The sequence below is a fragment of the Schistocerca piceifrons genome, chromosome 4 (genome assembly GCF_021461385.2).
Source record: "Schistocerca piceifrons isolate TAMUIC-IGC-003096 chromosome 4, iqSchPice1.1, whole genome shotgun sequence".
Classification (NCBI taxonomy): Eukaryota; Metazoa; Arthropoda; class Insecta; order Orthoptera; family Acrididae; genus Schistocerca; species Schistocerca piceifrons.
In genome coordinates, this window is record NC_060141.1 from 206,564,541 (window position 1) to 206,636,629 (window position 72,089).

At 38.9% G+C, this 72,089-nt stretch overlaps 1 protein-coding gene across 1 annotated transcript; it reads right to left on the minus strand.

Annotated features, from left to right (window-relative positions):
* Positions 1-19,063: 19,063 nt before the first annotated feature.
* LOC124795141 (aldehyde dehydrogenase 1A1-like) lies at positions 19,064-58,470 on the minus strand. The gene is made up of 12 exons (XM_047259019.1): positions 58,324-58,470; positions 57,214-57,318; positions 57,016-57,117; positions 41,081-41,246; positions 39,106-39,296; positions 32,454-32,567; positions 29,389-29,491; positions 26,159-26,343; positions 23,196-23,360; positions 22,791-22,948; positions 19,344-19,418; positions 19,064-19,257 (listed from the first exon to the last, which is right to left on the minus strand). The coding sequence occupies exons 1-12, from the start codon at positions 58,354-58,356 to the stop codon at positions 19,188-19,190; spliced, it is 1,467 nt and encodes a 488-aa protein (XP_047114975.1). The 5' UTR covers positions 58,357-58,470; the 3' UTR covers positions 19,064-19,187.
* Between the last annotated feature and the right edge of the window lie 13,619 nt (positions 58,471-72,089).

Genomic DNA, 72,089 nt, shown 5'->3' on the forward strand with positions numbered 1-72,089 from the left:
TTGTTTTTCTTGTGATCTAACTGTACATTATGTTTATATATGTATACGATGTTATACACAATGCTATAATATTAAACAGTCACACTATTCAAGTGATGGTCATAGTAATATTATTAAATTGTTTTTTTATGATGTAACAGTACATTATCTTTATATGTTTGCACAAGATATAGTAGCATGGAGAGCTGCATCAAACCAGCATCAGGACTGAAGACCACAACAACAACAACAACAACATGTATACAATATTATACACAATGCCATAATATTAAACAGTCACACTATTCAAATGATGATTTCATCATTCATAAATTCCTCAACTGAGTAGTAGTATTTTGCCGCCAGGAGATCACATAGTTTTCTCTTCAGTGAATGTAACTCCTTGCTCAGTACATCTCTACCCTTGAGTTTAGTGTAAATTTTCATTCCCATGTACTGCGGTGTCTATTGGTAGAGTATTAAGTGATGTTGTGGAAGCATGAAATTTTCTTTGTGTCTAGTGTTTTATCAATGTCAGAAATGGTTTTCTTCCGTTAGTGCAGGGTTACTATGTAAAAATATGATAAGTCCAAATATGTACAATGCAGAGATAGGTAATATTATTAGGTTCTTGAATAATGGGTGGCAGAATGTTCTTGGAGGGGCAGCACACATTTTTCTAACAATTCTTTTTTGAAGTAACAGGTTTCGTGACATGTAGCTTGCCATTTCAATTCAGCATTGCAAAATGCTCCCTCTGAAACTAACAACGACCTCTGATTCCTTCAATTTATCCAGATTCTATCTCCTCAGTTTGTTACCTTTTTACATTACTTCAGTTTTAATCTGTAGTTCATAATCAATAAATTATGATTGCAATCTGCCCCTGGAAATTTCTTACAGTTTCAAATCTGGTTTTGAAATTTCTGACTTATGACTATATAACCAATCTGAAATCTTCAGATGCTGCCAGATCTCTTTCACATTAACAACCTTCTTTCACGATTTTTGAACCAAGTGTTAGCAATGATTAAATTATGCTCTGTGCAGAATTCAAGAAGGCAGGTTCCTCTTTTTCCTTTCTCTCAGTCCATATTCTCCTGTTTTTCTTTCTTTTCCTTTTCCTACTATCAAATTCCAGTCCCCCAACACAATTAAATTTTCTTCTCCCTTAACTACCTAAAATCTTTTATCTCATCAGGCAATCAATCTCTTCATCATTTATGAAGATAGTTGGTATATAAACTTGTACTACTATGATGGGTGTTGGCAGTGTGTCTGTCTCTGCTACGAAAATGCATTCACTTGCTGTTCATAGTAGCTTACGCACATTCCTATTTTATTATTGGGTCTGCCACTGCATTACCCCTATTTGATTTCTGTTGATAACCTTTCCTGATGTTACATGAGGTCCTGTTCTTCCTATCATCACATTTCACTAATTCCCCATATATTTATCATCAACTTATCTACTTCCCTTTTTAAACTCTGTAACCTAAAATGCTGATTAAATGAACTAACTTTCACACTCTGACCAATAGAATGCGTTTTGTTTTCCATAATGACTTCCTCCTGAATAGTTCCCAGCCAGAGAACTAAATGGCAGGTTCCTTTACCTCCAGAATATTTTATCCAGGAGGATGTCATAATAATTAAACCAGACAGTAGCCATAGGAGTGATGTCACTAGCCACTAGAATAAAAGTACCAGCCTCAGTTGACAGGGCTGAGGCGCACCTTTTGGCATTAGCACCTATGTGGATGGCAGTTGTGGTAAAAGTCTCAGCAGACCCTTTAGCAGATGACAAAAATGAATATGTTTCCAAGAGGATGAAGGTTACTCACGGAAGCAGCTAGATATTTCAGTGCATGAGTTTAATGTTGTTGTTTATGGAGGAGGAGGGAGAAGGAGATTAGTATTTAGCGTCCGCTCGACAAAGAGGTCATTACAGACAGAGCACAAGCTCCAATTAGGGAAGGATGGAGAAGGAACTGTGAAGTCTCGTGGAAAGACATGTGTAAAATCGATGTAATATATGTGAAAAAAATTTATCTGTGTTATTATATTCCATTTATGTATGAACAGTTGTCGACTACGTGGATTCTGTAAAAATGGAAACAAATATTTTTCATTTTTATGTTTGTGTAATATTATTTATGCCCATTTTGCAAATAACGTCTGTGGTCGGCGAGTGTGGAAACCGAAGCAGACAATGATAATTAAAAATATAACAAAGATGTATATTAGCAGAATAAATTCCTTATAAATAGTGGAGGCTTAGGCATTACTTTCTCTGTCTTCTTGTAGCCGTGAATGTTGTAAGAGCCTGTGACGCTCTCTTGAACACTTAGTTAGCTTTCTCTTGTTCTTTTATCGAGAAAGACGTCATTGGATACTGATGTATAAAAAAGGTGTGTACTTTGAATTTTATGTTGATTTTGAATATAGAAATTGTTAAAAATGCTTGTAATAATTTGTAGCTAGCTTGCCCAGTATTTCATTCCACATTTTCAGCCGTTTTCAGCGAATTTAGAATTTTCCGTGACGCAGTGCTGCGTCACGATCACGGAAGCCGCTGCCGCGGCAAATTCAAACTATAATTGAATGAAAGCAGTTTTCCCGCAACTAAGCGGGCAGTTAATGGTACATTAAAATTATTTCTTTCAGCTTCCCGGGGACCCCAGAGGAGAACTGTAGATTTTATTATGTTTCTTTTTTTTTTCAGATGGACATGGGCAACTGCTAGTACAATATCTGTGTAGTAAATAATTTACGTAAATCAGAGTGTTAAAACTTTACTTGCGTGATATCAAAGACTGCTGTGTTGAAATCTGGTCCGGCTAATAATATTAAAATCAATTTTCCTTTTTTAGTTTCATTCTCTCATGTTAGCCATAGCAATCAATAATGTTCAAATATTAAAAAATCCACTGCAGCTTTTATGTTTGACAAACCCTGCATACTGTAACTTCTGTGCGTGTAATAAGAGTAATTTTCAGTGCATTTCAGAGACGAAAGTAGAGAGAGAGAGACATGTTTAATTTCGTAATCAGTTACAGTAATGATACAGTGTTCCATTTCTAACAAGCCAGATCAGAATTATGAGAACATAGTCTTGCAAATTAAAGATCATAGATTCACAGCTGGAAATCTTTTAGTGTTGTGCGTATCCCCACATAAAAGATCAGAGGGCACAAAGTTAAAATTTTCAACTACAGAAACCCGTAGCGAGAACCGCATTTTATCTGTTGTGTTTCTAACAATAATCAACACATAATTTACTTAAAAGCGCCATGCAACATAAACTGTACATAAAATCAAAGTGCACGGGGATAGGCGACTATTTGGCGCCCAGAAGCGTGGGGCCCGAATGAGCAGTGGCCACGAAAGTGTACTAACAACTTTGTGCTTCAGAATAGATAGTGTATGTATGTTTACTGATAAATGTACATGTGTATTTTGTAACAAATGCCATGAGTTAATGCATGTAAAATTCTTTCATGAAAACTACACCACTGCTAGCAAACCGAACGAGTAGAACTCGATGCTACAGAGAAATTGTAACAACAACATAGTCCTGGGGCAGCCGAACTCAGAACCATACAAATTAATGGTAACACTACAGTGTAGTTGTCCGGTCAGTAGAGTATGAATTTCAGTGAAGTCATTTCATGTCACTAGTGGAATGTGTGTAGTTTAAGGATAGTTGTTTGCGACAGAACAGAGTTCCAGTGTAGATAGAAGTTTTCATTGTGTGGTCTATTGTATACAAGTTCATATATTTTGTGTGCAACGATTAAGTTCATAGATACTGTATCCAAGTTCGTAAACCATAAATATGGTCAAACTGCATAGGCAACGTACAGGCAACAAGGATACTTGAGGAACAGCAACCAACCAGTGCAGTAAACGTAGAAGCGAGTGCTTTAGACAGCACAAGCAATCTGTTTGAAGAAATACCCTGCGAAAATGTGGGGGCGAGGCATAGGAAGTGGTGCCACCGTCCACCAGTGCCCAAGCAGACGTAGAAAAAGAAGTAGTACAACCACCAGCAGAGCAGGAACCAGATATTGGTAATCTGGCTGGTGGACATTCGATTCAGACCATATAAGAGCACATGCTGAATTATCAGGCGAAGTTAGCGCAACATCAGGCTGAGCGGGACCGCCAGCAAGCGGAAAAAGGCAAGCAGTTGGAAGCCTTTTTCTGCCAGCAATCGGAAAAGGATGAAAAAATCGAAAGTAGAACAGTCCTTGGAATCCGTGCAAAAGGATATGGCAAACATGAAACTAACATATGAGTCAATACCTAAAGCTGTACAGGAGTTGACTACGCAAGTAAATAATCTGCAGGTAGAGAACACTACCATTGTAGATGAAATGGGCATTTTAGCTAACCGAATCGAAAAATTAGAACTAGATTCTAAACAGCTTGTCGAACACAAACTGAACGAACAAGCGACTAAAATTGAGGCTGAGTTTAATTCTTGGTTAGAATCGGAAGACAATGACATTGAGAAAATGATTGACTCAAATGTGAAAGCAGCCAGGTACAGGGTGATGTTCAGACTATCAAACAAATACTAAGTGATGATATTCCGCATTGGCAGATGAACATAGCTAAGTGGATATCAGACTTGGAAAAGGGCTTAGCTGGTAGCAGCAAACGTGTAGAAAATGAAAGTGTGTCACCTGTAACCAATGTGTTTGGTAACGCACAGACATATGCGCGACGTAATAATGAGATATCTTCGTGCGATAATGCGAAAAGCTGCAGCTCCAGGTCAGAGCAGGCAGCCTATCCACCAGGCGCAAAAGCACACAACTCAAAAATATTAGTCGAGGAGAGTTTAATTAAAAATAGACAATTCCAGACTTTCACTACCGAACGAAAGTCCGTACATCCGGTAGTGTTTATCAAAAGTTTCAGAAACATCTTGCGAAGTGCATGGAATGAAGCGCGGAAAACACAGTACGTCATGTCCTATATTCTGGGTGACGCAGCATTATGGGCTACTGAAGAAGCAAAAAGCTGCATGACAAATGCGCAATTTGAGAAAACGTTTTTAGCAAAATATTGGTCGCCTTGCATCCAAGAGAGGCTTAGGAAAGAGATGTGTAATCCCGAACCTTATTCAGCTCGTCTTGGAAACCTAAGAGAAGACGATATTTTGAAAAATACATTAACAAGACGGGCTATTGGGAAGAGCCTATATCGCCGAGAGACATTAATAAGGCTACTTAAATCTCATCTACCTACCCACATTAAGGAAAAGCTGATACACGCTCCCGAAAATGACATGGAACATTTCATGTCAGTACTAGATTCGATCGACCGAATCCAGGAAGTAGTGAAGTCAGCGTGGGAACCCGCGAGAAACAATGGCTCAGGATGCAAAAGCGATAGAAATAGTAACGCAACGAACCAAAACCATGGAAATGGTGGGGGCGATGGCAAATGGCACGAATATACGCCGAGTAGTAGCAATAACGGAAATCAAAATGGTTATGGTCAACCGTCAAGTAATAGAAAAAATAGATTTGACGATCGATATGATTCCAGCCAGCCGGGGCCAACCGCTGGAAAAACGCGCGAGGCCAATGGCACGGCAATTGCAATGAAAATAACCGTAACTGGAATCATAATCCCCGACCGAACCAAGACCAGCAAAATAATGAGAGGTATGATAACAGCAGACCACCGCAGCAAAACCGCAGCCGTGGCGGCCTGCAAATCAAAATGCTCATATTATAGAGGTCACGGACAACAACTGTCCGAGCTCCTCGAACGAAAATAGTTCAGCAAACTAGAATCGGCCACGATATGGTCTCCGTCGATGGCCGTGGGGTGGAGTGAGAGCACCACAAATGATAGTATACCTGCAATCAACATGCTGCGTTGTTGTTGTTGTTGTTGTTGTGGTCTTCAGTCGTGAGACTGGTTTGATGCAGCTCACCATGCCACTCTATCCTGTGCAAGCTTCTTCATCTCCCAGTACGTAATGCAGCCTACATCCTTCTGAATCTGCTTAGTGTATTCATCTCTTGGTCTCCCTCTACGATTTTTACCCTCCACGCTGCCCTCCAATACTAAATTGGTGATCCCTTGATGCCTCAGAACATGTCCTACCAACCGTTCTCTTCTTCTAGTCAAGCTGTGCTACAAACTCCTCTTCTCCCCAATCCTATTTAGTACCTCCTCATTAGTCATGTGATCTACCCATCTAATCTTTAGCATCCTTCTGTAGCACCACATTTCGAAAGCTTCTATTCTCTTCTTGTCTAAACTATTTATCGTCCACGTTTCACTTCCATACATGGCTACACTCCATACAAACACTTTCAGAAACGACTTCCTGACACTTAAATCTATACTCGATGTTAACAAATTTCTCTTCTTCAGAAACGCTTTCCTTGCCATTGCCAGTCTACATTTTATATCCTCTCTACTTCGACCATCATCAGTTATTTTGCTCCCCAAATAGCAAAACTCCTTTACTACTTTAAGTGTCTCATTTCCTAATCTAATTCCCTCAACATCACCTGATTTAATTCGACTACATTCCATTATCCTCGTTTTACTTTTGTTGATGTTCATCTTATATCCTTCTTTCAAGACACTGTCCATTCCGTTCAACTGCTCTTCACAGTCCTTTGCTGTCTCTGACAGAATTACAATGTCATTGGCGAACCTCAAAGTTTTTATTTCTTCTCCATGGATTTTAATACCTACTCCGAATTTTTCTTTTGTTTCCTTTATTGCTTGCTCAATATACAGATTGAACAACATCGGGGAGAGGCTACAACCCTGTCTTACTCCCTTTCCAAGAACTGCTTCCCTTTCATGTCCCTCGACTCTTATAACTGCCACCTGGTTTCTGTAAAAATTGTAAATAGCCTTTCGCTCCCTGTATTTTACCCCTGCCACCTTCAGAATTTTAAACAGACTATTCCAGTCAACATTGTCAAAAGCTTTCCCTAAGTCTACAAATGCTAGAAACGTTGATTTGACTTTTCTTAATCTAGCTTCTAAAATAAGTCGTAGGGTCAGTATTGCCTCACATGTTCCCATATTTCTACGGAATCCAAACTGATCTTCCCCGAGGTCGCCTTCTACCAGTTTTTCCATTCGTCTGTAAAGAATTCGCGTTTGCATTTTGCAGCCGTGACTTATTAAACTGATAGTTCGGTAATTTTCACATCTGTCAACGCCTGCTTTCTTTGGGATTGGATTTATTATATTCTTCTTGAAGTCTGAGGGTATTTCGCCTGTGTCATACATTTTGCTCACCAGATGGTAGAGTTTTGTCGGGACTGGCTCTCCCAAGGCTGTCAGTAGTTCTAATGGAATGCTGTCTATTCCCGGGGCCTTGTTTCGACTTAGGTCTTTCAGTGCTCTATCAAACTCTTCACACAAAATCATATCTCCCATTTCATCTTCATCTACATCCTCTTTCATTTCCATAATAATGTCCTCAAGTACATCGCCCTTGTATAGACTCTCTATATGTGCAGAGAATAATAATGAATGCATACAAGCAATCATAGAAGCAAAAATCTATGATGTTATTATAAATATAATGATAATCATTGACACAGGTACCTCGGTCACTGTGATGAGTGTAGAACTGTTTAAAGTACTTGGGAAGGGACGAAGTATACTGACTTTCCCAGTGAACAACTGCAAGGTGCCTGGAGCCATAAGCGCATAGAGCCAGTTAATTAAGCACCAGGTGCAGGCAGAAATTTGTAAAGAGGGCGAAGCCATAGTGAGATCGTTCCTCGTAGCTAAGGGGTTAAGGGTGGCCTGCATACTGAGAGTAGATTTTCTCCATGAGAGGGACGCAGTGATCGACCCCTCCGCAGGAAAGCTAAGCATAATTAATAAAAACAGAAGAGTTGAACTGTCAATGATGCGATCGAAAGAGGTACTTGTTCCATGCTGTTACAGGATAATTATCAGATGCAGAAACCTGTGTGTACTGCACTTAGATAATAATTCACCAACAACAGATCTTTACTATCCCAACAAGGAAAGAAATTATTTTGAAGTAAATGTAGATGCATTACAGAATAAAGTTCAGGAATCTGAATGTCTAAGTCCCATGCAAAAACAACAGCTAACGCAGCTGCTCTCATAATTCACAACGGTTACAAATATCATGTAGAGGTGACGACCCACAAAACTTACTGCCTAGCGTCTTACTCCATCCCATGGTAGAGAAGGGAGAAAGTGGCGAAAGAGATCCGAAAGATGTTATAGTGGGATATCATCGAACCCTCTGTCTCTCACCGTATGGCAGCCCTCTTGTAGCAATGGCGAAAGCCAATGGAAAAATTCGTCTGGTATTAGACGCACGCGACATCAACGAATTTATTGTACCCGTAAGAACACGCCCGGAAAATCTAGATGCCGCCAGGAGAAAGCAAAAATACGATCGGGGTGTGAGGAACACACAGAAATACAATATAGGAAACTTGGTACTAATTCGTAACCATCCCAAATCGTCAGCCACGCTGAAACAAAACAGTAAGTGGCAATTAATATATTCAGGACTCTTTCTACATCTACATCTACACATATACTCCGCTAGCCACCAAGCGGTGTGTGGCGGAGGGCACAATTCGCGCCGAAGTCATATTCACCCCTCCCCCCCCCCCCCCCCCCCCCCCTGTTCCACTCGCGGATTGCGCGAGGGAAAAACGACTGTCTGAACGCCTCATTACAAGCTCTTATTTGCCTTATCTTTGAATGATGATCATTACGCGATTTGAAAGTTGGTGGTAATAATATACGCTCAACATTCTCGGTGAAGATTGGATTTCGGAATTTAGTGAGCAGCCCCTTCTGTTTAGCGCGTCGTCTATCTGCAAGTGTGTCCCACTTCAAACTTTCTATGAGATTTGTAACGCTCTCGCGATGGCTAAGTGTACCAGTCACGAATCTTACCGCTCTCCTTTGGACCTTCTCAATCTCTTGAATCAGACCCAACTGGTAAGGGTCCCATACAGACGAACAATACTCTAAGACTGGACGAACTAACGCATTGTAAGCTATATCCTTTGTTGAAGGACTGCATCACTTCAGGATTCTACCAATAAACCGCAGTCTAGAGTTCGCCTTACCCGTTACTTGTGTAATCTGATCATTCCATTTGAGATCATTTCGAATAGACACACCCAGATATTTGACGGATGTTACCGCTTCCAAAGACTAATCATTTATTTTGTACTCATACATTAATGGGGATTTTCGCCTTGTTATACGCAGTAGGTTACACTTACTTATATTGAGAGATAACTGCCAGTCATTACACCACGCATTTATTTTCCGCAAATCCCCATTGATTTGTTCACAACTTTCGTGTGATACTACTTTCCTATAGACTACAGCATCATCGGCAAACAGTCTAAGGCCGCTGTCAATACCATCAACCAGATCGTTTATGTAAATCGTAAAAAGCAGAGAACATATTACGCTGCCCTGGGACACACCTGAAGTTACTCTTGTTTTGTTGAAGTTACCCCGTTCAGGATGACATACTGCTCCCTGTCCGTTAGAAAACTTTCTATCCAACCGCATATGTGATTGGATAGACCGCAAGCGCGCACTTTTTGGGGCAAGCGACAGTGCGGAACTGAGTCTGACGCCTTTCTAAAGTCGAGAAATATGGCATCAACCTGGGAGACGGTATCTAGAGCCTGTTGTGTATCATGCAAAAAGAGGACCAGTTGTGTCTCGAATGACCGCTGTTTCCTAAAACCGTGCTGGTTTCTGCAGATGAGCTTCTCAGAGTATAGAAAGGTCATTATGTCTGAACACAAAATATGTTCCATGATTCTACAACAAATCGATGTTAGTGAAATTGGCCGGTAACTATGTGCACCCGATTTTCTACCCTTTTTATAGATTGCTATGACCTGGGCCTTCTTTCAAATCCCGTGGAGCTTTCCGCCGTTCGAATGATCTCTGATAGATGACGGATAAGAATGGAGCTACATTTGAAGTGGTTAAGGTGCCACATGGATGTAGTTAGCTGTTGGCACATCCTCAAACTGGAAAAATCAAAGGAGTATACCCAAGCAAAGACGTGAAACTATTTTTACAATAATTTGTAAATAGCAGCTGTAAGAAAATTTCATATTTGTATCTTAGAATATAAGGGTGTTTAGTTTTAAGTAAGAATTTGTGTACAGTGTTATTACAAATGATTGAAGCGATTTCACAGCTCTACAATAACTTTATTATTTGAGATATTTTCACAATGCTTTGCACACACATACAAAAACTCAAAAAGTTTTTTTAGGCATTCACAAATGTTCGATATGTGCCCCTTTAGTGATTCGGCAGACATCAAGCCGATAATCAAGTTCCTCCCACACTCGACGCAGCATGTCCCCATCAAAGAGTTCGAAAGCATCGTTGATGTGAGCTCGCAGTTCTGGCACGTTTCTTGGTAGAGGAGGTTTAAACACTGAATCTTTCACATAACCCCACAGAAAGAAATCGCATGGGGTTAAGTCAGGAGAGCGTGGAGGCCATGACATGAATTGCTGATCATGATCTCCACCACGACCGATCCATCTTTTTTCCAATCTCCTGTTTAAGAAATGCCGAATATCATGATGGAAGTGCGGTGGAGCACCATCCTGTTGAAAGATGAAGTCGGCGCTGTCGGTCTAGAGTTGTGGCATGAGCCAATTTTCCAGCATGTCCAGATACACGTGTCCTGTAACGTTTTTTTCGCAGAAGGAAAAGGGGCCGTAAACTTTAAACCGTGAGATTGCACAAAACACGTTAACTTTTGGTGAATTGCGAATTTGCTGCACGAATGCATGAGGATTCTCTACCTCCCAGATTCGCACATTGTGTCTGTTCACTTCACCATTAAGAAAAAATGTTGCTTCATCACTGAAAACAAGTTTCGCACTGAACGCATCCTCTTCCATGAGCTGTTGCAACCGCGCCGAAAATTCAAAGCGTTTGACTTTGTCATCGGGTGTCAGGGCTTGTAGCAGCTGTAAACGGTAAGGCTTCTGCTTTAGCCTTTTCCGTAAGATTTTCCAAACCGTTGGATGTGGTACGTTTAGCTCACTGCTTGCTTTATTCGTCGACCTCCGCGGGCTACGCGTGAAACTTGCCCGCACGCGTTCAACCTTTTCTTCGCTCACTGCAGGCCGACCCGTTGATTTCCCCTTACAGAGGCATCCAGAAGCTTTAAATTGTGCATGCCATCGCCGAATGGAGTTAGCAGTTGGTGGATCTTTGTTGAACTTCGTCCTGAAGTGTCGTTGCACTGTTATGACTGATTGATGTGAGTGCATTTCAAGCACGACATATGCTTTCTCGGCTCCTGTCGCCATTTTGTCTCACTGTGCTCTCGAGCGCTCTGGCGGCAGAAACCTGAAGTGCGGCTTCAGCCGAACAAAACTTTATGAGTTTTTCTACGTATCTGTAGTGTGTCGTGACCATATGTCAATGAATGGAGCTACAGTGAATTTATGAAATCGCTTCAATCATTTGTAATAGCCCTGTATATTCAGTTTTGAAAAACCGAGACAGTTAAGGAATATTTATGGTGTGAGCATAGACTCAATAGAAAGTGCAATAATGTGCAAGATGAAGACTTGCTTACAGCCAGATTAGTGTCAGTAAAAATATTTCATGCTCAGCAAGCAGTGAACAATTTCTTGTTTCGAAAGCATTGAACAATTTCTTCAGTCATTTTTCATTACAGTGTATATAGATAATTGATGATTCAGTTTCATATAGTACTGTAATACATTTAAGTGTGTTAGTTTAAAGTAAAGCCTTAGAGGGTCTCTATTTAAATGAAAGTAACTTTGAGTGATAGAATAATTATGCATACCAGTGTTACCACCAATAGTGATTTGAGAGTGACACTGGAATAAATTGAGTCAGAACCAAATCCTTTTTATGTGACGTACACTTTGCATGTACCAATGCTTCAATTGAAGCCTACGTATTTTGTACACATCTTTGAGCATTAACTGCACATTATGCGAATTAATTCATTCTACATGGAAACTACACTGTAGTCCCATAGGACAGATTATTCATGCAAATTCTGTCACCAAATAAAGTATTTATTGAACAATATGTGTAGTGTAAGTGAGTAGTTAGTAATCCATTCAGAGATGATAACAATAAACAATCGCTCGGCGGAAACAATTAGTGTGTGTGAACCGAAATGATTTCACGTGTTGAAGAGAATAGAAGCTTTCGAAATGTGGTGCTACAGAAGAATGCTGAAGATTAGATGGGTTGATCACATAACTAATGAGGAGGTATTGGATAGGATTGGAGAGAAGAGAAATTTGTGGCACAACTTGACTAGAAGAAGGAATCAGTTGGTAGGACGTGTTCTGAGGTATCAATGGATCACCAGTTCAGTATTGGAGGGCAGCGTGGAGGGTAAAAATTGTAGAGGGAGACCAAGAGATGAATACACCAAGCAGATTCAGAAGGATGTAGGTTCCAGTAGGTACTGGGAGATGAAGAAGCTTGCACAGGATAGAGTAGCATGGAGAGCTGCATCAAACCAGTCTCAGGACTGAAGACCACAACAACAACAACAACAAAACTTCAATGTCGATGAACTAAACATCAGAATGATTTCTGTAATACAAACACTTTAATTCATTCAAATCATGAACTCAAACTATGAACCTGTTAGACACTATATGTCAGATGTTTTCTTCATATTAGCAACACAAACTTGTATGAGTACATTGCCACTGTAAGAAGGTCTATAATGAACAATTGGAAGGCCAAGTCGTAACACTACTGTTAAATTATTTAATGATTAATATTAGCTTTCCCCAAAACATACACTTGAACATTACCACTGATCTGGACTTTCGTAAATATACATTTTCGAAAAGGACCGAATTTTAACTTTTTGACAAATAACTCTCATGTTTCGTGTTCGATTTTGAACTCTTGACAAGAGTCGAACTTCATTTGTGAACCAATAGAACTGTGTTAAACTGTGAAGCAAGTGAGATGACTACAGCTCCAGGGCAGTTTTCCCAGGTTTCCTGAACGCACATAGCCTGGATGGTGGAGCCAAAATTGCAATGATCCTGGGACTAGGCATATGGTCAGCTCGCAAAGTGAAGGAGACACATACACTCCTTGGGAAAGCATTGGACAATGTAAATAGATTACCGTGTGACAAAGTGAACAAAGTAAGCATTATGTACAAAATGTAAAGTGATATACAGTGACTGCGTCGACAACAATGGCATCATATTCACAAACATTTGGCAATGTCAGTCATATGCTGCCAGAGGGCATTTGTAAAATCAGTGTAATATATGTGAAAAAAATTTATGTGTGTTATTATAATTCATTTCTGTATGAACAGTTATCGACTATATGGATTCTGTAAAAAAGGAAATAATTATTTTTCATTTTTATGTTTGTGTAATATTACGTATGCCCATTTTGAAAATCACGTTTGCGGTCGGCAAGTGTGGAAACCAAAGCAGACGATGATAATTAAAAATATAACAAGGATATATATTAGCATATTAAATTGCTTATAAATAGTGAAGCCTTATACATTAATGTCTGTGTGTTCTTGTATCTGTGAATGTTGTAAGAGCCTGTGACGCTCTCTTGAATGCTGGGTTAGCTTTCTTTTGTTCTTTTATCAAGAAAGATGCCATTGGATACTAATGTATAAAAAAGGTGTGTACTTTGAATTTCATGTTGATTTTGAATATAGAAATTGTTAAAAATGCTTGTAATAATTTGTAGTTAGCTTGCCCAGTATTTCATTCCACATTTTTAGCCATTTTCAGCGAATTTAGAATTTTCTGTGACGCAGTGCTGCGCCACGATCGCAGGAGCCGTTGCCATGGCAAATTCAAACTATAATTGAAGGAAAGCAGTTTTCCCGCAACTAAGCGGGCAGGTGATGTTACATTAAAATATTTCTTTCAGCTTCCTGGTGACCCCAGAGGAGTATTGTAGGTTTTGTTATGTTATTTTCAGATGGACATGGTCAACTACTAGTACAATATCAGTGACATAAATAATTTATGTAAATCAGAGTGTTAAAACTTTACTTGTGTGATATCAAAGACTGCTGTGTTGAAATCTGGTCTGACTAATAACATTAAAATCAGTTTTCATTTTTAGTTCCATGTTCTCGTGTTAGCTGTGGCAATCAGTAGTGTTCAAATATTTAAAAAATCCACTGCAGCTTTTATGTTTGTCAAATACTGCATACTCTAACTTCTGTGCATATAATAAGAGTAATTTTCAATGCATTTCAGAGATGAAAGTAGAGAAAGACATGTTTAATTTCGTAATCAGTTACAGTAATGATACAGTGTTCCATTTCTAACAAGCCAGATCAGAATTATAAGAACATAGTCCTACAAATTAAAGATTGTACATTCACAGCAGGAAATCTTTTATTGTTGTGCGTATCCCCACATAAAAGATCAGAGGGCACAAAGTTAAAATTTTCAACTACAGAAACCCGTAGCAACAACCGCATTTTATTTTTTGCATTCACAGTCCGCAGCTTGTGTTCTTGCAGTAGCGTTCTCGCTTCCCACGCACAGGGTTCCGGGTTCGATTCCCGGCGGGGTCAGGGATTTTCTCTGCCTCGAGATGACTGGATGTTGTGTCGTCTTCATCATCATCCTTCATCCCCATTGTGGTTGGAGGAAGGCAATGGCAAACCACCTCCGCTAGGAGCTTGCCTAGTGAGCGGTGCGGGTGTCCTGCATCATCCCCTACGCTCCTCAGAGTATGGGACATGATCATGTTCATCAACAATAATCAACATATAGTTCACTTAAAAGTGACATGCAACATAAACTGTATATAAAATCAAAGTGCATGGGGATACGTGACAGAACCATCCCGGCATTTGCCTTAAGAGATGTGGGGAAATCACAGAAAACCTAAATCAGGATGTCTGGACACAGGTTTGAATTGTCATCCTCCTGAATGAGAGTACAGTGTGTTAACCACTGTGCTGTTGTTTATGCACAGAAGAATAATAAACCAAGATTATACAAAACTTTTGTTTTTGATTTATGTAATGTTAAAAATATCACGTCAAACATACATAAAAGCCATGGAACTGAACCCTGGACAACAAATGGCTACAGGATAAGTATTCCTATGAGTGATGTGGATTTTGGGAAGTTATGTTATTAGTGGGGCTCAGATTACTGCCATTTTGAATAAACAGTAACCAGGGATCACGTTTATATTGAATTTTAGTCTGCAACTTGCTGGTCAACATGAAGATAGTCGTTTTCTGCATAATGACTATTTTTTTCATATTCATTGAGATCACACGTACCTCTATTCCATACAATGTAACACAGCAGTAGCACAAGCAGAGGCAAGATTAGGATTTAATGTCTCATCAATAAAGAGGTCATTAGCAATGAAGTACAAGCTCAGATTGCGAAAAGATGGGAAAGGAAATTGACCGCGAGCTTTGAAAAAACACCATAGCATTTCCCTTAAGTGATTTAGGTTTATCACAGGACACCTAAATTCTGTGGTCTTACTGAGATTTGGGCCACCGTCCTCCTGAATACAAGGCTCCTACCTTACCACTGTACCACCTCCTTTGGTGGAGATGAAGTGTGTAAAGTAGAATGATTTTAGGATTTGAGTACTAACTATCTGGGCTAGCTTCCACAATAAATAGTAGACTAACTTTAATTGATGGCTTATGTTACTGACGTGTTCTTCCTGTGTCCATTTATAATCCACGTGAAGGTCGTAAGTATTGACATTTTCATATCACACTAGTTTCTTTTTATTAAAGTCTGAGTGCCTAGTTTCATTGTTTTCAAATCTCATGAAGTTTTTGTTTCCTTGTTCTTCATTTTTTTGTATAAATTTGTTGTACCTAAACCATTTTTCTAGTGTAAATAATATTTTTTCTGCTTATTTAGTCACTTCTTCCAGATTTGTTTCTGTAGTTGAAATAGTTGCATCATCCATGGGTTTATTCTCTACAAATGCAATTCTCGCATTGCATGCTAAATATTTGAATCATTAAGGCACAAATTTTCATTAAAAGTCCATGCATAATAATTAAATCATATTATAATACATATTTCACAGTTCGTATTTTCTTTCGTTTCAACCGACAGCTAGTTTCGGTGCTGCACAAGAGATGGTGCACCTGCTTAGGCACTTCCTTGTAATAGTTCTTAACAGTTACAAGCAAGAAACTGGTGGTACTCTCAACTAACATTTGGCTGTTTGTAACGTCACACCGAACTCACATGTAACATAGGTGGATGCATGCAATAGGAAGATTGCATTCATCACATTTTCTCTTCTGCTGGCCTGAATTAAGTGTGCGTTTGTGAAATTAGTGATAGATGAGTGCATCATTCTTTCTGTGTCTAAATAATATTTTCACCGGTAGTTTCACAAACTGAATGATTGAATAGTAGTGTTATAGTAACCATTTTTAATAAATGTTTCCACTCACAACCATTAACTGAAAAGTTAGTACTTGTTAAAAATGATTGATCTACTCCTTATGTCAGCAATTAAAATGCAGATAACAAATCCAGAAATTTCATATGAACATTTAATTCTTTTATTTATGACAAAATAATTTGGTTATGAGACAATGAAATAGTGTCGAAACTCTACTGTTGACCATGTTTATTGCTCAGAAAGGACAAAACTCCTTGGAACAGTGAAGATTTTGGTTATTTGGAACTTAATAATCTGCACACTGCAGTTTCAATGTGAGAAAAGTCATAATCACGTTTTCATGCAAGGATTGCCCTACGTACACTTTGGAAAAGTAGGAATGATTTGCAATTAGATGAACAAAAGTGTGCAAACATTTTAAAACACAATGAAGCAGTGAAACAGAGTTGGGAAATACTAAAGAGATTGACAGTGGCCACCTGAATCGTAGGACACCAAGAGAGTTTGACGACACACTGACAACGCACTTATCTACAGCCTTTGTGTTCACCAGATTATCTCCTTTCAAACCATCCAATATATAAGCTCCAATCAAAGGAGCGACATATGTTGCTATTTTACTAGGCGAAAGTCCACGGCTCCTGGTCTTGTGGTAGCGTTCTCGCTTCCCGCGCACGGGGTCCCGGGTTTGATTCCCGGCGGGGTCAGGGATTTTCTCTGCCTCGAGATGACTGGGTGTTGTGTGTCTTTCATCATCATCTCATTCTCATTCTCATTCACCCACAAGTTGCCGTAGTGGCATTAAAGAACTTGTGGAGCGGCGGCCGAACCGCCCCGCGAGGGGTCTCCCGGCCACCGATGCCATACACTCATTATTATCATTACTAGATGAAACATTGGATGTCACAAATATTTTACAAGTATTAACTCTATTCAGATATATAGAGGGTGTCCCAAGAAATGTTGCAACAAATGTCAAGGAGTTGAAGAGGGAGCCTGTATACAGAAATGTCATCCAATGACTCTTCCAAGTGTGGAAATTATTGGCACTAGCTCCTGCCACTAGGCCATTCCTTGGGCAGCAAACATGACTTTGTACACTGACAAACTGTAGTTGGAATGTCTTCCAGTGTCATTTGTTATTCAGTAATTACAACTGATTGCCACCATCGCCAGTGGAGAAGACAGCTAGCTACTGTATAAAAAGGCCATGTGTCCTATGAATGAGATGCTCTGTTGTCTTGGTAGATGATGGTTTTGGACAAAGGTTTACTTTTCTCCTGTATACCATAAACAATGGAGAGTTTAGAGGATTCCAGGAGAAAAATGAGGTAACACAGTCTTAGCTCTGTTTATGGAGATAAGTTACAGTGGTTATTTCCTTTGAACATTTTATGACTATTGTAGATTTTTCTTTATTCATCACAGAACCATTTAAATACTGTGCTGAACGTGAGTTTTATATTTACTAATTCTGTCAGGACTTTAAATCTTTGCTAGTTACAATGATTCCCTATGCAATTCTGTTCTCTTGTCTTACTTTACAAGTTATGTATACACTCACATAATATGGTTGTTTATTCATACTGCCTTCCCCATTGAGGATTTATGTCCAGCCTTCGTTAGCAAGATTATACTTCAATATATTATTACGGAACAGTTGGCACTTAACATTGAGCTTCCCACTGTTCGGCTTTGGTTCTATGAAGCTAATTTGTTCTGTTACAGTAAGATTATTTTCAACCACTTTTACTGTTTATCTGCCCGTATGTTGATGATATATAATCTACAGCAGTTGTAGCATTTGCAATAATTGTTGTATGGAAAATGGACAGTAATGTACATGTATTACTTGCTTGGTATATGGGTTAAATGAGGAAAATCTTTCAATGTTTATTCTTTAAGGTAATCACTGTTAAAATGAAAACACAATATTATTTGTATAAAAAAATTCAAGGGAGAGAACCACATAAAATTACAAGGAGACAGAATGCCTGGCCAGGACTTATTCTTTGGGGATGAAATTTACATACCGTCGATAGATGCCCAAAAATACGAAAAACTATCCCAGATTTTCTCTGATGCCTCCCATTTTTCAACTCAGATCGTTCTCCCCATATGGGGAAGGTGGGGGGGGGGGGGGGGGGGGGGTTTCACCTCTCAACATGACACACACACACACACACACACACACACACACACACACACACACACACACAGTACTTAAAATTTTTCCTCCTGAAGGCAAGTACTTGTCAGCTATTTTGTCTCCCTGTAACAAAATTATTTTGTAATTATATTTACATTTATTAAACTATTTAATGCAAGATCTAAATCATTAAGAAATGTTGCATGAGTGCTGCTAGCTGAACTGTGCATATTAATGAAAAATGGTAATGTATTCTGCATTATTTACTACAGTTTTAATGGGTGAACACTCAGTTTTTTTAATTGTTGTGTTGTACTAGGTTAGCTTTATTCTACCCCAAGTTTATCCATCTCTCCCGTACATATTAACAATTACCATTATTTTTATAAACTGATCTACAAAAGTCGTATGATAGTTATAGTTTTATTGCCAAAATGAGCAAAAGGTGCTAATTACAAAGAAAGTAAATACTCTGATAAAAAAATATAAATTTATTTCCATATTACTGGTTTTACAATATGATCAGCACAAAAGTTTGTTAAAGCTTCACAATAATGATTTGTTTAACAGAACAAAATCCTTATTTGGTGGCTGAAAGATCTTACGATTTGCTTGGAAGTTTCACAGACACAGTCTTTACCTGCAGATATTCCTGCAGTGTGTCTTCTCCCCTGAAAAATATTAGGCATTGTAGCATAATCAAAAATTGTTTTACTAGTTATGTCATTTTACTTTTTAATCTATACTATTTACTTACAGTTCCCTGCCAATTCCAGACTGCTTGTAGCCACCAAATGGTGCTTGCGGTGTAATGACGTTGTAGCAGTTAATCCTATAAAAAAAAGGGAGTAGGTAAACCTTCAATTATTGAAGCTAAATTAATTACACAACTAAATGAAGAAAGTGGGTAGTGTAGTACAACACCTATCATATCTTACTGATTTAATACGCTACAGTGGATGAACAGAGCAATGATGGTATGTCAAGAAAGTAGTATCTCTAATGCTAATCAACTATTTTACAAACAGTTTGTGCAATTACAATTTTAAGAAGTGATGGGAACACCTTAGTATTTCATCTCTTTAAGTCTATCACAGCCAGTTCTTATTTATTTCTTTATTTTTGAGTCATCAGTCTTCTGACTGGTATTATGCAGCCAGCCATGAATTCTTCTTTTGTGCCACCCTCTTCATCTGAGATTAGCACTCGCACCATATGTCACCAGTTATTCTTGTCATATAGTTTTTACCTTCTGCACCTCCTCCTAGAGCTACGTAAGAATTCCCTGATGTCTAATCACAAGTCCTATTATCTCGTTACTTCCTCTTATCAGTGTTTTTCATACATTCCTTTCTTTGCCATTTTGTTGAGAACCTCTTCATTCTTTATCAGTCCATCTAATTTTTAACAACTTTCTATAGCATCGCATCTCAAACACTTCGATTATTTTCTTTTCCAGTTTTCCCACAGTCCATGTTTCCCTAGCATACAATGCTGCGCACCAAATGTATGTTTTCAGAAATTATTTCCTCAAATGAAGGCTGACGTTTGAAACAAGTAAACTTTTTTTTGTCAAGAAATGCACTCATTGCCTGTTCTAGTCTACTTTTCCTGTCCTCCTTGCTTCATCCACCATGTGTTATTTTGCTCCCAAGGTAGCAGAGTTCTTTAACTTCATCTACTTTATGGTCACCAATTCCATTTACTCTGAATTCATTTTCTTGACTCTAAGACTGTTCATTGCAATAAACAGATCCCATAGTAATTCTTCACCTGTACTAAGAACGGTGATGTCATCAGTGAATCTTATCGCTCATATGCTTTCACCCAGATTTTCAAACCCACGCTTAAAACTTTCTTTTATTTCCATCATTTCTTCTTCAATGTATAGAGTGAACATTAGGAGAGAAACATTGCACCCCCATCGTAGATCCTATCTGTGCTCTTTGTTCTTGATCTTCTATTCATATTCTTCCAGCTTGATTCTTGTGTACACATATTGTATATCATCCATCTTTCCTCGAAGCTTGCTCGTATTTTTCACAGAATTTTGAGCCTATTGCACTATTTTAAATTGACAAATGCTTTTTCTAGGTCAACAAATTCTATGAATGAGTCTTGATATTTGTGAAGTCTTGCTTTCATTTTCAATCATAACATCATAACTGCCTCTCTTGTGCCATTACCTTTCCTCACATAGAACTAATCAACATCGAAGTTATCCTCAATTATCTTTTTCATTCATCTGTATATTATTCTTGCCAGCAACTTGGATGCATGAGCTGTTAAGGTGATTGTGTACTAGTTCCTGCACTTATCTGCCGTTGTTATCTTCAGAAATGTGTGGATGATATTTTTCAAGAAGTCTGTTAGTGGGTCTCCAGTCTCATTGATTCTACACACTTAGTTCAATACATCAATTACAGACATTAGAATGGAACTCTTGTTATTAAATTATTCATTTAACTTTTCTTTTTTTGTTTCCGTGTTTTTTATTGAATCTCAATTCTAGCCAATTCATGGACTATTTGATTGCAGGATCACAGCTACAGATTATTTGCAGTGAATTAGTTGTAGGGCCTGAAAGCATACATGCGTGGCTCAACCCTATGACTAAATTGAACTATTCTTTTTCAACAAAGCCATGCACAGCCCAGTACCTAAAGTACACCTAACTGCAGGTAAAGATGCAACTGGTTTGCTCGTATGGGATGCTGCTTGGAAGAGCAATGATACTAGCAGTAACCATTAAGTACCATCACACTTCTCATTGCTCTTAAAGTGGTGTTCACTCACCCAAACGTAACATCCTAGTCCATACTTATGATACTCCCAATCCAATCTCCTTGCCACGGCAATCGTATCTCTGTGGAAGACCAGGTTCAAGACCTATCCAGTCCACCCTGTGCTTCCTATTCCAATCCTGACACAAGCTTATCCAATCAGAGGTCGGGTCACCTGTGAAAGCAGCCATGTAATACCTGCTCTGCTGCAAACATAGCACAGCTTTTTATATTGGTATGACTACCAAGCAACTGTCCACCTGGAGTAACAGCCACTGCCAAATTGTGACCAAGAGCAAAGTGGACCACCCTGTGACACACCATGTAGTTGAACATAACATCCCTGTTCCAATGGCTGCTTTAGAAACTGGGCCATCTGGATCCTCCCCTCCACCACCAACTTTCTGAACTGCACAGATGTGAGTTCTTACAACCCATTCTCCATTCCCAAAATTATCCCGGCCTCCACTATTATCCCCAAACCCTCCACCCAACAGTTTCTGCCCCCTGTGTCATATCACCTTCTCCCATTTTATGTCCCCTCATCCTCACTGTGTGCCATTACCTGTCAACACATCCACCGGTCATTTCTCTTTCTCTACTCCTCTTATTTTCGGCTCCCAGTTTCCCACTCCCACACAGCCTCCCAACACTGTGCCTGGTGGTCTTGTCCCTTGTCCTGCTGACATTTAATCCCTGCAGGCTCCACCAGACAAATGTTCTTCTCTCCTGGTGTCAGTACCCTGCTGCCCCAACCATCTTCCCCACCCTACTTAGGATTGCTGCTTTCCAGCAATGCAACAGTTGCATTGTGGCCAGAGCAGCGAATTGTGTGTGTGTGTGTGTGTGTGTGTGTGTGTGTGTGTGATTTTCTGAATAAGGTTTTGGCCAAAAGTTCAATATGTGACAGTCTTTTCATTTTGCCTATCTGTAACTCAATGTGTCATCCTTATGATGGGTAACAATCTATTCTTTTCATAATATTGCAGTTATCTGTTTTATTATTTAATACACAAAATAATCTATACCATGTTAATTAAAAAAATAAAAAACTTTATAACTGTTCAGCATGTAGCCATATTTAAAAATTAAGTTGTGATATGTATGTAAAATGACTTGTCATTATGATTCATTGTGCAAATGAGCCATGGAGCGTATAACTAACTAACTTCTAAAGTAGAGGCCTGTTGTTACCAGCAAGACCAGTTAGTCAGTGCCAAGACTTGTCAAAAACAAACAAACACTGGGTAGATCTCAATCTCATAACAACCTGTTTATCACTCAAGGTCACGCAGAAAGAAGTGAATAAAACTGCCTGTCATGATAATATTAATAAATAACATAATCAACATCACCATTTTTGACAAGAACAGCATTCATTCATTATATCAACAGATACTGATAGTGAGAATAAGACTAACCAGACATTGCCAGCTTCCAAAGCATTTGCATACACCAGGGCATTATTAATATTTTTAGTCACAATTCCAGATGCCAATCCATAAGTCGTATTGTTAGCTCTTTCAATAGCTTCTTCCAGAGTTTTGAATTTTAGAATACTTTGTACAGGGCCAAATATCTGAAACATTTTTTGTAAAGCACTGTACTCAAACATAAAAGATACAAAGATCAAATGTAAAACATTTAATATTTTTGTTGAACTTTCTATAGTGTCTTGTAAATATTCATGTGTTAGAATTTATGAAAACCTATAGATTAATTGTTTGAAAAGGGAAAAATTGGCAATAATAAACAGAACATATTTTAGCAGTCCACACACAAGCAAATTTCATCTAGTAAAAAGGATAATGTTATAAAGTTCTTACCTCCTCTTTCGCAATTTTCATGTCATCAGTAACATTTGAGAACACTGTTGGCTTGATAAAGTAGCCAGCTGTACCTATACGTTCTCCACCACATTCAACACGAGCTCCTTCTTCCTTTCCTGCCTTGATGTAGCTCAGAACTTTATTCATCATCTTTTCATTAATCTGAAAAGAATTTATTTTTTAGGAAACAATGTTTCTATCAAACATAATTTTTTATCAAAAAAGTTCACCTTAAATTGTGTTTTTTTCTCAGTTTCCATATTACAATTTGTGATAATTTTTCTTGATATTTTAAAAATACATTGCACTGCACTGAAACAGGGCACAAATATTATGCCCAATTATGATACAAACTACAGTATTTGGCAAAACTAAGTGATTATTACAGTGGTAAAACCCAGATATATTTAACTAAAAGTGTGCATCATATCATAAGAAACGTGATTTACGTATCTCACAATATATGCAAGACAAATAAAGTGAAATGGTCTATTCAAAAATACATCAACATTTACTTCAAAGTTGAAGTATTTTCTGAATCGCTACTTACCATAAAGAAGACACATCAAATTGCAGACAGGCACAGTTACACACAAAAGCATCATGCACACACAACCGCCAACTCCAGCATCTCGGCATTTTGGCCCTAAATGCTGGAGTTGGGAGTCGTGTGCGTGAGGTGTGCTTGCTTGTATGTGTAAATGGTGTGTGGTGTGTGTGTGTGTGTGTGTGTGTGTGTGTGTGTGTGTGTGGTGTGCGTTTTACTGATGAAGGATGTGTCCAAAAGCTTTATGTAAGTGTCTTTTAATTGTGCCTGTCTACAACTTGAAATGTCTTCTTTACAATAAGTAGCAATCTGTCTTTCCCTACATTGTTGGTATTCCTAGCTGAAATTTCCATTGTTTGTGTTTTCTGAATCGCTTCACTACTTGCAGCAGTAGTTAACTTTTCTCTGGAAAGAGCTAAAAAGATATGTACGTGTCAGAAATTATAATAACATTCAGTTTAACATTCACACAAAGATAATGAAAATGCCATAGAATAAGATGATGTGGAAGGATCCCATCTGCACACATCGAAAAAAGTTTTGCATCACACCGGTTCCCAGAACTCCTGATGATAGACATTGACTGTGGATATTGTATCACAGACACAATCCCTCTGACTGTTCAGAGATGTCACTAAGCCCGCTGAAAGATGTAAACAACCATGCATGATGGAGGGGGTCTGACAGCCGAACAGTTCCAGTCATTCCACCTGGAAGGAGGTACATGGCTCATGTTGTCTGTAGTTCAACCATACCTAAACGGTCAGTACCATGTCTCGATCACATCCACGTTATCACTTTGTGCCAGGAAGGGCTCTCAACAAGGGAAGTGTCCAGGTGTCTCAGAGTGAGCCAAAGCGATGTTTTTCGGGCATGGAGGAGATACAGAGAGACAGGAACTGTCGATCACATGCCACACTCAGGCCACCCAAGGGCTACTACTGCAGTGGATGACCACTACCTACGGATAATGGCTCAGAGGAACCCTGGCAGCAATGTCATCATGTTGAATAATACTTTTGCGCACCCACAGGATGTCATGTTATGACTCAAACTTTGTGCAACAGGCTGCATGATGTACAACTTCACTCTCGACGTCCATGGTGAGGTCCATCTTTGCAACCACAACACCATGCAGCACAGTAGAGATGGGCCCAACAACATGCCAAACGGACCGCTCAGGATTGGCATCACGTTCTCTTCATCAATGAGTGTCGCATATGCCTTCAACCAGACAATTGTGGGAGATGTATTTGGAGGCGACCCAGTCAGGCTGAATGCCTTAGACACACTGTCCAGCGAGTGCAGCAAGGTGGAGATTCCCTTATGTTTTGGGGTGGCATTATGTGGGATACGATACGTGAATGTCAGCCTCCAACCGACAGTGCAACCATATCAGCAGCATATTGGTGAGGCCTTTGTCTTCATGGAGGACAATTCGCGCCCGCATCACGCACGTCTTATGAATGACTTCATTCAGGAAGACGACATCACGTGAACAGAGTGGCCAGCATGTTCTCCAGACATGAACCTTATCGAACATGCCTGGCATAGGTTGAAAAGGGCTGTTTATGGATGATGTGACCCACCAACCACTCCGAGGTATCTACGGTGAATTGCTATTGAGGAGGGGGACAGTCTGGACCAACAGTGCCTCAATGAACTTGTGGATAGTATGCCACAATGAATACAGGCATGCATCAGTGCAAGAGGATGTACCACTGGGTGTTAGAGGTACCGGCGTATACAGCAATCTGGACCACCGCCTCTGAAGGTCTCACTGTATGGTGGTATAACATGCAATGTGTGGTTTTCATGAGCAATAAAAAGGGCAGAAATAATGTTTAGGTTGAACTCTATTCCAATTTTCTGTACAGGTTCCGGAACTCTCGGAAGCAAGGTGATGCAAAACTTTTTTTTTGTGTGTGTAGGAAGTCTCCCCTGAAATGAGGTTCCAGTAAAATTTCCATCACTCCTCCCATTTCCTCAACCTCACTAAAGCTTTTCCTGCATCCCTCTTCTTTTCCCTTCCACCCTGCTGCCAGAAGAAGAAGCGACGCTCTGAAAGGTCACACATTTTTTTTTTCTTTGTGTGTGTTTTTGTCCTGCTGCAAGTTGATGATCAAATTTTTTATCTGTCCATATCATACAGTGTTTTCAAGTATTGATAATTTTAATATTTGCATCGAAGGCACAATTCACTGGTGAAACTGTTAACTTACATGGAAGATAAGTATTGGTCAGCTATTCATTGTTCTTGCAATTTTATTGTATTATTTATTAGAACTTAATGTTCCTCATTGTAAAAATATGTATTTGTTGTCCAAAAGGTGGATGAAATTCACAGGGAGTTCCAGAATGTAATGCTATACTTATTCTATATCATTGTTCATGTAATACAATTATTTGTTACCTGAGGACCTTGAAGAATGCCATCTGCCAGAGGATCACCAACTTTCTTTTCTTCAGCTTTTGCTTTTGCTTTCTTAACAAATTCATCATATATATCTTCATGCACAAAAGTTCTTGTTCCTGCACAGCAGACTTGTCCTTGGTTGATGAACAGTGCATCATGTGCTATCTGTACTGCTTCATCAACTGAAACATATGGTTATTGTGTTATTACTACTACTATTACAGTTTTTATTTTATTTATTTTTTTTTTTTTTACATTACAAGTCTCAGTTTTATCAGCAAAAGGCAATCTGAAAAATGTAACCGTACACCTGAAGTATACATGGAAGAACCCTGGAGATACTAAAAGGTATCAGATAGATTATATAATGGTAAGACAGAGATTTAGGAACCAGGTTTTAAATTGTAAGACATTTCCAGGGGCAGATGTGGACTCTGACCACAATCTATTGGTTATGACCTGTAGATTAAAACTGAAGAAACTGCAAAAAGGTGGGAATTTAAGGAGATGGGACCTGGATTAACTGAAAGAACCAGAGGTTGTACAGAGTTTCAGGGAGAGCATAAGGGAACAATTGACAGGAATGGGGGAAAGAAAGACAGTAGAAGAAGAATGGGCAGCTTTGAGGGATGAAGTAGTGAAGGCAGCAAAGGATCAAGTAGGTAAAAAGACGAGGGCTGGTAGAAATCCTTGGGTAACAGAAGAAAGGAGAAAATATAAAAATGCAGTAAATGAAGCAGGCAAAAAGGAATACAAACGTCTCAAAAATGACATCGACAGGAAGTGCAAAATGGCTAAGCAGGGATGGCTAGAGGACAAATGTAAGGATGTAGAGGCCTATCTCACTAGGGGTAAGACAGATACTGCCTACAGGAAAATTAAAGAGACCTTTGGAGATAAGAGAACGACTTGTATGAATATCAAGAGCTCAGATGGAAACCCAGTTCTAAGCAAAGAAGGGAAAGCAGAAAGGTGGAAGGAGTATATAGAGGGTCTATACAAGGGCGATGTACTTGAGGACAATATTATAGAAATGGAAGAGGATGTAGATGAAGATGAAATGGGAGATATGATACTGCGTGAAGAGTTTGACAGAGCACTGAAAGACCTGAGTCGAAACAAGGCCCCCGGAGTAGACAATATTCCATTGGAACTACTGACGGCCTCGGGAGAGCCAGTCCTGACAAAACTCTACCATCTGGTGAGCAAGATGTATGAAACAGGCGAAATACCCTCAGACTTCAAGAAGAATATAATAATTCCAATCCCAACGAAAGCAGGTGTTGACAGATGTGAAAATTACCGAACTATCAGTTTAATAAGTCACAGCTGCAAAATACTAACACGAATTCTTTACAGACGAACGGAAAAACTAGTAGAAGCCAACCTCGGGGAAGACCAGTTTGGATTCCGTAGAAACACTGGAACACGTGAGGCAATACTGACCTTACGGCTTATCTTAGAAGAAAGATTAAGGAAAGGCAAACCTACGTTTCTAGCATTTGCAGACTTAGAGAAAGCTTTTGACAATGTTGACTGGAATACTCTCTTTCAAATTCTAAAGGTGGCAGGGGTAAAATACAGGGAGCGAAAGGCTATTTACAATTTGTACAGAAAGCAGATGGCAGTTATAAGAGTCGAGGGGCATGAAAGGGAAGCAGTGGTTGGGAAGGGAGTAAGACAGGGTTGTAGCCTCTCCCCGATGTTGTTCAATCTGTATATTGAGCAAGCAGTAAAGGAAACAAAAGAAAAATTCGGAGTAGGTATTAAAATTCATGGAGAAGAAATAAAAACTTTGAGGTTCGCCGATGACATTGTAATTCTGTCAGAGACAGCAAAGGACCTGGAAGAGCAGTTGAATGGAATGGACAGTGTCTTGAAAGGAGGATATAAGATGAACATCAACAAAAGCAAAACAAGGGTAATGGAATGTAGTCAAATTAAGTCGGGTGATGCTGAGGGAATTAGATTAGAAAATGAGACACTTAAAGTAGTAAAGGAGTTTTGCTATTTGGGGAGCAAAATTACTGATGATGGTCGAAGTAGAGAGGATATAAAATGTAGACTGGCAATGGCAAGGAAAGCGTTTCTGAAGAAGAGAAATTTGTTAACATCGAGTATAGATTTAAGTGTCAGGAAGTCATTTCTCAAAGTATTTGTATGGAGTGTAGCCATGTATGGAAGTGAAACATGGACGATAAATAGTTTGGACAAGAAGAGAATAGAAGCTTTCGAAATGTGGTGCTACAGAAGAATGCTGAAGATTAGATGGGAGATCACATAACTAATGAGGAAGTATTGAATAGGATTGGGGAGAAGAGAAGTTTGTGGCACAACTTGACCAGAAGAAGGGATCGGTTGGTAGGACATGTTCTGAGGCATCAAGGCATCACCAATTTAGTATTGGAGGGCAGCGTGGAGGGTAAAAATCGTAGAGGGAGACCAAGAGATGAATACACTAAGCAGATTCAGAAGGATGTAGGTTGCAGTAGGTACTGGGAGATGAAAAAGCTTGCACAGGATAGAGTAGCAGGGAGAGCTGCATCAAACCAGTCTCAGGACTGAAGACCACAACAACAACAACAACAACATACCTGAAGTCATATTACAAAAGAGATAAATGAAATCACTACTGGGTTGTACAAACAATTAGCTTTACCACAACTGGGAGAGAATTTCTTCAGTAGCCAAACTTACTGTTTGTCAAAACATAAAACTGTGATAGAACACACAAAGATAAAAGTTGCAAATAATGCAGTAACAGTCAACTTCACTCAATGATATCTCATTGGTCATTGATAAGTAGATACTTGGAACCTGATATGCAAACTTCATACAAACAGAAGTTACATTCATCTATTGATGTTTCTTATTTTACAGAAAATGGGGGCAGCCACACATCATTTCGGAGACAAAGTTATTTCCCTACTATTGTATGGGGGTAGAAGAAATACATGCTTTTGCAGCACACAACTTAATTTTTATGCAAGATAAAACATCTATGTATGTAAACTAATCTATCTTTTGGCTTCTCTACACTAACTATTTTAAGAGAGAAAGCCGGAAACTTATCTGGAAATCATGTTTCCTCTGCAGTGCTCCTTGCAAGGTAGCAGGAGGTCTTTTCTTATTAAATTTCAATGATGCGATGCTCACAATGAATGTCTTTAAACTACTTGTATCATTTGTATTTAGATATTTCTATTTGAATTAAATAGTTTACTTACTGTCAGCATCAGGAAGTATTATCAGTGGACTCTTCCCACCCAGCTCCAGTGAAACTTTCTTCAAGTTTGACTGTGCAGCCGCTGCCATAACTGCTTTTCCAACCTGGACACAATTTTAATACTTCCTAATACTCAGTTATTACTACAACATATCAGGCATAAAAGAAAGATTTGTTTTATTTTCCAGTGTGAAGGGCGATCAGAAGTTCATGTTGATGGACTGGTGGATCCTGTCACCAAAGTAAGAAATTTCTCACAGTGCAAAGCATGCTGAGCTGTTTCTTGAGCAGCTGATCAATTTCCTCATTCAGTTTTAACTGACTGCCCATCTGGATGCCTAGGAATTTTATTATGTGTGGTTTCATTAATTTTCTGATTGTTAATATTCATTTCAGGAATATGAAGTTTATTTGTTCTGTGGAACTGTAAAATAATTGGTTTTGAAAAATTTAGGAGTAGGCTATTGCTGTGAACTATTTGCAGGTACATAGTCCAATATGGTTACAAATAATTCTCATGTTTAGCGGATTTTTGATAAAATTTTATGTAACTGCATAAATGTTCATATAATACTGGCATATTATCAACATGCTCCTAAATACTGTGTATGCCATTATTTATTCACAGTTACACATTAATGAAGTTTGCTCAGAATTCCTATATTTGCTGATGGAGTGAAAGCAGTAGTGTGATGTTTAATATTTTCAAAATAATTTGTAAGATTTTATTTCCTCCTTTTGAGAGAGATTTTGCTCTAAAGTTTTATTTATAGATGAGGTGTATTATCGACATATCTTATCAATGTTGCCTGTTATGCATGCATTATTTTGTGTCTCTTATACGGACAGTTTCTCAGTTATTATTATTGCAATTAATAAAATGAAACAAAAACAATGAAAAAGTATTGGTAATGATTGCATGTGGCCAACAGTAGAATACCAAAGCCAGTATGACTTCTGTCAGTAAATGTTCATTATGACTAATCTGTCACAGCAACAAACAGCTGTTAGTCAAATTATTCAAGTCTTCTAACTAAACATAAAAAAGAGAGAGAGAGAGAGAGAGAGAGAGAGAGAAGAAGAAGAAGAATAAGAAGAAGAAGAAGAAGAATAAGAAGAAGATCCACCAGGGAAACAGCTTTCATCTCTCCTGTATTGTTGCCCAGACATAATTATGAGTGCAGTAAATGGTACTTTTTTTTGGTGGGGTGGGGGTGAGGAGGTTCTTTTCAGAAATGGAATGAGCTCACCAGCTCTAAAGGAATAGACCATGAATGTTATGTATACCTTTAGATACCTGTACACCATGCACTCCAATACTTAGGTGGTGCCATATGTTCACACGTCATCTCATTGTTGTCATGTCTTCAATCTGAAAACTGGTTTGATGTGCATCTTCATGCTAGCCTATCCTTTGCAAGCCACTTCATCTCTGCCTCTGCCTAACAACTGCAATCTACATCCATTTGAACCTGCTTACTGTTTTCAAACCTTAGTCTCCCTTTAAACCACCTTCCTTCCCTTCTCTCTCTGTCTCTGTCTCTCTCTCTGTCTCTCTCTCTCTCTCTCTCTCTCTCTCTCCCCCCCCCCCCCCCCCTCTCTCTCTCTCTCTCTCTCTCTCTCTCTCTCTCTCTCTCTCTCACACACACACACACACACACACACACACACACACACACACACATAGGCTTCCTTTCACAACCGAATTGAAAATTTGGTGATGCCTCAGTATGTGCCCTATCATTCAATCTGTTCACTTAGGCAAGTTGGGCCAATCTGACTCATTACCTCATCAGTTATTCAATCTATTCATCTAATACGTTTAGTATTATTATGTAACACCACATGTCAAAAGCTTCTACTTTCTTCTTGGCTGAATTGCATATTGCCCATATTTCACTTCCATACAACATTTCACACAAATACCTTCAGAGAAGACTGTTGGGGGCAAATTTGTATCAGATGTTCACAAATTCCCCTTTTTCTGACATTCTTTTGTTGCTAATGCCAGTCTGCATTTTATATCTTCCCTAAGTCAGTCATCTTAAGTCTTTTTGCTGCCTAAATAATAAAACTCTTCTACTACTTTCAATGTGCCATTTCTTCATTTATGGTAATTACTTTGGCATTGCCTGGTGTACTTCGACCCCTTACCATTACCCTTATTTTTTTCTTATTGATGTTCATGTTACAACCTCTTTTCAGGGTGTTATCTGTTCCATTCAACTGTTTTTCAGTCCTTTGCTTTCTCCGACAATTACAATGTCATTGGCAAATATCAAAGTTTTTATTTGTTCTCCATGAACTTTAATTCCTTTTCCACACTTCTCATTCATTCTCTGTGAGGCCAGTAGGCTTATTAACTTTCACTGCTGTTGTGGTTTTTGGCTTCACATCTATTTGGCTTCGATAATGCATTTGCTATGCTGTTCTTAGTCGCTTACCTGCACTGCTGTTTTCTTACTCATAATTAGGCTTACTCTTACAGTACTCCTATTTTATTTTGTGGTGATAACGCTATACTGACCCAATCAAAAGTCTTTCTTTCTGCCAGCACACTATGCTAATTCCCACTGTATTCAACTTCAACCTATCCATTTCCCTTTTTAAATTCTCTAATCTACGGAGGGATGTAACATTCCACACTCCAACTTGTGGTATGTCAGTCTTTATTTTCCTGATGAAGACATCCTCCTGAGTAATCCTCACCCAGTGATGTAATGGGGGACTATTTTTAACTCCAAAATATTTTACAGAAGAAGGTGCCATTGTAATTAAGCCATAAATTAGAGCTGCATGCCCTCAGGAAAAAGCTCATGGCAGTAGTTTCCCCTACCTTTCAGCTTTTTGCAGTTCCAGCACATCAAAGCTGTGTAGGGCAATGTTACAAGGCTGTATCATCCAGCCTGTTGCTTTAAGTGTTCGTGTATGTTTTCAACAACAGTGTCAGTGTTCCAATGATTTTCCAAACTCTTAGAAAAAACTTATTATGATATTTTTAATCAGACTTCCACTCAAATATTAGCACTCATATATTAAATTATGTTCTAGAAATAATTTTCTTACCGCAACAGAACCAGTGAATGCCACTTTTGAAATTTCAGGGTGTGATGCAATGGCAGATCCTGCAGTTGGCCCATATCCTGGGACAACATTGACAACTCCAGCAGGAAATCCAGCCTACAAAAGAAATTATGGTTGGCACCTGCTGATTTGATTTCTTCTTAGTCCTATTGATTACATGTTATACAAGTAGTGTGCCAATAATACATGCCACATCAAGTGAAACAATGCAGTATTACATGAGCATTTTACATATCATATACACAATATTTGTCTTATTTTATAAGAGGAATTAGTTGCATATAACAATGCAACTTGCAGTTTATTCACATACATTTAAATGAGTTCTTAAAAAGTAAGATGCAATGAAAGAACACAACCTTATCCTAATCACATAAATAAATAATAAAATTACATTTTTAACATCATAATTCAAATTAAAATACAATGCTTTTGCTTTAAACAGTTCCTTGTTATTGGCTGCAAAGACCATCAGTGAGTATATATACTGAGATACTTGAAAAGATCCCTATACATATGTTCATCTCACCACTCATTTTTAATTTTAAAATTTTTTTCAATTTTGACTTTATTCCCCAGAAGATTATACCACAGGCAATTATAGAATGGAAAAAAGGCAAGATGTGACAATAGCATTATTTCTGTATCACCAAAGTAAGAAATTATTTATAGTGCAAAGCATGCTGAGTTAAGTTTCTTGAGCAGCTGATCAATTTGCACATTCCATCTTAACTTAATGTCCCTCTGGGTGCCTAGGAATTTTTGTGTGTGTGTTTCATTAATTTTGTGATTGTTAATGCCCATTGCAGGAACTTTAAGTTTATATTTATTGTCTGAAACTTCATATATTAGTATTTGGAGAAAAAAAAACAGGTTAAGCTATTTGTTGGAGCCATTTTACACTTTATTAGTGACTGATTATGCTGTATACTGCACTTTGGAGATAGACCCTCTGATCAGAATACTTGTATCATCAGCAGATGTTTTATTAATTGTAATTGGTAGATAATCAATGTAGATTAAGAAAATCAGTGGCTCCAGTCTGAATTTATTGTTACATCCGTCTCCATTAACAAAACTCTGTTTCCTGTTGTGTGAGTGAGACTCTAGCCAAGCCAAAGGTTTGTTGTTGATGCCTAGTGTGGAAGCTTTCAAAGTTCGTGTTAATGTACACAGCCTACTGTCTTAGCAAGGTCACAGAAGATCCACATTGGATACCTTATGAAATGTTGTTCACCTAGAATTTCATCTGTTGAGGCTAAATATGGCTCACTCAGTGAAGAATCCTGTATGTAAGCTAAACTGTGTAGGTGTCAGTAAGCCATATTATGTAGTGTGGCCATAAACCCTATCATATAGTATTCCCTCGAATACCTTTGAGAACATACAGCAGAGAACTGGGCTGACAGTTAAATATTACATGCCTCAGGCATCACTACTGCATGTTTTAGTCCATCTCAAAATACCATGCTTTTCATTGCATAGTAGCACATGTAACTGATTAAGCCTGCACATAATTTGAAAATCCTATTTAATCTACCATCACACACAGAGGATTGAGTGCTATTAAATAATTTTATGATTTTTACAATTTCTTTAGAAGTTCTGCTTTTTTGAAATAAAGTCCTATGTCTGGCGTGTTTTCCATGTGTTTAAGCAGTTCTATGGGTTCTGTGGGAGACTGATTATTATGGTTCCCTGTATTTCAGTTACAGTGAGAAGAAATTTATTGAATTCTGAGGTTGGAACTTTTTGTTTATTCTAATGAGTGCCATTACCACACAGCTGTGGTCTTCCTGTTTGTTCTGATTTCATGTTCCTATTTGTCTCACTTTTTATGGTTTTTACTTTATTGTTTGGCTTGCTTTTTTGTGAATAATGCAATCATCCTGATTACACATGTATAAAGTATTTTGCAGTACTTCTTGTGATTTAATCGCTTGGTTTGTACTAGTCCTGTATTCTATATACAGATCCTCGCAAGTGCTATTTTAATGTCATTTGTTAACCACCTTCTGCTTCCAATACAGGTTGCTTTGATTTTAATTTGTCCTTGAGGGAAGTAGGTTTCAAAGTGTTTGACGAATATGTTCTAGAATGAATTCAATTTCTCATACACTGTGTCTGCCTGATATATTTCATCCTGTTGTTCCTGATGTAAACTATTTATAAACAATTGAGTAGATTCAAAATTTATTGTTCTAACATGTTTAACTTAGGTACAACCATGCACTGTTTTTTCCGCAGGCAAGTTTCGAAGCTCTCATTTTAACATTGTGGTCAGACAGTCACTTATTACAGTCTGTGTTTTTACTGCACTTTAATCTGTGGGGTTCAGGAACACATCGTCAATCGTGATCTTGCTATATCCATATATTCTTGTTGGAAATGTTGCCCTACAGAGTATGTTGAAAGTAGACAATGATTCAAATTGCTTATGATTGTTATTATTTGAATGAAAATTTATGTTAGAATTACTGCATACCATAAAATTACTGTTATTACTTTATAGTTTTGTAAAAACTGATTCTAGCGGGGAAAGAAACTTATGAATGTTTCCCACAGGTGTCCTGTAAACTGTTAATATTATGAGGGATGGCTTTTCCAGTTTTAATTCGACAGCACAGCATTCAAAATGCTGCTCAATACAGTACTGAAAGATAAAAGTTCAAAGCTCAAAGAAAATAAAGCTATCAATCTAGATACATTTTTACATACAAAAGATGATGAGCATATCTGAACCTGACCTGAAACTTGCTGTCAAAATGAGATGGAGGTCTATTTCCTTTACAGCTGTGTAACATAAACTTTATAGCCATCTGACTTTATGAAATTCTCTGTCCTCATGGTCAAAGAAGCAAATTTTCATGTTTCTGGCTGGGTAAACTGCAGTGAACCATAACAAACTGCACAAAAAGCACTTGCACTCTCCTAAAGTGACTGATCTGGAGTTGGTGCTTTTGGAATTGTACACCTCTATTTCTTTGAAAATGAACAGACAGTGACCATTGATTCAGAAAGTACGTGACTATATTGGAAGGCTTTGTTGAAATAAAGGTAAGGCAGCTTGGCAGTGATCCTAAAAACCTATATTTCCAACAGGATGGAGCAACAGCCTACATCACATAATACAATATGTCTGTAGTTCGTAAAATGTTTGGAACTGTTCTCTCATTTCGGTGAACTTACTTGGCCTGTGGATGTTTCTGACCATGCATTCCAAAGGCACATCATGGGTATTAAAGAACTCAGGCAAGCCACTGGTGACAAAGTTGCAGCAATTGATGAGGACCTATGGAGGCATGTGTACAACTTCAAGAAACATTTTCATTTTCAAGAAAGGACTGATTTAGTTATAAAAAATAATAATAATAAAACTTTGTAATCAGTGGTAAATAAATGGCATCCTCCATTGTATTTACAGAGAGTTTTACTTATTTTTCCCCTTCTTCCGTATATAATATATGAGTAGCTGAAAAACGTCAATCGACAATGCACCCATACTCTTACATAGAATGGCACAGCATGTATCATGATGTGCAACCACACTAGATGTCTTTATAAATCCATACTCTAACACAGGTAATTAGTATTCAGCTTGGGACAGTTTTTTTATTTTTTTCCATATGTGTGGCATATTAATTGTTATTCAGCCTTGTGAACCGCCTTTGTCTAACAATAATTAGCGTTACGAATAAATCCCAATACAATGGGCAAAACCATGAGTGTAAGATGGGAAGAATAATTACTAGTTTTTCAAAATAACTCTCTCTAGTTTTCGAAAACACAGTTAGTTCTTCATGTCATTTACAGAAAGTTAATGGAGTGAGAATACCACCCCATTTACAGAAAAAAGTAATAGAGTCAATTATGAAAGGAAGAGTAATGATCTGTATGAATATATACAATATTTTCAACAAAGCACTCTTTGGCATACAAAGCAAGTAAGTACAATTTAGGCCACTACAGATTTTACAAAAGTAGTCTTGAAGATCTCGACAGGGATAACTGTGTACAGGCACATTTCTATAGCTGTCCAAGGTGTTTAACACTGTTGCCTATAAAAGACTACTAAATGAAGTGTTAGTTCTAGATATAAGATGTTACAACAGTAGGTATAAGGCTAATGAGTAGTGCCACTTTAACCTGGAAAATTAGACTGCAAAAGATAGAGATAACCCACACTTGAGATACTAATTTTTTTGTGAAGCAAGCATCAAACCCAAAACTTGTTAACACAGCTGTCCCTAAGGATATTATATTAGGAAAAGTCTGCTCTTAATGTGTATAAATGAATATCTAGACAAGACAAGACATGAAAAAAAATTCTCCTTGCTCATGATAGCAAGATTATAGTTGTTGATAAAACATCATAACTCTTAGTTTAGAAGGTACATGAAACCCTTAAGGATGTTTACAGTTGGGGTAGCATGTAATAAATTAACTCCGATCATAGCAAACAAACAGCATAAACTTCAGTGTAAAGACAGAAAACTGTTCCATCACATTAAACATGCATGAAAATCTATAGATTGTGTAGCAAAAACAAAGTTTTTATATTGATTGTCATCTGACATGGAATGAATGTCTGAAGATATTGTCAAAGAGAATGCTACAGAATGTTCCGTCTATAGGACCCTATCACCACTGTATAACAGGAAGTGACTTATGGCAACATACTGTTCCTATGTACACTAAATTCTTACCTATGGACTTCTTTTCTGGGTATCAAATGCATGCAAAATGGGAAAATCTGCTAAAACAGGCTATACAAATAATGAAAAAGTAGTAGTCAGGCTCACTGTAAGGAAATGCCTTTTTTTTATGTCTTATGGTGCCAAGTGAGTTAATCTATCAGTCTTGTCACATGAGAAGAAAAATTAGTAATATCATAAATAGTTCTACCCTTGCTCATGGAGCAAGAACCATTTACTAAGTAAAATCAAACATAAGAACTCTTTAATAGTATTTTCTATCAGAGATTGCCCCAGGAAACAAGAGAGATAACTAAAATACTTGTATTTAGAAAGGCAGAGTGTAGGACTTAAATAATACACACTACACAATTTAAGATTAGCTACAGAACTGTGAGTATGGGTTCATAAAAAATAGTAATAACTAAATAATATCTTTCACACCATATTACACATCTAAAACTTAATGCTCTTTGCAGGAAAACCACACACACAAGTTAGGCAGTACATAATGCTAATGTCCCATCATTCTTCCGAACTTAAAATTTCACTCAAGTTGTTTAGCTTTTCAGAAAGATAGAAAGAAAGGCAAAGATGTTACACAGACATGACAACATGATCATGGGCCTAAAGTCAGCTGCAAGACTGTGTGGTGTGTCCTGCTGATAATGGCCAAGTGACTGAATGAACAGCTTACAATTATATTTTTCTGTTATCAAAATAACTTGTTCCAGGTATGTATGAAAGCCATCATTATAAGCTAGACATAAATGAATCAGGTACTGCATTTTTTATAATACTGGCCTCAGATTTACAAGGATGGAGGCTCATGCTCTGTGCAGCCATTCTGATAAAGGTTTTCCATTGTGCTCCTAAATCACTTCAAGAAATACCAAGATGATGCCTTCAAGGACTGGGCTGACCAACTCTACTCTCGTCATTAAAAACTTGTATATACTTTCATACATCTGTGTTTATGACTAATGTTTTTCTTTTGCATCAACCTGCCAAACACTAATTCATCATAGAATTATCCTTGCATGAATAAATTACTAGCACTAGCAATATTACATATAACCAAACAGATAGATTGCTGTTCACCACATAGAGGAGGTATTGAGTCACAGGCAGGCCCAATAAAAAGACTGCTAAAAAGTCCTAATTCAAAAATAGAAAACATGCACACACATAGCCACTATCTCCAGCCACAGCAGCCAGAGATGGTGGTCATGTGTGTGTGTGTGTGTGTGTGTGTGTGTGTGTGTGTGTGTGTGTGTGTTGAGCTTGTGTGAATATGTGCATGTACTATGACTGTTTTGTCCAAAAGTTTAAATGTTTATCAGTGTTTTCACTGGGCCTGTCTGTGACTCAGTGCCTCCTCTATGTGGTTAGTAACAATTTGTCCTTGTCATAATATTGTTATTCCATCCTGGACTTTCCACTGCTTAATACTAACACTAGCCATGGCTTTGCAAGAAATGGAGTCTGCAGTCAATAAGTGATTTAAGAAATCATGAATGGCCATCTCCAGATGTGAACTTCAGTTTTCTGATTAGAAATCATAATCACTGTACCCTGTCAGTCAATTTCATTTTTTTCACTCACTCTATATTAAAATGTGAGCCTGGTCAGTGGTTTGGTCACAAACATTATATCATAATTTCCGTTTGCTATGACATCAGAAATATTTCACCTGGTTGTGATTAGTGGCACATAAATACCTCAAACTGACGTATTTTGCCTGTGAGAAGCCATCTCCTAATCTAATTGGGAGTCCCTGAGTTTGGCAAGCTATTGCTTCATTGTGACTGCAGATACTACTAGGAATTTTGCTCAGCAAGTGACACCAATGTCTCTATTCATATATGCTGTAATAGTATCCAGATAGTTTCAACCACTGTATGTATCTCAAAGAAAGACAAAGAAGCACACAGACTCACTTCTTTGCACAGAGCTGCAATGTATAAAGCATTGATAGGCGTATCTTCAGCAGGCTTCAGTACTACAGTGCACCCAGTAGCGAAAGCTGGAGCTAATTTCCATACAGCCATCAGTACAGGAGCATTCCATGGTATTATCTGCCCAACTACTCCAACAGGCTCTTTCCGTGTGTAGGTGAAGTAAGGGCCATCTGAAATTTAAAAGACCATAACTGTCTTATTTTATCTTTATCCTTTGATCAACTGAAATATAGTACTAATTGATATGAGAAACACTATTACAAGTGTTAACGATGCCTGGGCAGAAGATAAACATTTATTTATGCAACTGCTTAAACTTTCATGGCCATTTCTTGATGTACAGCCTGTTGGCACTTATCTTGGGGTCTCAATTTCTCCAGCATGAGTGGGTAATATTGTTAAAGGTTCACCTTCTAGTCTACCACCAGCAATTCTGGATGATTATTTGACAGTGCTAACCACTCATTCTGGAAAAATGACAAAAAACACAAAATGACCATCAGTGGAAGATCCTAGGATGAGTGCCAAAGGCAACATGTCAGAAATTTCTTTCTTTCTTATTGGAACAATATCAGCTGATATATGGCTAAAAAATACAGGAAAGAAACAGAAATATGCTAAATCTACAGATTTCAGAGACTTTTTTTTCAAAAGTTCATCTTTTGGAAAGAAGCAGTAGATAAGAAAGAGGAAGGAGGATAAAAGGAATGATTTATAGATGTTGAGTTAGGAAAGTTGTTCTATGCCATGGACTGAGATAACTTCATGGTACATAAAAGCTGTTGTAGAAACAGCAGTAGTAAGGCCCTGGAATATTTTTAGCCTCAGGAGCAACAGTCATTTTTACTTCTGACTCTTTCTTTCATGTCTGTTTCCTCTTCCCAGTTATGGAGACAGTTAACCCTCTTCCATCATGTTGTGCAGGTACTGTAACATGTTGCCAGAGGCATTAAAAATTGCGCAGCTTGTTGTTGGTATAGAGGAGTATTGTGTGGTAATTTGTTTTCTGCAATTGAAGAAGATCGATTGAGAAATAATTCTTGCTGAGTTGGTGTAAATGTATGGCTAACAATGCACTATAGGACAACTGTTAAATGGCACAGACACTTCAATTAAGGCAAAAAAGCCTGAAAGGCAAAGAAGAGTTGAGAATCACAGGACAAGTGGAGGCCCACGTGCTGTAAAACCATCATACCACAATCAAGGTGTCAATGGAAAAACTGAAAACAAGTCCTAGTTTAGACTTCAGTGTCTGGCACAACATTATGAGCATGACAAAGATCACTGAACACTATGTTCCGTGATTGCCCAACCCCATTCAGAAAGCCCACCTAATTGTGGCAGCAGCAGAAATGTTGCAGCTGTGTTAGGCCACTCAAGATTACTTCTTTAGCTTCCTAATCACCAGTAAAGCATGTTGCACATGGATTCATCACCACTGAAAATGGTGAACAACCAATCATCTCCGGAGTAGTGTATAATGAGTTTTTTGGGATTGCCATGCTGTGATGTTAACTGAGTATGCTCGTTACTACCATAATTTCCAGGCTACTTACAGGAGATTGCCAAGGCAGTCTTTTTGGCTCATGGCAATGCCCCAGTTAAGTCTGCACTGGCACGGCCACACATGCAGTGTATCTGAGCTATCAAATTGTACCTCTACCCCCTCCCAATTCTCTTTCTCCCTTCTTCTGAAATAATTAGTCATTTGCATATAACAATGGTGTTCTCTCTCTCTCTCTCTCTCTCTCTCTCTCTCTCTCTCTCTCTCTGTCTGTCTATGTATGTGTATGTGTGTGTGTGTGTGTGTGTGTGTGTGTGTGTGTGTAGGGCAGGTACTACTAAAGTTTATCTTTTATGGGCAAAACACAGCAATTAAATGTTGCATTTGACCTATTACACTGGTATGCAGTTATCATTCACTACTCTAGTTAAAGATATGAACTCTCATTACCTGTAGGTATGGTGTGACCATGGATTTTGTCAGCCCAGCCAGCAAGGTAACGTAAACAGTTGGCAGAAAATATGATTTCACCATATGAAGCTGGGAATATCTTCCCTCCTTCCATGCTCTGCAGTACAGCCAAATAGTGAATATCTCTTTCTATCAAGTCTGCTAGCTATAAACAGAATAAAAAACAAAAAAACTAGATTAAGTGTGAATCATAAACTTGCATCTTTTAATGGCCCAGTGAAGGGAACATAGTACTCTGAAGTAAAACAAAAACTGTAATACTCCTTATCTTTTGCAACAATGACAAGAAACACACTATCTTCAGTTAGTTGGTGTTATTATATTGCATTACATGGTACATGACACCTCAGTAAGAAGAGCTGTTACATACAAAGCCTAATAATATAATCTAAGAATGGTAGGACCCTCTCACTATCTACCAAAACAGGAATAAATGGAGCAAGGCCACAACATGGCACAATTTTTTTTTTTTTTTCTTTCCTACTTCGGTAGTACGTTTCTCTTGTGTGTGTGCGTGTGTGTGTGTGTGTGTGTGTGTGTGTGTGTGTGTGGATGTGTGTGAAATTAATGATAGTATTCCCATAAAGAAATGCAAAGTAATTAACAAAGGTTTCAAAACTAAGTTTCCGAACAGGCAAAGTCCATGGTATACTAAACATCTTATTGATTTGCAAAACAAGGCTACATTGTTATCCAAACAGCTAAACAAAAATCAGGCAGATCTTATGTACTAATAGATAGGGAGCATTGAGAATCGCAGAAGGTGGTTTTAAAAAATTGCATGACATCAGCAGAAGGAATCCATCATGAGGTCCAAAGTGTTACCAGTAGCTCAGTTAGCAAAATGGGGTAGAACGATTGAGCAATAAGCGACACATTTCTGTAGTCGTTACTAACTGACACTTGAGACTGAGTAAAGAGCAATGCCACTGAGAAAGAGGAAGGAAAAAGAAAGACTAGACTGGAGTTTATTGTCCCATCGGACAGCAAAGTCAGGACAGATGGAACACAAGCTCAGATTATGAAAGGATGGGGAAGGAAATCGGCCATAGCCCTCTGAAAGAAACCATCCCAGCATTTTCCTGGAGCAATTTAGGGAAATCACTGAAAACCTAAATCATGACAGCTAGACACAGATCTGAACTGTCATCCCCCTGAATGCAAGTCCAACATGCTACCCAGTGTGCCACTTCACTCTGTGACACCAGTGCACCATGACTAATCAGAAATGAGTGATGAATCACACTATACCTTCAGGCAATCCGAAGAAAGGGTTTGTGTTTGGCAAATGAACGGACACTGTTACTTGCCACCATGTGTAGTACCAACAAAGAAGTATGGAGGATGTAACATTACAGTTAGTATGGGAGTGTTTTCCGTGGTTGGTGTGTGGTCATCTTACAGCACTTAAGAAAATGCTAAATCTGCATCTATACCTATACTCTGCAAACCACTGCGAAGTGCGTGGCAGAGGATATGTCCCATTGTACCAATTATCAGGCTTTCTTCCCATTCCATTCGTGTTTGGAGCGTGGGAAGAGCGAATGTCTGAATGCCTCTGTGTGTGCTGTAATTATTCTATCTTATCCTCAAAATACCTACGCATACATACCTACACACATACATACATACATACATACATACATATGTACATACATTAATCCTTGTTCCACAGATCATGAATACAACATTTCGTAATGTTGGGGAATGTGTCCTTTAACATAAGTTTTTTTTACACAAAATAATTAATCATTTTTTTTTTTTTAATAGTTACTACTTCATATCTAAGAATTCATGTGTTGAGTAGAAAGAGTTGTCATTCAGAAATTATTTTAATTTGCTTTTAAATACTGGTTGGCTCTCTGTCAGACTTTTAATACTATTTGGCAAATGACAAAATATTTTTGTGGCAGCATAATTCATCCCTTTCTGTGCTAAAGTGAGATTTAATCCAGAATAGTGAATATCATCCTTTCTTCTAGTGTTGTAGCTATGCACTTCACTGCCATTTTTGAATTGGGATGGGTTATTAACTACAAATTTCATAAGTGAATATATGTATTGCAAAGGTACTGTGAATATCCCGAGTTCCTTAAATAAATGTCTGCAAGATGATCTTAGGTGGGCTCCAGCTATTATTCTGACTACACACTTTTGTGCAATGAATACTTTCTCTCTTAATGACAAATTTCCCCAAAATATGATGCCATATGAAAGCAGTGAATGAAAATAGGCATAGTAGGCTAATTTACTGATATGTTTATCACAAAAATTTGCAATAACCCTAATAGCATAAGTAGCTGAGCCGAACCGTTTCAGCACATGATCAATGTGTTTCTTCCAATTCAATTTCTCATCAATCCGCACACCCAGGAATTTTGAGTATACTACCGTAACAACAGACTTCTGTTCATAGTCTATATTTATCAATGGTGTTATGCTATTTACTGTACATAATGGTATAAACTGTGTTTTCTCAAAATTTTGTGAGAGTCTATTTGCAGAGAACCACTCAATAATTTTCTGAAAGGCGTTATTTGCAATTTCCTCAGCTGAATCTTGCTCCTTGGGTGTGATTATTAGACTTGTATCATCAGCAAAAAGAACTAACTTTGCATCTTCATGAATATTGGGTGGAAAGTCGTTAATATATATTAAGAACAAAAAGGAACCAAGACTGAACCCTGTGGGACACCATTCTTAATACCTCCCCAGTTAGAGGACTCTGCTGGTTTCTGTAGACTATCTGTACTGTTAATTTCAACCTTCTGCATTCTTCCAGTTAAGTAGGAATTAAACCATTTGTGCACTGTCCCACTCATACCACAATACTTAAGCTTATCTAGAAGAATTTCATGATTCACACAATCAAAAGCCTTTGAGAGATCACAAAATATCCCAATGGGTTCAGTTATCCATTGCATTTAATATTTGATCAGTGAAAGCATATATAGCATTTTCTGTTGAAAAGCCTTTCCGAAAACCAAATTGACATTTTGTCAGTACTTCACTTTTACAAATATGTGACGCTACTCTTGAAATACATCACTTTTTCAAGAATTTTGTATAAAGCTGTCAGAAGTGAGATTGGGCAGTAGTTGTTAGCATCAGATCTATCCCATTTTTATGCAATGTTTTAACAATAGCATATTTCAGACTATCTGGAAACAGGGCAACCGAGAGCTACTACATATGTGGCTGAGAATCCTACTTATTTGTTGGGAACAAGCTTTTAGTACTCTGTTGGAAATGCCATAAATTCCATGTAAGCTTTTACATTTGAGTGAATTTATTATTTTCGTAATTTCAGTAGGAGAGGCGGGTTGAATTTCAATTTTATCAAATTGCGTAGGTAATGCCTCTTCCATAAACTGCCTAGCATTTTCTAATGAATAGCTGGAACCTATTTTCTCTACAACACTTAAAAATGATTATTAAAAATGTTATCTACTTCTGACTTCTTGTTAACAAACTTTTCATTGTGTTTGGTAGAATTATAGTCTTCCTGTGCTCTCGGTTGCCATGTTTCCCTTTTCAAAATATTCCAAATTGTTTTAATTTTATTATCAGATGCGCTAATCTTAGACATAATACACATACTTCTGGACTTTTTAATAACTTTTATTAGTACAGTGCAGTAGTTTTTATAATGTGTCATTGTTTTGAGATCATTACTCCCCCTAGCTATAAGATACATTTCCCTTTTCTGTTTACAAGATATTTTTATCCCTTTAGTAAACCATGGCGTTTTACATGGTTTCTTACAATTATATTTCACTGTTTTCTTAGGGAAACTGTTTTCAAATATACTCACAAAGGTATCATGAAATAGGTTAAATTTTAAATTAGCATCATGTTCCCTGTACACCTCATCCCAGTGCAACTGTTGCAAGCTTTTCCCTAAAATTATGAAGTGTTAAATTGTTCATGGAATGCACTATATTGGAGGACTGTTTTGCATTACTGTATGGAGCTATATCATATACTGTAACTAGCTGTGCAGCATGATCAGACAGACCATTCTTCACAGGAAAAGTTTTTATTTGATCAAATTTATCTTGGTCTATGAAAACATTATATGTCGGTGTGCTGCTTTCCTGTAACACATGAGTAGGAAAAATAATAACTGATGTCAAATTGAAAGAACCAAGTAATACTTCAAGGTCAAGATTTCTATCTGACTCTCTCACAAAATCTGTTGAAATCCCCACAAACAATAATTTGTTTTCCTTTGTCTGACAGGTAGCACAACAAAGCATTCAAGTTTTTCAGAAATAGATGAAAATTTCCCAATGGGGATCTATACAAGGCTGCAATTATAAAAGTACCTTTATTTGGTTTAAGCTCACATGCACATGCTTCTATGTGTTGCTCTACGCAAAATTTTTTAGTTTCCAAATTTTTCACACTACGACAGATTTTAAAATATATGGCAACTCCTCCTCTCTCAACAGCGTCTCTACGTACATGAGCTGAATGCTTATATCCACCTACATTTACCATTTCCATACCTATGACTATATGATGTTCAGACAGGCATAGTACAGCTATTCCACCCTCAGTTTCTAAATCTTCTATACAAAGAAGCAGCTCATCTACTTTGTTTTTTAATCCACTGATATTCTGATGCAATATATTAACATTATTTTTAGTGTGCTTTTATGTGAATCTTGCGACATACTAACATTATTGTTCACTGTACTGTTAGGAGAATTTTGTGATGTTTTCACATCTCTAGTACCTGCCTGTCTGAACGTTTCATTAAGCTTAATTTCAATCAATGTAGGAAGATTGGATACTGAACTTAGCCTATAAAAGAAAGTACTCCCATGAGTTTCAGTGCCGCCTCCCCCCCCCCCCTCACCTTAAAGATTTTGCTATCATCCCAGCCAGTTTACCCTTTCCTTTCCTATTGAGATGCAGGCCATGTCTTGTGAAGTCCCACCTACCAATACCATCAACAGGAACCAAACCTATGCTTGACAAAGTAGCCATCCGAAGCAGTTGATGGGAACGATACATAGGGATGTTTCCAGAATGAGATTTTCACTCTGCAGCGGAGTGTGCGCTGATATGAAACTTCCTGGCAGATTAAAACTGTGTGCCTGACTGAGACTCGAACTCGGGACCTTTGCCTTTCGCGGGCAAGTGCTCTACCATCTGAGCTACCGAAGCACGACTCACGCCCGGTACTCACAGCTTTACTTCTGCCAGTATCTCGTCTCCTACCTTCCAAACTTTACAGAAGCTCTCCTGCAAATCTTGCAGAACTAGCACTCCTGAAAGAAAGGATACTGCGGAGACATGGCTTAGCCACAGCCTGGGGGATGTTTCCAGAAAGAGATTTTCACTCTGCAGCGGAGTGTACGCTGATATGAAACTTCCTGGCAGATTAAAACTGTGTGCCCGACCGAGACTCAAACTCGGGACCTTTGCCTTTCGCGGGCAAGTGCTCTACCATCTGAGCTACCGAAGCACGACTCACACCCGGTACTCACAGCTTTACTTCTGCCAGTATCTCGTCTCCTACTTTCCAAACTCTACAGAAGCTCTCCTGCAGTTTTAATCTGCCAGGAAGTTTTGATACATAGGGAGGTTGTAATATATTCCTACAAGCATCATTTAAAATCAGGTCATGTAAACTTCCTTAGTAAACTTTTTCAGGATAGTTTACATCTGTTTTGAAGAGTCTACCAGTTCAATTTCTTCCACATCTCTGTGACACTCACATGGATCAAACAAACCTGTAACCATTTGTGCTGCCCTTCTATGCATATATTCAATATCCTCTGTTAGTCCTATTCGGCATGGGTTCTACACACTTGAGCAGTATTCTAGAACTGGTCACATGAGTGATTAGTAAGCAATCTCCTTTGTAGACCGATTGCACTTCTCCATTATTCTACCAATAAACTGAAGTCTACCACCTGCTTTAGCCATGAAGGAGCCCATGCATTCATTCCATTTCATATTCCCACAAAGTGTTACACCCAGTTACTTGCACGAGTTACTTAATTCCAAATGTGGAAGGGCGTGAACACATTTTACAGCATTGTGTGCTGCATACATTTGAGGAAGTGTTAGAAGATTGTATCAGGACAACAATTAAAAAGCACAATAGTTGCTGAACCAATAATATTTTGTTGTTTGTGATGGTTTCAAAGTAATTCCATCTTCTGGCATACAATGTAATGTTAGAAACAAAGTATTACAATTCTGGATAAGCAGTCATTCAAAAAATTAAAATGTAAGAGAAAACTCACGATTGGGCATTACTCACAAAAGGCACGAAAGAACTCTGTGGTCTGGCGAACAAAAGTTCTGTGTCCTGCTGTATAAAACAGTGTTCCTGATAAGTTAACAAAACAAACACTATCTGCAGAATGATGAAACACCTAAGAAATATTAAGAGTAGAAAAAGAACCACACAATATGGGAGAGAAACTTACACAGGATCCCAACAGCAACCACACTCATGCTTGTCTTGCTTACTAACAGGAAAAATGTGAACAGCTGAGGGGACAGACCAGTGAGAGCATGTGCCTCATGTTACACAACAAAGCTGTTGCATGAGCTAAGGTAGGTGAAAGATTTAAAACTACAAGTGGAGAAACAAAATAAAAGAGTTTGGAGACTCTAAATAAACACTACGGAGGAAGAGATGTCACACAAAGTTGTGTGACCACCATATTAACCAGTTTTACTGGAAAAAAATCAGACCAGTTAACAAAATTATGTTTAAGAGAGGAAATGCTCCAACACAGACAAAACATTAAAAAAACAAACTTAACCTTTAACTTGATGTAAGTTGTAATTAGCTAAAACATTTTTTATGTCACAAATATGTACACTTATTAATAGTTTGACAGGGGTGAGAGTGGAGGCTGCTTAGAATATCTGACTCTGTAAGTACATTAAGTGTGGAGCCTATACCTTCAGTGTGCAAGACTACCACGTCACCATTAAACTGTTGTAATTCATATTGGCTATCAATCAAATGCATAGTCAGAGCTGACCTGGAGTTAGCAACATGTTTATGTTCTTTAAATCTAATATGACAGTTCCTTCCTGTATGGCCATTGTATTTGTCCTGCATTACAATCAACATGATAAACAGCAGATCCTTCTTATATGCTTCACAACTTATTAGCCTAGTGCCTGAACTTCAAGGTACAAAATATCAGAACAATATTGGCTATCAAAATTTTTCTTCCAATCTCCTGAGATGTGTAACAAATCCTACAGGACCTAACACTGCTCTTTCATTTACGTGTAATGAAAGGGGCACTTTCTTTCACACAACATACACTTAAGTTTTGTTTCTTATGTTTAGCCTGTGTTGGAACGTATCCTCGTCTATTTGTAGTTTTGTTAACAGATCTGATTTTTTTCTACAAAATTTTTTAAAGTGCTGGTTACGCATCTTTGTGTTTTATATCTAGATGTACAGGTTCTCTTCCTCCTAGTGTTTAATGGTATGCTTAGTCTTATTTGGTTTCCCCACTCTTGGTTTTAAACCTTCCACCAACCACAGCTGCACACAACTTTCTTCGCGTCACATGTGGTGTGCACTCTCACTGGTCTCCTCTCTCATCAGTTTATGGTTTTCCTGTTAGTATGGCCAGATGACCAAGACAGTGATTGCTGTTGGGATCCTAAGTAGCTTTCACATATTGTATGCTGTTTTTCCTCTTTTCTATATTTCTTAAGTATTTTGTGCTTCTGTGAGCAATGTCTTTTTTTTCTTTTTTTTATGCATTTGTTGTTGTGGTAACTTCTTAGGTTCTTATTTTATAAAGCAAGACACATTACTTTTGTTCCACAGGCCACAGAGGGTGGAAGACAGCCTTAGTTTTTTATGCTTTAAGTGGGTAATGCCTGATCATCATTTTGCTGCTGTCCAATTTACATTTTCTGAATCGCTGCTTATCCAGAATTGTAAAGTATTGTTTTTATTATTGGAGTGTATCAGAAGATGGAATCATATTATTCCAAAATCATCCATAAACAATAAAACATTACTGATCAACAAATGTTACTGTTTTCCTAATTCTGTGAAAATGGACACGCACAGTTGCAGTTGCCCTATGAAAAGAGCTCTGAATGTGCACTGTCATAAAGCAGCACAATTGTGGGGTAATGGTTTGTGGACAACAGCATTCATGAAATGCACTGGCCTGCCCAGAGTCCCAACTAGAACCCAATGGATCACTTTTAGGGATGACTTAGAATGTTGACTTCACTCCAGATCCACACATTTAACATCAATATCTCCTCTAATTTCAGCCCTTTAGGAAGAACAGGCTGCCATTTCTCCACATACATTCAGACACCTTACTGAAGAGTCCTCAGCAGAGTTCAAGCCACCATAAAGTCAAAAGCTGGACACACCTCATATTGATATCTGCTAAAAGGTGTCCAGATCATTTCGATCAGGTTTTATATATGCAGATCTGGGCCTCTCACACACAGAAAATCGCATGCATGCAAAGTAAGGTGCAGAGAGTGTTTGCATAGTGCATCGTTCCAAGTTGGCTCAATTCACCTCAGCTCAGCTTGCATGGTGAAGCTGCCAAATAGATTGATAGACAGATTATTCAACACTGAAATAGGTCACTTCATGACAGTTACTACAATAATGGAACAACATGATCCTAAAAAAGCAAATGTTTCCAAAGAACCATTTAAACTGGAGTGGAAACTTTAGTATTTTTGGTTGGTTGTGATGATAATGCCAAAAATAACTGTGAGTGTAAGAAAATCATCTACTGAAAGACACTACAGAAAATTGCATTCAGCAAAGTATAGTGAAATCGTATGGGACACCAGAGAGTAAAAATTAAGGAAGTTGCAAATCATTCAGAAGACAGGTCTGTATCCACAAATGAGATTTGTACGAGCAATTTAGCATGCCTGCCAACCAAAATATGTTAATGATCCTGCAAAACAAACTGAAGACTGTCTACATTCCCCTCAAATGTATATTTGTTTTTGTTTTTCCTTTTGTTATTCCTAACACACGATTTTTTTCCCTTCTAAGTTAGTACAAAGGAGATGACACGTGCTGTGAATGAAGTCTTAAGAGTTAGCTACACAGTTGTTCTACATTTGGCAAGAGCTGGGAAGCTGTTTGTGTCAGGGTCATTAATTAATCATATATTGTTGGTCATGGCAGAGACAATGAATCCCACATTAGCTCCCACATATGGAAAAATACCACTTTCCAATACGACAGTATTGAATCAGTGACACTGCTAGGAATCTGCATGAACAATTTGCAGACAAAATTGAAAACCTCCTGTCAAAGCCCATTGCACTTGAGTCCATGGATATTAGCAACAAGGCTCAGATGATGACTTACATGTAATGGAAGAGTTCCTAGATTTCTATGATTTTGATGAAGGATAGTGCCACAGGAGCAGATATTTTAGAAGTGATCAAAACGGCAGCTGAAGGAATAGGACTCACTTGGGAAAAGCTGTTTTCTGTAACTGCATACGAATTGCCCGCAATGTGTGGTAAAGTAAAAGGGTTTATTGGCCTAATGCAGGAAAAAAATAACATTCCAAATTTACCTTATAGTCATTGTTTTGCACACCAAGAGGATCTTTGTACAAAAGTCGTCCAGCCTCAATATGTGATGAATGCAATGGTGAGTATCATGAACTATATTCATTCTCATAGGCTCATTCACCAGTTCGAAGAATCTTTTTATTTAATTTGAAGAGGAGTATCCAGGTGTCCCCTACCATGCTGAGGTGCACTGGGTGAGCAAACAAAGAATTATTTCCCAAGTTTTTCAATTACCACACCAAGACTCATTTTTGGTAGACAAAGGATGTCTGGAGCCACTTTTGCCTGTCCCTGAATGGGTAACTGATTTAGGATTTTTAGCAGACATTATGGCTCTTCTAAATATTTAAATCTGAAACTCCAAAATGAAAATAGTCTCATCAAAGATATGGTTGGCAAAATAAAAGCTTTGTAATATAAACTTCAGCTCCTTGAAGACAACCTTTCAGAGAAAAGTACACATTTCCCTGAGCTAGGTAAGCGGGAAGGAGCACACTTTGATAAATACGTTGTGGTGCTACAGTCCCTTGAAAATTAATTTAATGACAGATTCCAGATAATGTACCCGTATGTTGACAACAGCAAAATAAAGCTGATTTTGTTAAATGTACATGGTGTAACATACATGAAAAACAATAGTCCACATTACCTGTGTATTTAGAACGTACCTATTTTTAGTACTTCAACTTTATACATTACTTTTATTTGTTAACATTTGGTTTTGTTTGTGTTACAAGAAATTACTAACTTGCAGCCAATACTTGATGTGTTTGTAATACTCTTTTCGATAGCAATTTAAAAACCACCTCTTGATTTACATTTTGAACTAATCAATTTGCAAACTGACAATAGCAGAAAGAATTTACTTTACAATATCAAAGATTTGGCCAAATTCTACCAGAATTTGGTGAAGGACGAATTTCCTAATCTGCACAGTGAAATAAAGATTATTTTTGTATCCACATGTGTACATGAAAGTTTTTTTTAAAATTAGATTTCAAGCAAGTATTTTTGATAGTAATATAAAAAATGTTCCAAGAATTTCTGTCAGTCAATCCCTTATTCCAGATCTTAATAGCAAAATGGCAGATAAAAAAAGTTTTGGTAATGGCAGGATAGGTGGAACGAGCGAGACAAATATAAAGAAAGAGAGAGTCAGCACTATTGCACAATGTCAAGGAGTGGAAGTTTGCACTATCATCAACATAGTGCTACAAACATCCTGATGTCGATGACACAAATTTTCTTCACAGTGGTAATGATCAGAATGATACTGTGAGCTTGTCTCCAGAACTCTGGAATGTTAAAGGTTTCTGAGCAGTTGGACATTTGGTGGTGCCAGTCAGTACCTCCTTCGCCAAGGTGTTTTGGCAACTTTAAATGTACGTTTTGTACCCCAACAGCTTTGCATTATTTCAGAGATCAGATACCATTAACAGTTTGTTTTGCAGTGCTGTTGCACAACAGCACAGATTCATGCAGGTCATCAGACAATTTCTTTACTGTGTATCTGGCCTCCTCGCTATTGTGAGTGAGTCGAGATCTATCATCAGCTTACATCCTCACCTCTGTGAGTGGACCCTGTTCTCTTCATTAATCTCTCACCCAACTTCCTTATTACATCCGAGAAAGGGTATTGCTCAAGCCCATAAAATCATCAGATGACCTGAGAAATTTTTGGCCAATATCTTAACATTGCCAGTCATTCAGGCTATTTGAACAAATTATTTTGTCTTGGCTTATACCACTCATTAAAGATAAATTCATTAGAGAACAAGCTGGCTTTTGACAAGAGTGGTTTTGCACAGTGTGGGTGTACCCAGCTTACCCGGCTTTGAGAAAGGTCTTGTTAATGATGTCACCTGTTCTGAGTGCAGCCTATGACACAGTAAATATTGGGAGACTGCTTCCAAAGGTGTACAATACAGCAAAAGATTACAGCTTTATGAAGATCACTGCAGAGCTGCTGAGCAACAGTAACTTCTATGTTAGCTTTCAAAACATCAAAAAAATGGTCTTTCCCCAGGAATCTTTCTTTCTCCCACATTACTTAGCCTTTATACCAGTAACCAGCCACATAATAAGGGTTGTATCTCATTTGTTAATGCAATCTACCCCTCTCGACCTAAGACATTTGAGACATCGAAAGACAACTTTTGTCTGCTCTTAACTAACTGAGACACTATTAGGAAGTCAACATCCTGAAGCCAAATCCAACCAAAACAGTAGTCAGCACTTTCCACCTCCGCAACAAACAAGCCAACTACCAGTTAGAAGTCTTACAGCTCGGAACTCCTCTCAAACACAGCTCTACCCTTTATGGCAGATTGACATTCAAGGAGCAATGTGACAGTACCAGAATGAAGGACACAGCACAAAACAATGTCTTAAGAAAAATAAAAGGCACAAGTTGGGGAGCGAGCCCACATGTGCTTTAGATGTTGGCTCTAGCCTTGTGTTACTCAGCAGAAGACTAGGCTTCCCCTGGAAAATACCAATCCTGCCACCCAAAACAGGTTGACATTGCTCTTCAACAAACTAGCCACCAGCTGACAGGATGCTTGACACCAGTTCCAATTGAGAAGATCCAAATTCTGGCTGGAAGAGCACCACCAAACATTAGACACATAGCAACAGCAAAATCTAAAAGGAGCAAAATCCACACTTATGATAAGACACTCACTTCATGTGTCACTGCCCAGTGTCTTTGCAGCAGATCAGAGCTAAAAGTGATTGGATACCACTGCTCGAGTAGCTACCCCCAGGAAACATCTGCTCATCACTCAGTTGCCGTCAAATGGGAAATGGCTGAAGTAAAACTGCTGTGTTAAAATGGGGACTCTGTGATAACCAAGATGAGTAGATGACTAGCCATTTCCTTCACTGCCCTGCATATGCCATCTCCTCAGGCATCATGGCACAAGAGAATGTGGCATCAGTAAGCCCAATAACACTACACACCCTGCCGAGGCACTACACTTCATTTATATGGTCATTATTGCCATGTGAAGAGAAGGAGCAGGAGTAAGTAATAATGTCAGTAGACTTAAAACTTGTGTTGAAAAGATCATCACTCAAACATCCTACTGGTTTAAAGGAAATGGTATCTTGCTGAAAGAAAACTAAACTCAAGATGGTTTTCTACTCTCAAAGACAGGCTTCCAGCAGATTATCTAAGTACGTTAAATTTTTGAGGGTATTTTTAGTTTATGAATTATCTTGTGGTCAGCACATAAAATATGTTAGTAGCAAGTTATCGAGAGTGATTTATTCATTTAGGCAACTTATGGGTTGGTATCTTATTTATTTATTTATTTTATTTTGCATCCAACATCAACTGATCACAAAAATTTTATGTTCCATCTTCTGGATTAGTCAAAGCTTTATTTACTAGAGTTACATATTATATACCTGGTATTATTATCTACACAAATTTTTCTAAATTCAGTCGAGAAAATAATGTTACATTTATGAACTATACATAAAAACAATTTGCTATTGCAATACACAGATTAAGAAATTTGCAGTTTGTGACACAGTCTTCAGATCTGTGATTCATATTTTTAGAAAAAAGTCTTCCATTGTACAAGGTACTAAGTCTAGAAATTAATCTATTGAATACACAGGATTGTTTGGGACCCTTAATTTTAATTTATTTTTTAATTCTGTTATGGGTAATTTGTGGATATTATGGTGGAAGCAATTTAGTAATTTAATGCCTGCATAGTGAGGGCTTTTCTTATAAAGTGCGGTTCTATGAGAGATATTGTGATGTTTATCTCAACCTCTAGTGTTGTGGTCGTGTATTTCTTTATTAAGTATTTTGTTACAGTTTACTGCCATAATCATACAGATTATGAACAGTTCGTATTTTACATTCTTTAAACAAAATTCAGCAGGATTCCCTGGCACATTTCTTTCCTATAATTCTAAATGCCTTCTTCTGTAGGATAAGTACTCTTTTTCATATTATCTTTACTGCTAGAACCCCATATCTCTATCCCATAGCTTAGATGGGATTCAAATAGTGCAAAATATGTTTGCCTCAGAGTGGTAGCGTTGCAAAAAGGTGTCAGTTTTCTTAAAGCATGTATGGTAGTAGATAGCTTCTTGCAAATATCATATACATCATCATGCCAATTTAACTCTGCATCAAGTGTCAGGTCAAGAAACTTGGTTGAGTATTCTTTTTTAATCTATTCATCATCCATTAAAATTTGGTTTCCACGAGTTTGCCACCCAAGATAAAATTCAATATAGACTGATTTATTTGTATTTAATTTTAGTTTGTTTTCATTAAAATACTGCAGAATAATGCCTGCTGCAATATTGGATTCCACTTCAAGTTGTGAACAGCCAGGATTATGGCATATTACTGTATCATCTGTGTATAAGATAGCTTTAGTGGTGTTTGTTATAGACTGAATAATATCATTAACATAAATAATAAAAAGAAGTGGTCCTAATAATGACCAAAATTAATGTCAGTAGTGTTTGACTTATATGCTCCCTTTGTAGTACTAATAGTAACTAACTGCTTCCTATTTGTCAAATAGGATCTAAACACATCATGGGCTGTCCCTGAAATTATGTTACCACTTCCTGTTTTTTCATTTTTCGAAAGCATAGTATCATATGGTATTATTCTGTGGGGAAGCTGTTTGTTTGTAAGACATCTCTAACATTACAGAAAAAGTTATTAGAGTAGTAGTTACATCAAAAATGGCACATTGTATACCTTTGCTTTTTGAACAAAAAATCATGACAAAAACAGTTTTTTATATGAAGAAGTAGCTCCAAGAAGCAGTATGCAGAGAGAATCTACAATGTTACAACAATGATGAGTTATAATCCCTTCTACAGACTTTTAAAAACAATTAATAGTTATAAACTCATGGGGCACAAATTATTTAATAAGCTTCCACAAACTGTACAAGATATACCTGAATAAGCATTCAAACACTTCATGACTAGTTATTCACACATCCATCCCACAAAATGAAGGAATTTATCAATTGTATTATAGTACCCACTGCATGACATTGCCTATTGCTGTAATGGCCTAATGACAAGATTCTATTCCTGTGCAGTTGAAAACCAACTAAAACAAAATTGCTCAACCAACTTGAGTTGAGTGTTGAACTGGGAAAGAAGAAAACTGATGAATCAAAATTACTTTTCCTCTTTTCATTCATTCACTGAATGCTTTATAGCATTAAAAATAACCGACCATAGTTCATGCATTAGTGGTCAAATATGGTACAACAGATTACTGAGCTCTATAAGGTGCCACAAAGGGAACTTATTCAAAGTGAAACTGAAATAAATTATTGTGTGTAGATGATGTGACTTACCATACGAAAGTGCTGGCAGGTCAATAGAAACACAAACAGACACATACATACACACAAAATTCAAGCTTTCACAACAAACTGTTGCCTCATCAGGAAAGAGGGAAGGAGAGGGAAAGACGAAAGGATGTGGGTTTTAAGGGAGAGGGTAAGGAGTCATTCCAATCCCGGGAGCGGAAAGACTTACCTTAGGGGGAAAAAAGGACGGGTATACACTCGCGCACACACACACACACACACACACACACACATATCCGTCCACACATATACAGACACAAGCAGACATATTTAAAGACAAGACATATTAAAGACAAGAAACTCTTTGTCTTTAAATATGTCTGCTCGTGTCTGTATATGTGTGGATGGATATGTCTGTGTGTGCCAGTGTATACCCGTCCTTTTTCCCCCTAAGGTAAGTCTTTCCACTCCCGGGATTGGAATGACTCCTTACCCTCTCCCTTAAAACCCACATCCTTTCGTCTTTCCCTCTCCTTCCCTCTTTCCTGATGAGGCAACAGTTTGTTGCGAAAGCTTGAATTTTGTGTGTATGTTTGTGTGTCTATCGACGTGCCATCTTTGTTTTATATATATGTGTAAAATCTGAATATTTGTAATAGGTACGATGTAACACCCAATATTGTGCCTTATTAGGTACAATGGTGCATTTGTATCATGTATATGTAATCACATATGTACATATGACTGTACTAAACTTGTAATAAAAAAAAAAAAAAAAAAAAAAAAAAAAAAAAAAAAAAAAAAAAAAAAATGCTATGACGTTTGCAAAAGACACCAGTTGGTGTCTCCATGCAAAAAAATTCAATAAATAAATAAATTGTTTATCACTTTGTGAATCAGCACGACATATTTATGGACTACACAATATAATACCAGCTTTTGAACTGTGCTGAAGTCAGCTATACAATCAAAATCTTGATGTTGGGAGAGGAGTTGTAGAAAATGTCAATAGTTCTGAATTGTAATATTTACCTTGTGCATCAGTACTGCTCGCTTTGAAGCATCCATTGTCCTCCATTCTGAACCCCTCTTGAATGCTGCTTTGGCTGCAGCAACTGCTTTGTCTACATCTGCCTGTAAGATTCGGTTTCATCACCAATCAAAGAAAGCTGTGTTTACGAGTTGAGTAAGCATTTTTTCGTAAGAATGAGAAAATTAAAATTTCTGTACCTTGTCACCCTCTGAAACATCAGCAATTTTTTCTCCATTTGTGGGGTTGTAAACAGGAAATTTCTTCCCGGAAACTGAATCAACAAATTCATTGTTGATGAATATCTGAAAAAAAAGGATTATGTCTGTTACGTTGCCTTCAGACTAAAATACAGAAAACAACAAAGTATGAAAACTAAAATCAAAAACTGTTCAAGGATTCACTCTGATATTGCACACACACGCACACTTTTTTTTAGTATGGGGAATAACAAGTATCACACTTCCCCATTTTCTCGTTCCACAATCAGTACTACCGTACAGCGTACTGACGTTGTGTGTCTATGAGCGATGTCCAGATTGCTTGAAGTCTGCAATTATTTCGCTTCATCCGACCAACTGTAGGAGTTATTAGTTAACAACCTACGGGAACGGTTCGAAATCTGCCTTGCTCCAAGTGCAGCGGCTTATTTCAGTTTCTCTGTTTCAGCCAACATGTTTACAGTCATTCCTAATTTCATCATAGTTAGCCCTCTCTATCAACCCCCTGGCCGTCGTTTTTCCACATCTCCTAGATCTGCAAAAACCGGTTTTCGGATTCGGAGTGGTCACTATTCACTGGGAGTCAACAAAGCAAACATTAAACGAATTCAGAGACGTGATTATATAATTGTAACGGGTCCGTACAACCCATGTGATAGTTTAACAGATGCCCAGGGAACGTGAGGAATTTTTTGGAAGAAAGATGAGGTTTTTGCGAAATTGTCTAGGGACGAATTTGGAGAAATAGTACCCGAAGAAGGCATCATTTATTCTACTCCACCGTCGCCAACCTCGCGTGGAGCCTAATAGAATAAAAGAAAAGAGATCAGGCACTTAAAGCGGCATAAAGACAGTTAACTTTCCTAGTTCCATACGCGTATGGAATAGTATATGACTGTCGCTAATACTGGTACGAAGTACCCTCGGCCATGCACCATACAGTGGGTTCCAGAGTGTAACATCATTAATACAGTTCCCTACAGACAATACAAATTTCTATGTAGTCCATTCTTGCGGCATTTTCTTCTTTAAAAGAAAGCACTGTTGGCGACAGCTATGATCTTGACACTTTGTAAATCCAGCACTAACCTGTGTGTACTTGATGTCCACTTTTTTCGCCATGATGTTGAGAATTTGGTCCTCTTCTCTCCACTACCGGCCTCTTCCAGCAGATGACACAATGTAAACAGGGCGGGCAGCTTAACGCAGTATTTATCCTGGACCCGCCTTCTTCCCCTGCGCTACTCACACGCCCCCCACTCCTTCCTCTTCCCGTATCAGGCAGACGCCGCTTCCCCTCTTCGCTAACAGCCTTGGGTCCTAATGTGACATTGTATCAAACTGCAAGTCACTCTGTATGCTTCATTGTGCAATCTTCTGTAACAATGTTACCGTATTGTCTGTTTTTCCACTCCCACAATTTTGTGTGATCTGTAAGGGTATACAGATGAGCTGTTGTTTCCACAGTATGTATACAATGGAAACAACTCGGCTGTATACCCGGAAGCGTAGAGATAAGCATTATTTTGTGCTTTGCAGTCAAGCGCGGATCCAGGGTTCGGTTCTTTGGGAGTAGAGGTAAGAAGGCGTCACAATCTGTTTGTAATTTAAGAGGATTTTCAAAATACATTTCGTCTTCGCCGTCTCTGACGACGTATGAGAATGACTCCTAAACCCCCTTAAGAGTTTTTTGTTGTTGTTCAGTACGTAGGTTACTATCGCTGTGGATCACGGCTTCTCAAACTTTTTCCTCGGCAACCTCTATCGTACATGCGCGTTTCCTCACGATCTCCTCTAAGTTTCTACATTTACATCCACACTCTGCGAACCACTGTTAAGTGCATGGCAGAAGGTACATCCCATTGTAACAATTACGCGGGCTTCTTCCGTTTATAGAGCGTGGGGAAAAAATGACGATGCTATGATCTAGGGATAGAAAAGGGGGGGGGGTGTCATGACCCAGAGTGGTAGGTTTTTGGGAGGCGAAAAAATCTTAAATTTTAAAATGGTTCCAAAAGGATGAATTATATAACACAATGGAATTTTTCCTTACATGAGAAAGTGTGGAAATAATTTGGAAATACAAATCCCTGATAAAATATGGTTTCTTACGGTACTGGAAATTATCTACAATATTGTGAAACAGATCCCTTTGGTGTGTCCTTCAAAATAGCGAAGATTGTAGTGACAGCGTTGACAGTTTAATTTATACCATGTGCGCCTACTAACCACTTGAAATGTACCTACGTCTGCTTGAAAGCCCCTACAGATGTGAAAAAACTTTTAATAAGAAAATAAAGATAAATGTCGGTATTATGATGGCCTGACAGTTCCTATAAAGTAACCTTAAACTTAATTTTAATTATGAACAGCCTCAGTTGCACCGTTTACCTAGAATTTACCTAGGTTTCAGTCGGGATAGCCCAACTTTCTTCAGAATAACAGTATCTACTGTTTGTCCATAGTGGACATCGTCAAGCTAAAACTACAAATCCAAAAATTATCGTCAAACTGTAGAACTTATCTGGCACTGCCTCGGCCCCACTTCGCGACCGCGATGCGGCAGCCACGAGTGCTGTACTAGAAAAGTGCCAGATAAGTTTCACAGTTTGACGATAATTTATGGATTTGTAGTTTTAGCTTGACGATGTCCACTATGGCCAACAGTAGATACTGTTATTCTGAAGAAGGTTGGGTTATCCCGACTGAAACCTAGGTAAACGGTGCAACTGAGGCTGTTCATAATTAAAATTAATATTTATACAGTTGCTGACAGGGCCTTAAACTCCTATAACAATATCGCTGATAAAAACACTTTGTAATAAATAAAGAATAAGTAAAATAAGCACTGCCCGACTTATGCGATAGCCGGCCGAAGTGGCCGTGCGGTTAAAGGCGCTGCAGTCTGGAACCGCAAGACCGCTACGGTCGCAGGTTCGAATCCTGCCTCGGGCATGGATGTTTGTGATGTCCTTAGGTTAGTTAGGTTTAACTAGTTCTAAGTTCTAGGGGACTAATGACCTCAGCAGTTGAGTCCCATAGTGCTCAGAGCCATTTTTGAACTTATGCGAAAGTCGTTTGAACCCAGACAGTGTGATTAAGTGCCGTTTACACGTGGAAAGCTGCATGATATCCTTCCATCTGCTGTGGGTCTGCCATTAATACTGTGCCACGCACCTCTCAATTAATTTCTTCTGTTTTCTCTGTGACATATTTTAAGTTTTCCCTCAATCCCTTTTATTTCTCAGATTGAAGCCATAATCAGTAGATAATATTAAATCATAAGGAAAAAACCTATCAATCTCTATTTTGGACCTGAAGCAACTAAATTGTACTACACGAACTGTTTATGCAGTTCCGCCGTATTTCACATCGTTTGCGTCCCAACAACTTTATTGAGGATTTAACTCTTACTTTTCGCTAAAAGAAATGAAAATGATTTCAAAATTGCTTGTCTTAAGCCATAAATCGTGGTCGTAATACGTCGGAAAGCACGCTGTCTCGATACCCGACTTGCTTAACATACTAACTACACACTAAATAAGCAGTGGTGATTTATACACTTTTTTCAGCAAGTAAAACATTTACACGTAAATCAATCGCTGTCGTGTGACCTTCCAATTGGTAATGGCAGAGGCGCCGGCGATACTGCCGACAATACAGCTCTGACATGTCAGGTTGCTACATGTGGTCTCGTGCTGCAATTATTGTTTCCTCCAGAACTGCTTCGGCGGTGCCGTATCATAACACTGCTGTTTTATTCTAACCGGATGATGACCATCAGTGCTAAATGAAATATGCGAATGCAATTCATCTCATGGAAATGAAGAATGAAACCAGGGAACTACCATTGCTGTAAGAGACCGAGTATTGATTTTACAGCAGTGGATAATGTAGCTGGTTGTTAGAATTTATAGAACACAGCATTTTATTTACTTATTTTGTATTTTTTCTTTTTTAGGTGGAAGATCCTTATATTTCTTAATTGGGTTAGAAATCTGTCCCTACAATAAATGGAAATGTCGTGTGGCTAGGGCCTCCCGTCGGGTAGACCGTTCGCCTGGTGCAGGTCTTTCGATTTGACGCCACTTCGGCGACCTGTGTGTCGATGGGGATGAAATGATGATGATTAGGACAACAGAACACCCAGTCCCTGAGCGGAGAAAATTTCCAACCCAGCCGGGAATCGAACCCGGGCCCTTAGGATTGACAGTCTGTCACGCTGACCACTCAGCTACCGGGGCGGACTGTCCCTACAATGAAAAGAAGGGAGCCAAAACTTTCTACACATAGGGACATACTCCTAAGCAGCTTATTCACTGCGCGTTGCTTCCAGATGCACACTATGTGATCAAAAGTATACGGACACTCCCAAAGACATACGTTTTTCATATTAGGTGTGAATTGGGCTGCCACCTACTGCCAGGCACTCCATATCAGCGACCTCAGTAGTCATTAGACACCGTGAGAGAGCAGAATGGGGCGCTTCGCGGAACTCACGGACTTCGAACGTTGTCAGATGACGGGGTGTCACTTGTGTCATACGTCTGTGCGAGAGATTTCCACACTCCCTAGGTCCACTTTTCCGAGGTGATGATGAAGTGGAAACTTGAAGGCACACATACAGCACAAAAGGGTACAGTTCGACCTCGTCTGTTGACTGACAGAGACCGCCGACAGTTGAAGAGGGTCGTAATGTGTAATAAGCAGACGTCTATCCAGACCATCACACAGGAACTCCAAATGTATCAGGATCCACTGCAAGTAGTATTACAGTTAGGTGGGAGGTGAGAAAACTTGGATTTCATGGTCGAGCGGCTGCCCATAAGGCACACATCACGCTGATAAATGCCACATGACGCCTCGCTTGGTGTGAGGAGCGTAAACAGGACGACTGAACAGTGGAGAAACGTTGTGTGGAGTGACGAATCGCGGTACACAATGTGGCGATCCGATGACAGGGTGTGGGTGTGGCGAATGCCCAGTGAACTTCTTCTGCCAGCGTGTGTAGTGCCAACAGTGAAACTCGGAGGCGGTTGTGATATGGTGTGGTCGTGTTTTTCTTGTAGGGGGCTTGCACCCCTTGTTGTTTTGCGTGGCACTATCACAGCACAGGCCTACATTGATGTTTTAAGCACCTTCTTGCTTCCCACTGTTGAAGAGCAATTCGGGGATGGTGAATGCATCTTTCATCACGATCGAGCACCTGTTCACAATGGACGGCCTGTGGCGGAGTGGTTACACGACAATAACATCCCTTTAATGGACTGGGCTCCGCAGAATCCTGACCTGAGTCCTATAGAACAATTTTGGGATGTTTTGGAACGCCGACTTCGTGCCAGGCTTTACCGACCGACATCGATACCTCTCCTCAGTGCAGCACTCCGTGAAGAATGTGCTGCCATTCCCCAAGAAACCTTCCAGCACCTGATTGGACATACGCCTGCGAGAGTGGAAGCTGTCATCAAGGCTAAGGGTGGGCCAACACCATATTCAATTCCAGCATTACCGATGGAGGGCGCTACGAACTTGTAACTCATTTTCAGCCAGGTGTCCGGATACTTTTGATCACATAGTGTAAGAAATTCGCTTGCGGCAGACCACTACGTGTTCGTCGCTTTTGTGTGTTGCACGTTCTGTGTTCACCCTTGGTCGACTGTGGACACATCAGTTCGCCACTCGTCGACAGCGTGGATTGTTCTCGTGCAGCGTCTGTCCTTATTTTGATGTATAACATAATCGAAATCGATAATAATCCAAAATGAGAGGCACGTGGCTGGATGTGAGAATTGTTGCGCCGACGGATGCAAAGTTGAAGCAGACTAATGCGTAATATGGTATTTGAGACGTTGGGAAATACGGTCAGAAGCCGTCGTTATCTGATTTCGAACTCTCGATTTCTATAATTGAACAATCGTAAAGATAATGGATACCCAATCTCGTTTTGGTATCTACATTTCTTTTCTAATAATTTTCCATAAGTTCTCGCTCATACTTTTATTATGCAAAAGCTAAACTCTGTCCGAACAGGCCACAAAGGCCCAACGGTATGATCTGAACTTTCTTTTTTGGTTTCACATCACTTCTTTGCACTTCTGCAACTGTATCCAAACGCCACACTTTTCTCGCTATGGAATAAATGTTGGAGCAGTCGTTACCATTAATTTTAGTTTTTATTTATTTATGTATGTTGTGGTTTTTCATTCATTTACTTAATAAAGACTTGTTATAGGATAGGCCTAAATCTGTTTTGTCTAACGGCGATACAGGTTGCCAAATGTCATCCGCCTTTGGAAACCCATTTTTGGAAATCCTATTTCTTCTACTATGGTGTGTTTACTTGTTCTTGTTCCCTGAGCCCCATAGTTCTGCTCGGAACTCGTTGACGCAACTCGGAAAGCTTCGTGGCTTTTGCATCTTCTGACAGTCTGCGATTTACGCCGCAGTGAACAATCGTTAAGAGTGCACTGAACAAGTGTGCGTTCATTTCTTTGCCTTTGTGGTGTGATATGAGTATGTACCGCATATGAATATAAGTGTCTAAGTAAATAGGCGATTTCCCGAAATCTGACTCTCCCGCGCGCCATTTATACAAGAACAAGCAATCGGTATGAAGTGCATACCGTGAGTGTGGGAGGAACAGCGAGAACTCTATTCGCTTCTACTTCCCTCTTGTTACTCCCTTGCGGTGGTCATGGTGCTTCTCCCTCGGCATAGCATGCTTCCCTCTGCCCAAGGAACGACAAAAATTAAACAGATTTTAGTAATGTACTCTGCGAGTGACGTAAATTTATTTTGGAGTTATAACTCAAAATGTAAATGCTTCAGTTTCACTAGCTGGTGTCCCATGCATGGCTCCGGGCTTTAAGACGTACTCACGTCAAAAAGACGTGTGAGTAAGTGTGATATGTGACAATAAGACGCCACGGACGAATGACATTGTGAAAAAGGTTAACTATGTCTGAACATGCAGAGAGAGAGAGAGAGAGAGAGAGAGAGAGAGAGAGAGCGGAGGTGGGGGTGAGGGGGGTGGAGGGGATGGGGATGGGGGGCGCTTAAAATTTTCGCAGGACAGCCAAATCCCTGGAGCCGAACCTGGCTCTAATTAATCTAATCTTCTCCACACGATCCACATGGGAGCGATATATTTTTGGTTGCAGTATATTCCTAGAGTCATCATTTAAGGCCGGTTGTTGAAACTTTGTAAGTAGAGTTTCTTGGGATAGTCTACGTCTATCTTCAAGAGTCGGCCAGTTCAGTTCTTTCAACATCTCTGTGAAACTCAAAACACATTTGTGAGCATTCGTGTTGTCCTTCCCTGTGTACGTTCAGTACCCCCTGTTAGTCCTATTTAGTACGAGTACCCTATACAAGAGCAATATTCTAGGATGGATCGCACGAATTAACTGTAAGCAATCTCCTGCGTAGACTGAAAGCATTTCCTAGTATTCCCGAAATAAACTGAGTCTGCTATCGGCTTTACCCACAACTGAGCCTATGTGATCTTCCCCTTACCATTTCATGTCCCTGCAAAGTGTTGCACTCAGGTATTTGTGTGAGTTGACAGATTCCACCTGTGATCAGTCATAGATTTCGTTTATATCCAATACGATCGTACTTTTGCTGTTTAGCATAGGTGTGGTACTGACAAGGGAACCTCCCCATCGCAACCCCCTCAGATTTAGTTATAAGTTGGCACAGTGGATAGGCCTTGAAACACTGAACACAGATCACTCGAGAAAACAGGAAGAAGTTGTATGGAACTATGAAAAAAATAAGCAAAATATACAAACTGACTAGTCCATCCGCAAGATAGGCAACATCAAGGATAATGAGAGCTCAGGGTCACCGTGGTCAGCGCGGGCAGCTGCGTAACAAAAGGTTCTTGGTTCAAGTCTTCCCTCGAGTGAAAATTTTACTTTCTTTATTTTCGCAAAGCTATGATCTGTCCGTTCGTTCATTGACGTTTCTGTTCACTATAATAAGTTTAGTGTATGTGTTTTGCGACCGCACCGCAAAACCGTGCGATTAGTAGACGAGAGGACGTGCCACTCCAATGGGAACCGAAAACATTTGATCGCAAGGTCATAGGTCAACCGATTCCTCCACAGGAAAACACGTCTGATATATTCTACACGACACTGGTGACGGCATGTGCGTCACATGACAGGAATATGTTGTCGACCCACCTAACTTGTACACTTGGCGAATGGGTAAAAAGATTCTTCTACCTTGCCCGATTTAGGTTTTCTTGTGGATGTGATAATCACTCCCAAAAAAGTGATCAAAACATAAGAGTTTGTTACATAAACTGCAACAAATGAATGCAACAGTTTCACAGTCGCTCAGTTTTCCCTGTACTCTGTCAAAACATATGTTTTTAACGTTTTCAAATTTTCCGTGTGTAGACCGTCAAATCCTGCATATGTCCAAACAAATCTGAACATGTCCTGGAATTTTGGAGAGCGAAGTTGATTTTGTGTGAGTGCCTGAACTTTGATAATTGTCTGAAAATAAAAAATTAAAATTTTCACTCTAGGGGAGACTTGAACCTTTTTTTTTTTTAAACGTATATAGACTTTTATTTACAAAATAACAATTTAGTTTTACAAATACAGTTTAAATTTTACTTGTAAAGACGAGACAATCCATTCTTTGCTTTTATTTTTCTGTTACTGTACTGTCCAGGTGATTATTTCATTTGGTGTTTTTTTTTAAATATTTTTTTTCGAGAGTCTGTCAGTCAGAGTTTTTTAGATGTTTCTTGCACCGTTTATTGTTGTAGTTTAGCAATTTAGCTTTTCTGAGTCTTGGTACGCTACATTTGTATGTATGGCAGAGTGAATTTGGAATAAGCATAAGCAAGAACCTCTCGTTTCGCAGCTGCTCACGCTAACCACGGGACCACGGCACTCCTGCGCTCGCACTGCCCTTGATGCTGCCTATCTTGCTCATGGACTACTCAGTTTGTATATTATGCTTATTTTTTTTCCTAGTTCCACACAACTTCTTCCTGTTTTCTCCATTGATCTGTGTTCAGTTTTTCGAGGCCTATCCACTGTGCTAACTTATAACTAAATCTGAGGGGGGTGTGATGGGGAGGTTCCCTTGTGAGTGAAATGCTTGTCGGAAATTTAGGCATACAGCATCTGCATGCCTTGATCCATGGCTTCCAGGATGTCATGCGAGAGAAGTCGCGCGAGTTCGTTTTCACAAAATTGATATTTTCGGAATCCGTACTGGTTGGCATGGAAGAGGTCCTTCTGTCCGAGACATCTCATTACATTGGAGCTCAGAGTATGTTCAAAGATTCTACGTTTACATCAAACAGATGTCAAGGATATAGCACTGTAATTTTGTGGCTCCCTTGTGCTACCTTTCTTGTAGATGGATGTGACCTGTGCTTTCTTGCAACTGGTGAGCATGTTTTTTTGTTAGAGGGATCTACTAGCGATTATAATTAACAGAGAGGCTAACTGGGTATAGAATTCCATGGGTCCCTGGGGCTTTGTTCAGTTTTAACGATTCTAGCTGTTTCTCAGCGCCACTGACACTGATATCTATTTCACTCATTTTTTCAGTGGCTTAAGAATTAAATTTGGGCAGAGCAATGCTCCTGGAGATTCCTTTTTTAAAGGAACATTTGAAAACAGAATTAAGTATTTCCGCATTTGCTTTGCTTCTCTAAATTTCAGTTCCTTCTTGCCCATGAGTGTCTGGACACTCCCTTTTGTGCCACTAACAGCCTTCACATACGACCAGAATTTCTTTGGGATTTGTGGAATCCTTGAAGACTTCACGCATTGCTCTCTTGACGGCAAAACACGCTTCATTCCGCATCTCTCTATCGTCTTTAGTACTGTTCCGAACTATTTGCTCCAGGTAGTTTTTAGGAAAAGGATTTGGTAATAAATGTTAATTGTAACCAATGCTGACAGCGAACACAAAGAATCAATACACTGCGTATGTTTCTATATGAACACTATCACAACGACACTCTTTTACTGAAATCCTGACCGAGTGAATTTTTGCACGCGGAAAATATTTGATAAAAAATACTTGAACTAGATAAGTAAATTATTAAAGAACTATGATTACAACATACTACGATCCAACCAAGGGAATGAACAAAAAGAATGGGATACTAAAATTTCAGAAAAACGCTATTAATTTATAAATACAATTTGAATATAAAAGGATATTTTACTGAAAGCTGAAAAAACATAAATTTGCCTTCAGTGCGATGGATGTGGCTGCTTATTCTGACACAATAGCTCGAATTTGGTTGCTGCTGCGAATCAGTGTGTTGCAAGAGCTCCCGAGAGTCGTGTACCTGTGATATCTGTACCAAAGTTACCTCAAATACTACCCTGTCCTGTAAATGGTTCAAATGGCTCTGAGCACTATGAGACTCAACTGCTGAGGTCATTAGTCCCCTAGAACTTAGAACTACTTAAACCTAACTAACCTAAGGACATCACAAACATCCATGCCCGAGGCAGGATTCGAACCTGCGACCGTAACGGTCTTGCGGTTCCAGACTGCAGCGCCTTTAACCGCACGGCCTATCCTGTAAATCCTGTCTCCTCTGCAGAAAGTACAGAATCTCTTATTAACCGTCCACTTGATTGCGAGTGACGTGTCAGTGGTAGACTAGGCGTCCTGTACGGGGTGGACGGGGACCAGAGAGGACTCAGGGTGTTGCACTGATCCCCCTAACCAACAAGTTTAAGGTGCTGTCTTTCACTGAAACTGAGCCAATGGGACTCACTTCACCTGCTTTGGGGAAACCTGTTTTGTCCGGTGTCAGGACCAGGCAAACACTAAAGGACAGGGTATATTAATCGTCGGCAGTTCAAACGAATGGTGGTACTCCTTAGGAAAATGGCAGCAAGAGACAGAAAAGGGCACCAGGCGCGCTCACATGTTGAAGAGGCTATTCCGACAGCCATTGAGGGAACAGGGTCCAACCAACTGCAGATTGTGGCGCACCTTGGAACAAATGATGCCTGTCGTCTGGGCTCCGAGGTCACTCTTGGGTCATTGCAGCGACTGGCAGAGAAGGTTGAAAAGACCAGCCTTGCGCGCGGAGTTTCGACGAAGCTCACAATTTGCAGCGTTGTCTCGAGATCTGATCGTGGCCCTTTGGTTTTGAGTCGAGTGGAAGGACTGAACCAGAGACTTCGAAGGTTCTGTCACAAACTAGGCTTCTACCTCCTGGACTTGCGCCACATGGTTGAGAACTGTAGGGTTCCTCTGAATAGGTCAGGTGTGCACTATTTGTCAGAGGCTGCTACTCAGGTAGCTGACTGTGTGTGGCGTGCACACAAGGTTTTTTTTAGATTAGGTGACCCTCCATCCAATCCAAATAACGATAGCTGTAAGAAACCCAGAAGTATCAGTGTAAGATCGAAAGAAATGCTTCCCACAGGTGACAGTATTAAAATCGTAATGGTAAACTACCGCAGGATTCCCAACAAAGTGCCAGAGTTCGAAGTGCTCATGAAAAAACAGTGAAGCTCACATAACACTAGGTACAGAAAGCTGGCTGAAACCTGAAATTGATAGCAGTGAGATTTTTTGGGAAATTTTAAGTATATATCGAAAGGATAGGCAAATGATAAATGGAGGGGGTGTATTTGTCGCAGTAGACAAGAAACTCAAACCCACCGAGGTAGAAATTGAAGCTGCATGTGAATCTGTTTGGACAAGAGTCAGTATCATGGGTGGGCATAAAATGATAATTGAACCCTTCTATCGCACAGAAGACTCATTTCCTGATGTAACCCAAACTTTAGAGGAAATCTCAGTTCCTTGTATGTAAGTTCCCCAGTCACACTGTAATCATCGGTGGAGACTTTAATCTTCCAACAGTCAATAGGGGGAAAATTTCGATTTTGTTAATGGTGGGCTACAGTCGCAGGTTCGAATCCTGCCTCGGGCATGGATGTGTGTAATGTCCTTAGGTTAGTTAGGTATAAGTAGTTCTAGGAGACTGATGACCTCAGAAGTTGAGTCCCATAGTGCTCAGAGCCATTTGAACCATTTTGTTAATGGTGGGCGCTGTAGGACATTCTGTGAAACACTACTAAATATCTTCTCTGAAAACTAGAACAGATAGTTAGAAACCGCGCTCATGATGGAAATAATTCGATCTAATGGCAACAAACAGACCTGACCTCTTTGAGGATGTTCACGTCGAAACTGGTATCAGTAGCCATAACATGAGTATGGCAACAATGATTACCAAGGTACAAAGGACAACTGAAACAAGCAGAAAGATATATATGCTCAGTAAACTAGATAAAAAATCAATATTGTCTGTCTCAGTGAGGAACTTGAAACTTTCAGCACTGGTCAGGAGCATGTAGAGGAACTTTGGCCCAAGTGTAAAAGAATAGTTGTCTGGATAGATATGTACCCAGTAGAACAGTTCATAATGGGAGGGAACTTCCATGGTATACAGTCACTGAATGAAACTTTTAAAGACACTGAGATTACCGGGATTACTGCGTAATAGGTGTAAAACAAAGGCTGGGGCTATAGAGAGAGAAAGAGTGGTGCTGAATGAAACGCGTTTGACTGTCAAGACAGCAGTGCATAATGCCTTCAATGACTACCGTAACAGAATATTGTCAAGTGACCAAAGAAATTCTGATCGCATGTAAAGGCTCTTAGTGTCACCAAAGTTAGTGTCCAGTCCCTAGCGAATGAGACAGGAACTGAAATTGAGGGTAGCAAGGCAAAAGCTGAATTGCTTAACTCCGTTTTCAAATGTTCCTTTACAAAGGAAAACCCAGGAGAACTGCCTCAATTTAATCCTCGTACCACTGAAAAGCTGAATGAAATAGGTATTAACGGCTGAAATCGTTAAAATTGAACAAAGCTTCAGGCCCCGATGGAGTCCCTGTTAGATTCTACACGGAATTTATGGCCCCTCTTCTGACGATAATCTATCGTAGATCCCTCGACAAAAACACTTACCCAGTTCTTGGAAAAGGCACAGGTCACATCCATCTACAAGAAGGATAGTAGAAGTGATCCACAAATCTGCCGTCCGGTATCCTTGATATTGATTTGTTATAGAATCTTAGAACATATACTGAGCTCAAACATAATGAGGTATCTGGAACAGAACGGCCTCCTCAATGCCAACCAGCATTTCGAAAACATCGATCATGTGAAACCCAATTCGCACTTTTCTCACGTGACATACTGAAAACTTTGGATCAAGTCAACCAGGTAGAAGCAGTGAAATCTTGATTTCCGAAAAGCATTTGGCTCAGTACCGCATCTACGCTTGTTGTCAAAAGTACCATCATGTGGGATATCAAGTGAAATTTGTGAGTGGATTGAGGATTTTTTGGTTGGAAAGGGTACTGGGACCCTTGCTATTCATATTGTATATTAATGACCTTGCCGACAATATTAATAGTAAAATCAGGCTTTTTGCAGATGATGCAGTTTTCTATAACGAAGCGCTATCTGAAAGAAGCTGCATAAATATTCAGTCAGATCTCGATAATATTTCAACGTGGTGCAGAGATTGGTAACTTGCTCCAAATGTGCAGAAATGTAAAAGTTTGCACTTGACAAAACTAAAAAAAAACGTAGTATCCTATGACTATAATATCAGTGAGTCACTGTTGGAATCGACCAACTCATTCAAATACCAGGGTATAACAGCTTGTAGGGATATGAAATGAAATGATCACGCAGGTTCAGTCGTGGGTAAAGCAGGTGGCGACTTAGGTTTATTGGTAGAATTCTGGGACGGTGCAATGAGTCTACAAAGGAGATTGCTTACTCACAAATCACTCGTGCGATCGGTTCTAGAATGTTGCTCAGGTGTGTGGGACCCGTACCAGATAGACTAATAGGGGACAGGGGATATTGAACGTATACAAAGAAGGGCAGCACGAATGGTGACAGGTTTGTTTAATTCGTGGGAGAATGCCACAGAGATACTGAAAGAACTGAACTGCAAGACTCTAGAAAAAAGACGTGAACTATCCCGAGAAAGTCTATTAACAAAGTTGGCTTTAATTGATTACTCTAGGAATGTACTACATCCTCTTACGTATCGCTAACATAGGGATCGTAAGGATAAGATCAGAATAATTACTGCACGCACAGAGGCATTCAGACAATCATTCTTCCCGCTCCCCGTACGTGAATGGAACAGGAAGAAACTCTAATAACTGGTACAAAGGGACTACCCTCTGCCATGCGCCTCACGGTGGTTTGCAGAGTAGCTACAGATGTAGATGTAAAAGTGTTGCTTAAAATGTCCTTCATTGTTGTTCTCGTGACACTCTCGAAGTTCTGCCGGACTGAGCGATATTCTGATTTAATGGCCACCGTGGCTGAAAATAACGATTCACACAAATAAGTGGTACCAAATGGCTGAATCCGATAGTATCGTAATTTCTATCTCGACTCGTCGGGACACACTGAGATGGCGATGTTTAAACAGTTCCAGCATCGTACTCCTGGAGGAGTCTGGTATTTTCTCGACTGATAGCGCTAGAATTAGAAGGTGCTTGTTTAGTCGATACTGGATACGCAACATGCAACGCCATCTGTGAGACGATTTTATCAATATAAACATGTTGACACAAATAAAAACTAACTGAGGCTGTAGTTCCATGTTTCGCTAACAGATGGCGTTACGACTGTATTTGAGCCAAGCTAGTAACAGTTTTTTGCAAAATCGGGACAAAATTGGGTCTTATGGGGATGTCGGGACAACAAGGTCCATAATGGTGAAGGTCCAGATAAATCGAGACAGATGGCAACCCTAGTCTTGACACCAAGGATGTCCTCCTCGAAGACTGAAGTTCATTATTTGAGTC

Coding starts and splice junctions, on each gene's coding strand:
- LOC124795141 (XM_047259019.1), bottom strand. CDS start 58,356: ATGGCGAAAAAAGTGGACATCAAGTACACACAG. Junction 41,247..57,015: donor GAGCAGTACTGATGCACAAG/GTAAATATTACA, acceptor TTCTGTTTATAG/CTAGCAGACTTGATAGAAAG. Junction 32,568..39,105: donor TTGCAGCTCTGTGCAAAGAA/GTGAGTCTGTGT, acceptor TTTCTTTTGTAG/GCTGGATTTCCTGCTGGAGT.